This window comes from Hylobates moloch, unplaced genomic scaffold (genome assembly GCF_009828535.3).
Source record: "Hylobates moloch isolate HMO894 unplaced genomic scaffold, HMol_V3 SCAFFOLD_2, whole genome shotgun sequence".
NCBI classification, from domain to species: domain Eukaryota; kingdom Metazoa; phylum Chordata; class Mammalia; order Primates; family Hylobatidae; genus Hylobates; species Hylobates moloch.
Genome location: NW_026652277.1, coordinates 113,277,275 through 113,349,363, shown reverse-complemented (window position 1 = coordinate 113,349,363; position 72,089 = coordinate 113,277,275). Strand labels below are relative to the sequence as shown.

At 35.3% G+C, this 72,089-nt stretch overlaps 1 protein-coding gene and 1 long non-coding RNA gene across 5 annotated transcripts; one reads left to right on the top strand and one right to left on the bottom strand.

The window, feature by feature from the left end:
* Nucleotides 1-31,237: 31,237 nt before the first annotated feature.
* MANEA (mannosidase endo-alpha) lies at nt 31,238-61,754 on the bottom strand. Its single transcript, XM_032155503.2, has 5 exons — nt 61,552-61,754; nt 52,150-52,731; nt 42,277-42,386; nt 34,535-34,611; nt 31,238-33,706 (listed from the first exon to the last, which is right to left on the bottom strand). The coding sequence occupies exons 2-5, from the start codon at nt 52,691-52,693 to the stop codon at nt 33,049-33,051; spliced, it is 1,389 nt and encodes a 462-aa protein (XP_032011394.1). The 5' UTR covers nt 52,694-52,731; nt 61,552-61,754; the 3' UTR covers nt 31,238-33,048.
* On the top strand, nt 61,477-67,977 carry LOC116469853 (uncharacterized). Of its 4 annotated transcripts, none has more exons than XR_009212429.1 (3): nt 61,477-61,560; nt 63,768-63,881; nt 67,630-67,977. It is a non-coding gene; the product is annotated as an uncharacterized LOC116469853 (long non-coding RNA). The 4 variants fall into 4 exon arrangements; XR_009212431.1 differs by having other exon boundaries at nt 61,501-61,555; XR_009212430.1 differs by having other exon boundaries at nt 61,501-61,597.
* Nucleotides 67,978-72,089: the final 4,112 nt, after the last annotated feature.

Here is a 72,089-nt window from a genome sequence, read left to right as displayed (position 1 = left end):
CATGTGCCCTAAAACCTAAAGTATAATAATAATAAAAAAAAAGAAAGTTCAGAAAATATTATGAATCTTCTGGCTAGAGTTGCACCAAAAAAGAGAACTCGATTGACCATTTGAGACAGCAACCAATAATAAAGAGACTAAAAAACAGAGTGAAACAAGGGTTTGAAGGAAAGAAGGCAGAAGATTTCTGAATGCATTCTTTAACTGACTGTTATTTTCTCACCAAATATCAGTGCCTTGATGTCAGATCCGGGAAAAACAGAATCATTTCTGCTCAGGAACCCACATATATTTTGCTAAGTGCCAATGGAAAGTTATTCAATGAACAGCAAGAAAGGCAACTTGCTTGACTTTGAGTATCAGTCTCTCTAGAGCCTGGAGCTGACACTGGATGTTCCAGATGGTGCCAAGTCAAGGATTTACTGCAGGAACCAGGTAGGAAGGCCTCTAACATGTTTTTGTTTGTTTGTTTTTGTTGTTGTTGTTTTTTCCAGCCCAAGTAATTTTCAAGTCACTTCTGGGTAAAGCAAATTTAAAAAAGAGAAGGAAAATTATTTTACAGTATTAATCGATGGCAATCAACCAGACAAATAACTGTAGCTAAAAGATTGAACCCCCCCTTATATATTCAGTCAGTTTTGTAAGTTATGTTTTATTTCTTAAGACATCCTTGGGTCAGTTTTACATGTGTTTATAAACTAGAGTAGTACATTTTACTTAAACAGATTATCAAGCCCACATCTTTTCCTTTAATTTTCATAAAACTCTAGGATGGCCTCTTGGGCTATCTTGAGGCTAAAGTGACTTGATCATATTTTAAAATTTGTTTTCAATAAACATGCAGATTTTTTTGCAAGGAAACTCAGATTGATTTTTACATAATAATAGTCTATTGCATATGATTTACATGTTAACTATTATGCTGTTACTCTCTTTGCTATAATTAAAGTTAGCATTTTATTATACAATCCTATTACCTAAGTTTTATAGCATGACAGTAAATATTCCCTGAAGCTAATAATAACCTATCCAATCATTTGCATTTTTTTTTTATATATTGAAATGAAAATTTGTTTCTGGGTATTTTCTCAAAGTATGGGGATGGTAAGAAGTTTAGAAAGTTTCATATTTGTTTTATTTTAATTTCTTAGTTTTAAGTTAAGGTTTACTCTGGTTTTATCATTATTGAGCATTTTCATTAACAGTTGCTTTATCTTTACTAAAATTAGTTTGGGTCATATATATTTGAAGTAGCATTTTCTATATGAAAACCACCTTTGCGATCTGTGGCACCATCTTTACCTCACCATTTGTGTGGGCTCTGAATAATCCAACTAGTTCTGAGTAGTGTTCTTGTAGTAGAGATAGACCTTTTCAGAACTTTGCTAAGGGCCAACACTCAGCCAGTCTTAATAATTTACAGACACGAGGAGGACTCCAATGCACAAATGTCACTTACTTTCACTTTCCAAAACATAAACCATGTCCACTCTCTCGTAAATCCACCTTTCCTACCTTTGAAGGAAATATTCTAAAAAGAATTTGTGATAACATGGATTCATTGTCAAGAGGCCTAAGTCCTAGCTGGCAGTCTGCCCAAGAAAAAAATCTTTTGACTTCTGTAAAATTCAGTTCACGGTATAAAGGTTTTGACGAGATAATTTATTGTCTTGTTTTGTTTTAAAATTTTCAGATTCTAAGAGTTAAAATTTCAATGTCAAAAAACCTGTGTCTAAATCTCAAATCTATTGTGATTAACTCTGTTAGCTGGCCAATTAACCTTCCTCAGGTTAGATTTCTCATCTGTGAAACAAGATACTGATGGCAGCAGTCGCTGCCATCACACCAGCTGCAGCGGGGAGGCAAGGTTGTTGGCGGCACGAGTGGCTGCAGGAGCAGCAGTGGTAACAGTGCCCTGTGCCCTGCATCTCTGAGGCAAGCGACGACACCACCCCTACTCTCGCATGATTGAGCAGGACCCACTCCCAGGCCCAGAGCCTCTGCCACTCTGAACCCTGGCACACCGCATCACCGCTCTCCCCGCTGTATGCTGCAGGGTAAACATGGAGAGGAGGCGGGCAGTGCCCAGCGCCTGACCCTGGGAGCAGCCTCCCAGAGCCCGCTGCCCTGGGAGCCAGAGCATTGCTCTTGGCAGGAAAGCAGTGTGGTCAGGCATGGAGGAGCAGGGAGAGAGGGACCCAGTGAGGACCTGGAGCTCCCACCTTAGGCTACGAGGAGGCATGGCTGGGGCTGCACGCTCCACAGAGCTGGAAGGAGCTAGGGACAAGTGAGAGCCCTGCCCCTTTTGAGTTGGCAGGGTGAAAGCTCGCCAGGTGCAGTGGCAGCCTCTGTGCCACCACTGTGGACCCAGGCATCTCTGCACTCTTAGGGATCTAAGGAGGCCCTCTGCCCCACACAGGCTCGGAAGTGTCTGCTTCCACTGCCTGGCCTCTCCCTGCTCCTGGTGTCTGCTCTGATCTCAGAGCAAGTATGGGCCTGGGTGCTGTCACAGCCAGGTCGGGTGTGTGCACGCTTGGGGCACTGCTGGCATGCCAGCCCCCTGCCTCCTTAGCCCACTCCAGACTTTGGGCACCAATAAGCATGGGAGGGAGGCTGAGGTGGGAAGGACTGAGGACAGCCCGGAGCTGGACTGCAGGTGCCCTTGACATGAACAGCCTGCATGCCATCAATGGTGGCAGGAGGCAGACAGGCTCCTGGGTAGAAGGAAGTGGGTCCCTAGTGAAGCCCTACCTTCAAGCCTGAAGCCTGGGGGTCAGGCAGCCAGTCCTCTGGATTGGAGTGGGAATGTGTGGTGCTTTTCCCTGGGCCCACGCATGGCCTCCCATGGACCAATCAGCACACATCTCCACCCCTCTGAGACCCATAAAAACCCTGGACTCAGCCTGACTTTAAGAAAGGGCAGAGAGATGTCAGGGAGATGATGGGTCAACCAGCTGCAGAGAGGAGCTGCCCACCCCAGGTTGTCCTGTCTGCTGAGAGCTGAGGAGACAATGGTACGACTAGCTGCAGAGAGGAACTGCCCTCTCTGGTGAAAGCTGAACTCTCATCAGGATGACCTGCCAACCCATAGTTGACCACTTGTCGAGACACCCTGGCTATGGAGAGGAGCTGCTCACTGCAGGCCTCCTCTGAGCTCTGCTATTGCTCAATAAAGCTCCTCTTTGTCTTGCTCAACCTCCACTTGTCCATGTACCTCATTCTTCCTAGATGCAGGAGAAGAACTCGGGGCCCATTGAATGGAAAGGCTAAAAGAATTGTAACACAAATAGGACTGAAACATAGCTCCTGCTGGCCACATTTCAGGGAAAAAGAAGGAAAGAAGAGCTGTGGCCCTTCAGGGATCCCAGACATAGGAGCTCCCCAAACAAAGGCCATGACTCCCTCTTTGGGACCCTGTGGTTCCTGGTGTCACCAAGCTTCCAGGCACCACCACATTCTCTTGCCAGCAGGGCAAGCTGCTTGTGGTGCCCCTGGTTCAGCTGCAGCCTCTCAGAGAGCTGGCATCTGTACCAACACTTGGAGCCGCCCACTCCGTGACAGTAGCCGGCACATCTAACTGTGCACAGTGGCCTGACCCCACACTTGCTCACACATCCCTCACTGCTCCATGCCTGACTCACAGTCTCCCTTGGAGGTGTGGGATCCAAGCTAGTAGTGTGAGCCCAAGTGTAGTCTACCAGACTGAGAGGGCAGCATGAGGCCAGTGGGCCTAAGAAAAACTTGAGCAAAGGTGCCACTAGCCACAGAGTTTTCCAGCCAGAAAAGCAACACCTCAAAGATCCTGTAACAGTATCAGATCTTCATATGCTTTTCCAGTTATAAAAGAAGTTATATAAGCTGCCACCTGGGGTGGGCAGCTCCTCCCTGCAGCTAGTTGACCCGTCATCTCCCTGATGTCCCTTTGCCCTTTCTTCAAGTCATGTAGTTATGTATCTTTTAATGTTATAACTAGTAACATAAGTTACTAGATTCGTATATAGTAGCAGTGAGATATAAAGAAAACTACAAGTGATGGTATGTTGGATGTATAGATTGTATTCTACTCCTTCCTTAAATACTATTAATGACACCTGGAAAAAAAATGTTTATGAGGTTAAAAATAACAAGGACAAAGAGATGGAAGAAGATACAATGGCAAAAAAATGTAAAAGCTGGAAAGCTGAAGTAGAAAGGATGACTGACTTGGTCCACCCAAGAAGACTGAACCCTAAGGCAACAGTGAGCAAAACAGAGAAACAATCATATTTATACCATGGAACCTATAAAAGGCTCCAGAATTACTTTAATAGTTACCCTTGGAAGTGGGCAAAAGGTAGGACTGTAAATGGCTGCTGAAAAAATCCTTGTGAGGTGCAGTAGACCTTCACGTACCCTATTCTTGCAGGTATATAATGCTCCTGCTCTACCCAGTAAGGGATTAAGGTTCTAAGTTTCTGTGTTGGGTCAAACTAAGGGTTTCTGGACTGGAGGAAAACAGGCCAAGCAGAAGATTGGAGTCCATAAAGAAAATAAGTAAGTAAAATACGTGTATTATTGAGTCCCCAAAGTTTTTTTCTCACTTGGCCCCTGGAAAATTAGCAGCCAGGCAAGAAATTGAAAGAAATAATCTTCAATTCTTTCAAGGGTAACCTGACGTTTGAGGAGTGCACTCGACATGAAATACAGAAGCCAAAACAAACACTAAAAACAGAGTAAAAAGGTAACTTGGAGGAAATACTAGATGATGAGAAAAATACCTTCAAAATGACTAGTTCTAACCTCTCCAGAGACATAAAAATTATGCAGCATCAACTAGGCCAGAACAGGATGCTATAAAAAAAGTAGTGTTTGGAGGAAAAAACATTTCTTAAAAATTAAAAGGTATATAGAAGAAAATAAAATTTCAATGAAAAGATGAGAAGTTAAAATTTAGGGCATATATTAAGATATAGAGCAAAAGGCTAAGAGATGTAAAGAACAAAAGATACTAAAATTAGAAAGTCTAGGAGTTACCACATCAAAATAATAAGAGTTCTAGAAAGGGAGAACAGAAAGAATACAGCATAAACATAGCGTAAAAAACAACAAAGAAGAAAATCATGAAAGAAATAAATCAAAAATCAATTATAGAACTGAGAATATATCATTTCCTTTTGAAATGGATCGCAGAGAGTTTAGCACAATGAATGAAATAACAAACACCAAGACATGTGATTGTGAAATTTCAGAAGACTGGGGATAAAAACCATCTTATCAGCTTCTAGAAGTGGAACAACAAAAAACAACAACAGCTGACCCAAAACAAAAACAAAAACAAATTTCATAGAAACAGCAAAATTAATATTGAACTTTTCAAAAGTAACACTGGAAACCAAAAGCCAAGCAATTTTTTACAAAATGCTGCAGAAGTTCACTCAAAATTTCAATAAACAGGAAGCATGCAGGAGTGGGTGAAAACATGGAGAGTGAACACTGAACAATGGTCCATAATAAGAGTGAACTAATAATGCCTAAAACTGATAAAATTAACAAGTGGCAATATTAACATGCTACTTAGAGATATAGAAGTAAATTCTAAGAGAATCAAATTAAAGATTTAAGAGTGGTTGTTTATAGTGTAAAGGAAACTGGGTAGGAAGGAAATACACTTTTTTCATAAAATAATTCATAGAACTATTTAATTCTTTAAATCATATGCAAACTTAAAATAAAACTAAGTTTTAAAAAAACAAGGTGACAGTTACCAAAACGATTTGGAAAGACGAGGGGGAAATGTAGGGTGGAGGAATGCAAATGAGGAAGAAGAGGAGGAAACAAAGAAAGAAAAGGAAGAGAAAGAAAAAGGGAAGGAGGAGGAAAAACTAGGGCTATTCTCTAGGCAACTAATGTAGTATCTTAGGCCAAAGTTTGATCAACAAGAGTCCCAGAATGGGGGAAAAAAATACAAAACTTTTAAAGTTATTGACTAGTCCTTGTAGTTATTTTAAGTCTTTCTTTAACATGAAGAAATCAACAATCAAAATAAGGAAGGTAAATTTCAGGTTTAAGGAATGTTCACAGAAACTCCCCAAAAAAGACTTTACAATGTACTTTAATCAAAAGCCTATTTTGCTTATGGTTATTTGAATTCTTGGCCTCCATTTTCTGCTTAATTTTACTACCAGAATTCTGGCTGCAGTGACATGAATATGCTAATATTTTTCTTCTTTGCCTGCTTTGGAATTGATAGAGAGGAAAGCCCCAAATGACTTTCTTATATCTATCTAAATCCTGTGAAAGATCTGCAGGGGTGATTCTACAGGCTAGCATACATCTGTATTGGTGGAGCCACTGATTTACTCCTTGTCATTCACATAACATTGTGTTGAGGGAAGCAGACATATTGAAGGTGTGAAGTCAGCAAGGACTGTAGCAGATCTGTCTGAGAAAACAGTACAGTAACTCAATCGCAAGAAGAAAGGGGGGAGTGTATCAGTTTGTTTTCACATTGCTGATAAAGACATAACCAAGAATGGGCAACTTACAAAAGAAAGAGGTTTAATGGATTTACAGTTCCACATGGCTGGGGAGGCCTCACAATTGTGGTGGTAGGCAAGGAGGAGCAAGTCACATCTTACATGGATGGCAGCAGGCAAAAAGAGCTTGTGCAGGGAAACTCCTGTATTTAAAACCAACAGATCTTGTGAGACTTATTCACTATCACAAGAACAGTACAGGAAAGATCCTCCCCCATAATTTAATCACCTCCCACCAGATTCCTCCCATGACACATGGGAATTATGGGAGTTACAAGTCAAGATGAGATTTGGGTGGGGACACAGCCAAACCATATCACTCTGCCCTGGCCCCTCCCAGACCTCATGTCATCACATTTCAAAACCAATTGAGCCTTCCCAACAGTCCCCTAAAGTCTTAACTCAATTCAGCATTAATTCAAAAGTCCACAGTCCAAGGTCTCATCTGAGACAAGGCAAGAACCTTGTGCTTACGAGCCTCTAAAATTAAGAGCAAGTTAGTTACTTCCTAGATATAATGGGGGTACAGGTATTGGGTAAATATAGCCATTCCAAATGGGAGAAATTGGCCAAAACAAAGTGGCTACATGGCCCATGCAAGTCTGAAATCCAGTGGGGCAGTCTAATCTTAAAGCTCCAAAATGTTCTCCTTTCACTCCATATCTCACATCCAGGTCACAATGATGCAAGAGGTGGGTTCCCATGGTCTTGGGCAGCTCTGCTCTTGTGTCTTTACAGGGTACCACCTCCCTCTCAGTTGCTTTCACAGGCTGGTGTTGAGTGTATGTGGCTTTTCCAGGTGCACAGTGCAAGCTACAGGTAGATCTACCATTCTGGGGTCTGGAAGATTTTGGCCCTCTTCTCACAGTTCCAGTAGGCAGCACCCCAGTAGGGACTCTGTGTGGGGGCTCTGACCCCACATTTCTCTTCTGCACTGCCCTAGCAGAAGTTATCCATGAGATCCCTGCCCTTGCAGCAAACTTCTACCTGAACATTCAGGCATTTCCATACATCCTCTGAAATCTAGGTGGAGGTTCCCAAACCTCAGTTCTTGACTTCTGTGCACCTTCAGGCTCAACACCACATAGAAGCTGCCAAGGCTTGGGGCTTGCATCCTCACAGCCTAAGCTGTACCTTGTGCCCTTTTAGTCACAGCTGGAACAGCTTGGATGGAGGGCACCAAGTCCCCTGACTGCACACAGCACAGGGACCCTGGGCCCCGCACATGAAACCATATTTTTCTTCTAGTCCTCCAGGCCTGTGTTGGGGGGACTGCCATGAAAACCTCTGACATGCCCTGGAGATATTTTCCCTCTTGTCTTGGGGATTAACATTCGGCTCCTCATTACTTATGCAAATTGTTGCAGCTGGCTTGAATTTCTCCTCAGAAAATGGGATTTTCTTTTCCATTGATTTGTCAGGCTACAAATTTTCTGAACTTTTATGCCATTTCTCCTTTAAAACAGAACGTCTTTAACAGCACCCATGTCACATCTTGAATGCTTTGTCCCTTAAAAATTTCTTCCACCAGATACCCTAAGTTGTCTCTCTTAAGTCCAAAGTTCCACACATCTCTAGGGCAGGGGCTAAATGCTGCCAGTCTCTTTGATAAAACATAACAAAAGTCACCTTTGCTCCAGTTCCCAACAAGTTGCTCATTTCCATCTGAAACCACTTCAGCCTGGACTGTATTGTCTATATCACTATCAGAATGTTGGACAAAGCCATTCAACAAGTTTCTATGAAGTTTCAAATTTTCCCACATTTTCCTGTCTTCTGAGCCCTTCAAACTGTTCCAACCCTTGTCTGTTTCCCAGTTCCAAAGTTACTTCCACAATTTTGGGTATCTATAGCAGAGTCCCACTCTACTGTAGCAATTTATTATATTAGTCCATTTTCACACTGTTGATAAAAACATATCTGAGACTGGGCAATTTACAAAAGAAAGACATAATGGACTTATAGTTCCACATGGCTGGGGAGGCATCACAATCGTGGCAGAAGGCAATGAGGAGCAAATCATGTCTTACATGAATGGCAGTAGGCAAAAAGGGCTTGTACAGGGAAACTCCCATTTTTAAAACCATCAGATCTTGTGAACTCATTTGCTATCATGAGAACAGCACAGAAAAGACCCGCCCCCATAAAAATCACTTCCCACTAGGTTCCTCCCATGACACATAGGCATTGTGGGAGTTACAATTCAAGATGAGATTTGGGTGGGGACACAGGGAAACCATATCAGGGAGAGACTCACTTCATGGTCTGAGGCCCCAGCAGGAAGCATCTAGCTGTGCTCATGAAAAGAAATTCAGATGTACAGAATGTCAAACCAATCATCCCCCTTTTCTTTACTCGAAACAGCCCTGTGTTTGAGTTTCTTTCCTATAGTATTATCCAGGAAGAGTGAGGCCCCAGGCTCAGCTTAACACTTGCCAACCTTCCTGCAATACAGGGGTCCTGCTCAGTGTGTGAGGTCCACTGGTTGAAGTGCCCACATCCCTGTCTATTGTTTCAATGCCCATTTTACACATTTTGACCCCAGTGTTTGGCCAGGCCTAGAAAACTCTGGGAGGAGTGTAGAGGCTTTGCTATGTAAATAGTTTTGAGAGCAGTGGAAGATGCAGGGGACAGCTATTTTAATATATTCTCTGAAGAAGGAAATCAATATGCTTCCTGTGATTTTTTCCTTGCCACTGCTTTTTGATTAGTATGCAGGAGGCCAATTATTACTTCTTAAAACGCCAATTTTTAATTGATGAGTTTTACCTCATATTTTTACATGGGGACATTCTATTTAACTATATAGTTTGGCCTTGATGGTTCTTCCTATTCCAGCATTCCCTACTTACTTCACAGAGGTAGAAGAGATGGTCACACTTCAGTGTAGGATCCTTCATCAACTGCAAGTAAGAGTTTGAGAAGCTGACATTTGAGAAGCCATGCTGTGTTTCCATGGAAACTATTTGCAGTTATAAGAACAACTCTTAGTGCCAGATTTTAATCTCAAATGCACGAAGCACAGAACTACACTTTCTAAATGGGGGAAGAGAAATGGGGTAACGGGAAAAATGCTAATTTGAAGCCGTAGAGTGATTGTTTTCTGCAAGTTTGAAGCCTAGTTCTAAAGTTATGTGTATTTATTTTATGTAAATAGTTTACAAATAGTGTGTGCAAGTTTGATTTTATCAGAGGTCTAGGCATATTGAAAGTGAAATGTGGCCGGGCGCCGTGGCTCACGCCTGTAATCCCAGCACTTTGGGAGGCTGATGGGGGTGGATCACCTGAGGTCAGGAGTTCACAACCAGCCTGGCTAACATGATGAAACCCCGTCTCTACTAAAAATACAAAAAATTAGCTGGGTGCAGTGGCACGCACCTGTAGTTCCAGCTACTTTGGAGGCTGAGGCAGGAGAATCACTTAAACCTGGGAGGTGGAGGTTGCAGTGAGCCGAGATGGTGCCATTGCCCTCCAGCGTGGGCCACAGAATGAGACTTTGACTCAAAAAAAAAAATAAATTGAAATATTTCTAATAAGAGACTCTCATCTTCAGAGGGAACTCAAGAAAGCCATTTAAATGTAAGAGCACGAGAAAGGACAGTTTTGTGTTTGTATTATTCACTGTGGAGTTGTGAAAGCATGGCATAGACTCATCTTTGTGGAAGCATAACACCATTTCTAGGCACTAAGTGACAAATTGGCTGTGTGTTAAAAACTTACTATGAGGATAGCAGGTATGTGAGAAGTATGTTAAACAAACGAAGGCTCAGAAAAAGTGAGTAAGATTCTTTCGCAACATATAAATAAAGAAAAAAACAATTGATGAAACAGAAAACATTTGTGATATACTCAGAAACATTCTTGGGTAAATTGGCACATTTAAAGAGTAAGTTAGAAGGAGATAGGACAAAAAAATGTTCTTTAAAAAGTGTTGAAAAATCATTTTAATGTTTTTTTATCATCTGGAAAAGATCACAGTTAGAGGATTACTGATTAGGTAATAAATTTTACAAAATTTCCTAACAAAATATTTTACCTCAGGGAAAGGCCTAGCACACACAAGGATCAACTGATGAGAATTTTTTTCTTTTTCCTTCCAATCTCAATATTTTTTATATTTTAATTTTTCTCAGTAAATACTTTTTTTTTATTTCCAACTTTCTGGTTAACAGGGTATATGTGCAGGTTTATTACATGGGTGGATTTTGTGTTGTGGGGGTTCAGTTTACAGATTACTTTGTCACCCAAGTAGTGAGCATAGTACCCCTTAGGTAGTTTTTCCCCCCTTCCCGCCTTCCACCCTGCACCCTCAAGTAGACCTCAGTGTCTGTTGTTCGCTTCTTTGTCTCCATGTGAACTCAATATTTTTCTCCCACTTACAAGTGAGAATGTGTGGTATTTGGTTTTCTGTTACTACATTAGTTTGCTTAAGATAATGGCCTCCAAGTCCATCCATGTTGCTGCAAAGGACTTGATCTAATTTTTGTTACAGCTGCATAGTATTCCATGGTATATATAAACCATATTTTCTTTATCCAGTCCACTGCTGATGGGCATCTAGGTTGATTTCATGTCTTTGCTATTGTGAATGCACATACACATGCATATGTCTTTATAGTAGAATGATTTATATTCCTTGGGGTATATACTCAGTAATGGGATTGCTGGGTCAAATGATAGTTCTGTTTTAAGTTTTTTGAGAAATCTCCAGACTGTTTTCTACAGTGGCTGAATTAATTTACACTCCCAGTAGCAGGGAATAAGTGTTCCCTTTTCTTTTCAACCTCACCAGCAACTGTTATTTTTTGACTTTTTAACAATAGCTCTTCTGATACTGAAATGGTATCCCATTGTGGTGTGGAATTGCAATTATCTAGTGATCAGTGATGTTGAGCATTTTTTCATATGTTTGATGGACATATGTATGTCTTCTTTTGCAAAGTGTCTATTAATGTCTTTTGCTCATTTTTAATGTTTTTTCTTTTTTGCATGTTCAATTGTTTATGTTCCTTATAGACTTCTGGATATTAGACCTTTGTCAGATGCATAGCTTGGAAATACTTTCTCCCCTTCTGTAGGTTGTATATTTACTCTGTTGATAGTTTTTTTTGTGTGTGTGTGACTATGTGTGCTGGGCAGAGCTCTTTAGTTGGTACCAATTGTCAATTTTTTGTTTTTCTTGCAATTGCTGTTTGAGTCAGGTCCTATATCCAGAATGGTATTTCCTACCTTGTCTTCCAAAGTTTTTATAATTTTACATTTTCATGTAAGTGTTTAATCCATCTTCAGTTGATTTTTATATAAGGTGAAATGAAAAAGTGTAGTTTTAATTTTCTTCATGTAGCTAGCCAGTTAGCCCAGCACCATTTACAGAATAGGGAGCCCTTTCTCCTTTACTTGATATGATTAACTTTGTTGAAGATCAGGTATATGTAGTTGTGTGACTTTATTTCTGCATTCTCTAACATGTTCAACTGGCCTGTGTTTATTTTTGTACCAGTACCGTGAAGTTTTAGTTTCCATAGACTTGTAGTATAGTTTGAGGTTGTGTAGTGTGATTTTTCCTGCTTTGTTCTTGTTTGCTTTGGCTACTCAGGGCTCTTTTTTGGTTCTGTATACATTTTAGAATAGTTTTTTTCTAATTCTGTGGAAAATGTCTTTGGGTAGTTTGATAGAAATAAAGTAAATTGCTTTTTAAAAGTATTGATCCTTCCCACCCATGAGCATGGAGTGTTTTTCCATTTGTTTATGTCATCTCCAATTTCATTCAGCAGTGTTTTGTAATTCTGTTTGTACAGATCTTTCACATCCCTGGTTAGCCATATCCCTAGGTATTCTATTCTTTTTGTGTCCATTGTGAATGGGACTGAATTTTTTATTTGGTTCTCAGCTTAGGTATTATTAGTTTATAGAAATGCTATTGATTTTTGTACTTTGATTTTGGTCAGAGACTATGGGGTTTTCTAGGTACAGAAAACTGATGAGAATTTTTTAACAACCTTGTTATATACTGCTTTGACAGTTTGTTAAAAGAGGGGTTATTTTAAGTGACTCATGATGGCCCAGGACAAGGAGAATGGAGACAAAGCCCCCTACCTTCCAGAATAAAAAAAGAAAAAAAAAAAAAGACTATCAGCAAAGTAATAAGATCATTGAAATCACATAAACAGCTATAAGGAAATCGTGACACTCAGGTAATGGATCTATTGCACAGCAGCAAATTCTTCATCAAGCTATAAAAATTTTAAAGGAAGCCTATCTTTTCTTTAATTCACGAAATGATAGTAATTTGGTATTTCCATTTCTACAATTTGTATCTATGCTCCTGCTTCACCCACCTGCATGAAGTCATCTGCACTGCATTACATCAGTGAGAAAACAAAGGACCCAGCAGGACACGGAGCCAACATTCCACAAGAGTTGGCAAGCTCTAAAAACACAGCTATGTAACATTGTCTTTGGGGGAAAAGACCCTCGAAGAAAAGTGAGGTAATGAAGGAAATAGAGAAAAACTGGACTGCTACTTTACATTGTCCATTGTGCATAGGGAAAAACTTTTGGGCAGAGACCTAAATGGAATAAGGGAGCAGAGAGCCTTGTGATTATTTTGGGGGACAATCATTCCAGGAAGGGGAAAAAGCAAGGAGAAAGGAAGCAGGAACCTGAAGATCACCCCTGCATAGGAATGTTCTAAGGATAGCAAAGAGGTCCGTATGGCTGCCGTTGAGTGAGGAAGGGGAGAATGAAGGCAAAATGGTCAGGACAGAAGCATAATGCCATTTCTAGGCACTAAGTGACAAACTGACTATGTGTTAAAAACTCATTTGGGCTTTATCAGCTACTGTAAATACTTAGAATATTATTCCTAGTGTTGAGGGAAGTCATTGGATGGTTTTGAGAAATGAGATACCATGATGAAACTTAAGATTTGAGAAAGGATTACACAGCTATTAACAGAAAGGTTTGTATTTACAACATATTCTAAAAGTAGGACTGGAAGATTCTGAACAAAGGAGTGGATATGAGCTGTGAAATAAGAAGAGGAATCATGATTGATTACAAGGATTTTGGCATGAGGAACAGAAAGTATGCTGATGCCACTTCTTGGGAAAGCAAATGTTTAGGGGATGGGAAAAGTTATGAGTTTAATTTTCAAAAGTTTAATTTGAGTTGTCTATTAAAAATCCAACTGCAGATTAGATGTATGAGCCTGGAGATCAGAAGAAAATTCAGGGCTACAGATACAGTTTTGGATATTACATGCATATCTATGATTGTTAAACCCATGTAACTAGAAAAGACCATCTAGGAAAGGAATGTGGATGGTGAAGAGAAGATGTGCAAGAACAGAGTTATGAAGCATTGCAAGCTTCAGTGGTTAAGAAAGGCAGGAGGGGCCAGGTGTGGTGGAGACTCACTTCTGTAATCCCAGCACTTTGTGAAGTCAAGGCAGGAGGATCACTTGAGCACAGGACTGTGGGTGATGTCACCAAAACTAAGGGAAGAAAGTGCTTCAAGGAGAAGGAAGGGATCAATTGTATCCCAGCTGTGAGTTTTGAGAAGATGTAGACTATGGATTACCTTTTGAATTTGTCAATTTGGAAGTCATCAGGGACATTAATAAGAGCCTTTCTAGTGGAGTGGTAGGAAAATAAAATTAATTGGATCCAAAAGAGACTGGCAGGAGAAGTAGGTAAGAGAGTAAAGCCATTATTCTGAGAAGTTTGCTATAAAAAGGGGCAGATGGCTGTATCTGGCAGGACATGGGGTCAAGAAAAGGTTTTGTTGTTTTATGATGGCACTATTACACATTCTTCTACACGAATGGGAAATATCCCATAGGGAAAAAATGTGATGGTGAGGATGATGATGAGAGAAAAAATAATTCTGGAATCAAAGCCTTTAAGAAGCAGTGAGATAATGGGATCAAACACAAAATTCACATCACAGTCTTAGGAACATGGAAAGTTCATACACTATAAGAGAGAAATGGTTGAATAGTAAAGAAAAATATATGTAGGATTTTGTAATACTTGCTGATGGGAACCTGAAGAAATACTTTTCTGATAACCTCTATTTCCTGAGTAAATTCCAGAGGACATTGATAGAGTTTCAGGGATTCAAGGGTATATGAATTGCATATTGCTCAGTATTAATATTATCGTAAACTCAGGAGCTTAAAACAACATACATTTTTATCTTCCAATCTCTGTTGTTCAGGAGCCCAGTTATGGCTTATCTGATTCTCCTCAAGACAGCAGTCAAGATTTTAGCCACCAGAAATACCTTTTGACCCAGGAATCCCATTACTGGGTATATACCCAAAGGAATAGAAATCATTCTACTATAAAGACACATGTGGACATATGTTTATTGCAGCACTATTTACAATAGCAAAGACATGGAACCAACCCAAATGCCCATCAATGGTAGACTGGATACAGAAATGTGGTAATATACACCATGAAATACTATGCAGCCATAAAAAGGAATGAGATCCTTGGGAGGCCGAGGCAGGTGGATCACGAGGTCAGGAGATCAAGACCATTGTGGCTAACACAGTGAAACCCCATCTCTACTAAAAACACAAAAAATTAGCCAGGCTTGGTGGCTGGCGCTTGTTCGGCGATATGGATGAAACTGGAAGCCGTCATCCTCAGCAAACTAACACAGGAACAGAAAACCAAACACTGCATGTTCTCACTCATAAGTGGGAGTTGAACATTGAGAACACATGGACACAGAGAGGGGGACAACACACACCAGGGCCTGTTGGGGGTAGAGGGGTGAAGGGAGGGAACTTAGGGGATGGGTCAATAAGTGCAGCAAACCACCATGGCACATGTATACCTATGTAACAAACCTGCATGTTCTACATATGTATCCTGTTATTTTTCTTTTTTAAAGAAATAAAGAAAAAAACCCTGATGATCTATCTAATTCGGACTTACAAGAATTCAGCTCCTCCCTTCCATTGAGTTATAGGTCTATATTTACTTTTATTAATGATAAACTTTGCCTTCAATATATATATTGTGTTTTGAGATGTAGGCCAATGATAAGATGAAACATTTTGTGGCAAGCAAGATATTAACTAATATGATATATTTCATCATTAAATTATTTTTCAATTAAAAAGAGATTTCAGCCAAAGCTATCTTCTCAAGACTTGACTGGGGAAGGATTCATTTCTAAGTTCATGTTGTTGTTGGCATGATGTGGATCCATGTAGATTGGTACATTGAGGGCCTTAGTTTCCTGCTGGCTGTTGACTGGTCACCCTCAGTTCTTTGCCATGCAGGCCTCCTCAGTAAGGCTTCATCAAAACCAACAAGGAGGAGGGTCTTCTAGCAAGGTGGACATTACAATCTTATGTATCATAATCACAGATATGATATGCCATCACCTTTGCAGTATTGTGTTTTGTTATTGAGGGAAAATCTAGTAATTCAAAGGACATACCCACTCTTGAAAGGAAAAAAATACACAAAAACTTCAGTACCAGGAGGTTAGGATGATTGGGGGTCATTTTAGACTTATTTGCTACAGAGAAAAATGATAAAGGATTGTTCAGTGCCATTTGGAGATAAGTTGAGGAAGGATATGCAGGTTTGGACTTCTTGTCAAGGACTAAGATAAACAGGGTTGTAGGACACAATGGTATTGGTCCTGATGGTATCTTATAGAGAGATAGATGATTAACTCTAATTGTATATCCTTCTTGGAAATAGGTTGGGGTAATGAGAATGGGCGCCATGGTCATAGTGAGAGTAAGACAAGCTCTGTTGCCCTCCCCTCAATCTAATAGAGAGCAGTGCAGGAGCTAGGGAGGGTAATTTTTCCAGCAGCAGTGAGCTTTCATATGTCGCTACAGCACAATAGTTTATAGTTAAGCACACATGCTCTAGAATTGGACAGATTGAGGTTTAAAAAGCCTTGGTCCTTTCTCTTGTTAGCTCAGCCACTTTAGGCAGGTTACCATGCATCATTTATTTCAACTATTAGCACATCACTCTATGAGGTAAGTGCTACTATTGTTTTCATTTTATAGGTGAGGAAAATAAAAATGAAGCTGAGGATAGCTCCCTTGGCACAGAGGATGCTTTGAAGGCTGAAGAGATAACAAAGTTAAAGCATAGTTGGTAGGAACTCAAAAATATTAGTCATGAATTTCATCTTCATCTATGATAAATCAGTAATCAACATGCTGTAACCAAAATATATGTAGGAAGTGATGTAATATCAAGCTATTATCTTATTTAGAGTTTGTAATTAACGAAAAAATGTGATGGACCATAAAACTAAAGTTTACTTTCAAAACCAATAAAGTTAAGGCACATTATGAAATGTAAAAATTAATTTGTTGTTTCAATTTATAAATTGAATAAAAAATGTTTAAAAGGATGACATCCTGCATTTCATCTCAGTTTTTCTTCCTATAACAAATCTGGTCTGGAAATGTCATTTGTAACACTAGACTGTTTTTTTAAAAAGAAACAAAGAAATTAGGAAAGAAAGAAGGGAGGGAGGAAGGGAAGAAGTAGGAAGTAGGTTGAAAAGACAGAAAGCAATGAAGGAGTAAAGAGAAAGAAGGGAAAAAGGAAAGAAGAGAAAGAACTCTAGATTTTTTAAATTGGAAAATCAAGTGTTTTTTAACTTATTCCCAAAGTGCTTAGGTTTTAGTGAAGTACCACTAATAAATTGTCAACTTACTCAAGGCTAGTTAGATAAAACCGGTTTTTCAATTCATAGTTTAAAATGTTTTATTTCTTAGAGCACAGTAATTAAGATGGCATGATGCTTCTAAATGGTGAATAAAATCACATTCCTCTAGTGTTCATGGAAATATGTGCACAATAACGAAGAAATATCTCAGCTTATGAATTCTTGGATTAGTGCCTGCGAAAATTAAACTTTGAAAAAAGACCAAAGTGTTGCAGGGCATCACTAAAGTAAAACAATATTTTCTCCATTTTTCCTTAATAATATACGCTGCCATAATGCTGACCAATAAAAGAACAGTTGTCAATTAATGAAAGACACTTTAATTAAAGGAAAAGTTTGGGGTGTTTCATTAATGATAAAGAGATGTTTGAGATCTATCCATGGTACTCTAATCACATTTGCGGCTAATCAGTTATTGTATTAGTCCATTTTCATACTGCTATGAAGAAATACCCAAGACTGGGTAATTTATAAAGAAAAAGAGGTTTAATGGACTCACACTTCCACATGGCTGAGGAGGCCTCACAATCATGGTAAAAAACGAAGGAAGAGCAAAGGCATGTCTTACATGGCAGCAGGCAAGAGAGAGTGTGCAGGAGAACTGCCCTTTATAATCAAATCTAATGAGACTTATTCACTATTACAAGAACAGCCCAGGAAAAACACACCCCCATGATTCAAGTATCTCCTACCAGGTCCCTTCCATGACACATGGGGACTATATGAGCTACAATTCAAGATGAGGTTTAGATGCGGACACAGCAAAGACATATGAGTTAGTATTTGAATAGAATAAATGACTTATTTTGTAAGAGGAAGATGTACAAGACAAAAAGTTAAACAAGCTAGAGCAAATGGAAAAATGACCCCACTGAGACCACATATCAACTGGTATTAGATGTTACTAAATTTTGTGAGCAAATAAAAGACACCTGAAGGTCTCTCAAAACTGACAAGTTTTATAGGAGTATTCATGCATCTTCAAAAATATTTGTCACTTTTCCTTAAGGAATTTAGCATATTATTTTGTTAAAATAAGGCAGGATGTGGTGGCTCATGCCAGTAATCCAAGCACTTTGGGAGGCTGAGGCAGGAGGATCACTTGAGCCCAGGAGTTTGAGAATAGCTAAGGCAATATAGTGAGAACTCCATCTCCAAAAGAAGACATTTAAAAAAAGTAGCCAGGTGTGATGGCACATGCCTAATCCCAGCTATTTGGGAGGTTGAGTCTGAAGGATCACGTGAGCCCCAGAGTTCAAGGCTGCACTGCGCCATGATCACACTACTGCACTAAAGCCTGGGCAACAGAGTGAGGACCTGTCTCAAAAAAAAAAAAAAAAAAAAAAAAAAACCATTACCCTAAAGTTTCTCAAAATATTTCTTCTTTGATTCACTAAGTTGCACTCCTAGAAAAAATACCCCTAACCCATCCAAGCAGGTGTTGTCAGCATTACCTGGTTAAATATGTCAGCCACACTAGAGGAAATGCTTGATTCTCATAAGGATTTTTATACAATTGTTCATGCTCCTCAATAACTGCTCTAATCAGAGAGTAGAAGCACACATGTAGCAGAAAACTGATCAATAAAATAATAGTAATTTTTGTCTTATCAACTATGCAACAGATCTGTTTTCCCCTTTGGTCTTCAGTATATTCTTCACCTTAATTAAACCAAAATTAGATGGTTTTAGACAGCTCAAGTCATTCCTCTTATAAGATATTCCAATTCATAATAAAGATTTTGTGTACCACTTTCATGAGTTATAAGAACAAAATGGCAAACATTTTAAAAATTACATATTATAAAATTTGTTTTCTTGAAAATAGCATCCTATGGAATTCAGTGGATAAGAATTTAATTCTCAGATATAAATTTGGGCAAGTTTACTTAACTGCTTTCTCCCTCAGTTAGTAAACTGGTAAGAATAATAAGATCTAATCCATGATGTATGTAACATACTTGAAAGAGTGCCTGGCACACAGTAGGAACTCAATAATTTAATAAAGTTGTTCCTGTGCTTGTTAATATGTTATTATTGAGACTTTAAAACTTAGAGGTGACTCCTCTGTGAGTATTTCTTTGGCATTTCAAAAAGTATTGACTCTTCCTTATGCGTCCGCCATATCTACCTCTATTTTAAGACTTACAACACTATGTAAGATTTTATGAGTAAGAACTCTTCCAGTTCCATAATGTAAAATCAACTTATATTAGCTTCATCAAAAAAGAAAATGTACTGGCTAAGGGAATAGAGAGGCTAAAGGCAGACATGATCCAAGGCAGAATTTGAGGGTTCAAAATATGTCATCAAGATGTCTTTTTGTCCACCTATTGCTTTTGCTTTCCTCTCTGTTGGTTTTGTTCATAGAAGCTTTCCATGTGGGACAAAATCTATCTGTTGAGTGCTACAAGCCTATCTTATTAAAGCTCAGTGGGGCTTGGTTCACGTGCCTCGCCCTGGAGTTGTCACTGTAGGAAAGGGAGAAGATCAATTTGCCAATTAATATCATATGTCCACCCTAAAGGTTCAGGGATGAATGACCCCACTGAGACCACATAGAGTAGGGAAGGGTGGTTCCTCAAATTTAAAGGTGAGATTTTTTATCAGAAACTGTTAAAAAACAAAACAAAACAACAACAAAACACTTGGCAGAACAAACAATGAAAAAACAAAAACCAGATATCTTCTGAGAAAATTATTATTTTGCTTCAAAACTCTGAACTCCTTGGGAATGGAGAATTATGTTCATTTTATTTCCTTATCATAGAAAAGTAAGCACACCGTGTATGTTTATTAAATAGAAGTAAGGGGTACGATCTTTAATAAAATAGAGTGTAAAAGAAGGCCTTGCTGGGAAGATGGTATTTGAGTAAGATCTGAAGAAAATGGGGTTGACCATGGTATATTTGTTGAATCTAAGAAACTAACATTGGTTACCTCATACTTTCTTCAGATTTCAGCAGTTCTTCCATAATGTCCCTTTACTGTTCCAGGATCCAATTTCAGATACTATATTTCATTTACTTGTCATATCTCCTTAACCTCATCTGGTTTATGACAGTTTCTCTCTTTTCTTTGTTTCATAATCCTATGTTTTATGTACTACTGGTCAATATTTTGCAGAATGACTCTCAATTTGGGTTTGTCAGATGTTTTTTGTACGTGTCTAGTCTGGGGTTATTTTCTTTGAAAGAATACCAGAGGAAGCATGGTTTTTGAATTTGGAAAAAAACAGATCCTATTTGTGAACTGTTTACCAGAGAAGAGAAGAGGTAAATTAATAACATAGGAGTGAGAAAGGACCATGGTCATAGAGATGCCTTTGAGCAGACATGAGGAAATAGGATTTAGAACCCCAAAGAGGGATTGGTTTTGATGAAGAAAAGGACAGTTTATTCACAGTGAAAAGAAGGGCTGGCAGAGCAAAGAACACACATGTGCAAGAGGGTACTTCGGTGGTAGAAGCATATAGATATTTTCTTTTGATTGCATATTAAATTTATAAGGCTGTGTAACAAGTTATTGAAATTTAGTAGCTTGAGACAATGTTTTTATTATGTCAGTTTCCATGAGTCAGTCTATCAGGAATGGCTTCACTAGGTCTTCTGCTCAGGGTCTCACACAGCTACAGTTAAAGTGTCAACCAGCACTGAGGACGCATGTAAGCTCAGGGTACTCTTCCAAGCTGACTTTTTTTTTTTTTTTTGGTTCTTTTTGGGGTTTTTTTTGGCAGAATCTCTTTCCTTGAAGTTGTAGACTCATGGTGGCTTACTTCTTCGAGGCCAACAGGAGAGCGTCTCTAATTTCTTCTGTCTCTAACCTCTAGATCTGTTTTAAAGGGCTCACCTGATTAGGTCAGCCCACCCAGCATTATCTACCTGTTGATTAACTTAAACTGATTAAAGCTCTCGATTACATCCTCAAAAGCCTCCATCTTTGCTATACTCTGTTACAAGTAAATTACAGATTCGGCTCACACTCAAAAGAAGGGAATTATATAAAGGATGGCTCATTAGGTGTCATCTTCAATTGCTTGTATTTTCTCAGTTAAGTAGGAAGCAAAATTATCAATTCTAAGTGAAGATAGACGAGAAAGTAGTGACAGTTTCAGGAAATAGAAACATGAATGAAATATATGAGTCTATCTTTTGACTCTAAACAATATCTTCAAAACTTGCAGGGCTTCTCCATGTGATTTCCTAGGATAACTGCTTATTCAACCCAACTTTCATACTTAGGTCAATTACTAAATATTCTGAGTAGTGTTTGTAGGACTTTATCATAAACAAAAAGAATTGGTTCTGCTCGAACTTAATCGTCTTTAGATTAGGTGTACCAACGAAAGTGTCCTCCCTCTCCCACCGCCACCAGTCCCCTGATGTGATTCCCTTTACTTTCAATTCCCACCTATGAGTGAGAACATGCGGTGTTTGGTTTTTTGTCCTTGCGATAGTTTACTGAGAATGATGTTTTCCAGTTTCATCCATGTCCCTACAAAGGACACGAACTCATCATTTTTTATGGCTGCATAGTATTCCATGGTGTATATGTGCCACATTTTCTTAATCCAGGATAGTCTGCTCTCCTTTTAAAGAATTATTTGTATATTAGGAATCATGATTAATCAAGAAATGAGGTTAATATTCAACATATTGTTTTCTAAATTGTTATACTGACTGAAAAGCATGTCAATATTTACTCTTTAATAATTTCTAGTGCATGTTCTGTTTTAATAGCGGTGTTAATTTTAGCAAAACATTTAGTGGAGAGAGCATAGGGATTATGCAAATAGGTTGGAAGCTATGAGTATCTCAAACATTATACTCTTAAAGTAAATGACTGAAAGTTGGTTTAAATGGGCCACTTCCAGAATTTCTGTCACTAATATGTTATATCAACACAATAGCCTTATGTATGTAAGCAATTATTATTTTGTTTATTGTTTTTGATTGTTCTTATACCTTTCTGAAACTGACTTTGTATAAATAGCTCATTTATTAAAAAACTCCTGAAGTATAACTACAATTTTATTATTAATATTTTATTTAAAGAATATAAAGGGAAATTATATATGCCAGTATAGTATTATTTGGCTATAACCATCAAATCATGGAACACATGTACAATCTTCTTGCTGTGGAAAATAGAATAACAACTAATAAGAAATATTCATGAACAGAAACTTCTTATAGCACATTGTTTTGTATATGTAAAGCTTCATGTGAATTTTTTTTTTCAATTCAACATGCACTAAATTTGCACCTACTTTTATCAAACACTGGAATATAAAGGCAGCAGAGAGAGGGAGGTTGGAGTCTCCTGTCTGCAGCTCTCCTGGGCTGATTCTGTAAGCTGGCATCGCTATAGTTCTTGGGTCTTAGGTGTGACCCTACTCCCAGGGCTCCACTAAGCACTGCCATTCTCTCTCACTATTGTCCTCTTCCCAGTAGGAATAAACTAGTGTGAGTGGCATTGCCACTCCCTGTGGTGGCACAGAGAAATCTCATGCTTCTGCTTAGCAGTGCTGTGGTGGGGGCTTTCTGTGATGGTCTGGTTCCGCTCCTGTGACAAGTCTCTGCCTGGGCCCTCAGGCTGTCCAAGACATCCTTTGAAATCTAGGTAGAGGAAGCCATGCCCCCACCACTTACATTCTGTACATCTGCCATGGTTTATGACTTGTACCCTCTGGAGTGGCAGGTCGAGCTGCATCTGGGACCACTTGAGCCATGGCTAGAGCAGCTGATGAAAATTGCACTTAAATATGAGGAGCAGAGATCCAAGTTGGGAATACCATACACTGGGTAATTTATAAAGAAAAGAAGAGTTTATTTGTCTCAAGGCCCTGGAAGTTGGGATTTCCAAGATTGAGGAACCACATCTGGTGAGGGCCTTCAGGCTGCCTCATCCATAGTCAAAGGCAGAAAGGCAAGAGACAGCAGAACAAAGAAGGAACAGAAAGAGAAAGGCCAAACTGACATTTATAATAAATGCACTCTTGTAATAACAAACCCACTCCCATGATAATGGCTTTAATCGATTCACGAAAGCAGAGCCCTCCTGACCTATTCACCTCTGAACGTTTTCACCTCTCAACACTTTTGTATTAGGGATTAAGTTTCCAACACATGAGTATTGGGACATATATTCAAACCACAACATTGTTTTCTCTTTTCTATCTATGACATTTTATATTCTTAAATGAAACCAAATACATGCCTGACCCTCAGGGTGCTTGTAGTAGAGACAAAGATATTCTGGTATGAAGCTTATCTCAATAGAATATAGTAAATGCTGGAATAGAGGTGTACTCTAAGTGCCTAATGTCTGTGAGAGTAGGAGGAGGGTTGGGTGTAGGGAAATACTTCCGGATGAGTTGACCTTATAGTAGAAGGACAGTTTGTTGAGATTCATCTCTTTTCAGATGTGAGACACTGGCAAGTTACAACATATAGTTTCCTTAACCATAAGACAAACAAAACTTAGAATATTGAATTAATATTACATTAAATAACATGTACAATACCTAATACAGTGTTTGACAAACATTAGATACTTATTAGAAATGTTTATTTCTTTTCCTCCTTTGCTTTCTCTGCCATTCTTGCCCTGTTTCCAGTAGAAGTAAACTAGTGAGGACCAATGGAAAAGACATCACACACACAAAAGTGATCTTCATGAGGTTATGAAATAAGAAGTTGTGTTGGTTATCGAGCTGATGTAAAATATTAATGTAATAGAAACCAGGAGATGAGACTGCAGTTGTGGACATAGAATAGTAATGGGACATTTTATATACTTTTTGAAGAAGTTTGTGCTTCATTCTGCAGGCAATGTGAAATCATTGAAATATTTGAAGCAAGAGATTACATAGACTCTTATTCTGGATATTAATTTAAATTAAGCAATACCATAGATATAAACAAATTAGTTACAATATAATAGGCCAAGTGGACAATGATTATGTCCTGGACTTGGTCAGAGATAGTACAGATGGAGAGTAGGGTAAACACTTAAGAAATATTTTTGGGAAAAAAGAAGTCATATTTAGTGCTGTATGGAATTTTGGGCATGACAAAGTGTGATAAGGCAAAGAATGACCCCAGGTTTCTGGTTATGTGACATGAATGAGAATGTCATCAATTGATACAGGGAAAAGAGAAGGAGGAGGGAAGAGAAGAAATTTTACTCTAGTGGGAGTAAAATTGTTGGTCACGGTAAAGATATACTTAATTTTAAAAGAAACCACCAAGTAGTTTTTGAAAGTGAGTGAAATGTTACTTGAAAGGCAAATAAAGTAGCAAAATCCAGAGTGGATAACAAATGTGAATTTAAGGTTTATAATTTTATAGAATTTCCTTTTTCCCCAAAACAGCTTTATAGCTGTTTTAGAGAAATACACTTTTTTTTCCAGTTTTCATGACATTGATATGTTTAACAAAAAAATGTTGTTAATATTAAATAGCAATCTCAGCAGGCATCCAGTGCAATGACTTCATTTTAAAGATATGGAAACAGGGCAGATCAGTCATTAGCAAACATTTTTGCTTATTTTTTGATTTATGAGAAAGGCATAACTAGACTGAAGAAATCAATAAATATAAATCTATGTGACCAAAAATGAAGTGCTTTAACAGTTAAAAACTGTCAACACCATGAAAGCAGGAAACTAGTGTCTTATTCATGCATATACTCCCTTAACTACTACATTCTCTGGCAGAAATTCAAGAAATATTTCATTAATGAATACTCAAAAAAAATGCTTGAAGTTACGTGGGCATCTTACACACACACGCACACACACACACACACACACACACTCCTCTTCCAAAATAATTGCTTTTAGTGAACTGTGCTTTGGTGTGATATCGTAATCACATAGTATAAAGATATTTATAGGAAAGACTTATGAAATTTGTCTTTGTCTTGTTTTAGGGAATGTGCTGATCAAGATAATGTACATTATATTACAGTATCTTCTTTATGAGAACCCTCAGAAGAATTCTCCTTTAATACCAAGGCAGTTATACTTTTCTTGAGAAATTTATTTGTTTCTTATACTATGAACATTGTATACTGTGTAGATGACTAGATATCCTTTTTCATATTGGCTATTCAAAGTCTTAAATTTATGACCACCACTATAGCAATGTATGTTATAATATTGTTTTCATTTAATACTGGGCTCAATGTGGACTCAATAGGTATGTTCCTATTCTTGCTCTACTTTTGACTGAAACTATATTGTCATATGCTATTCAGTCTAATAAATCACATCCTTTCTGAAACAAAGCAGATAAGAAAGAAAGGCAGGTAAGGTGGGAATGAGAAAGAAAGGTGGAGTCGTGGGCAGGCAGGCAAAAGCCAAATTAGAAGGAATAATAGAGATTAGCTAAGAGATATTCATCTAGCTCACTTCTTTAGATCCTTTAATCTATGATTTTGCATCAGATAACAGCTGAAGGAAACTATCCCAAAAACAGAGCCCCTCATGGATTCGCTTTCACTGACTTGTTTTTTTATTGTTATATGCTTAGAATTTATTCAAATCACCATACAATGACTCGTCATATGAAATTCCCTTCTCAACAAAATGTTGAGGCGATTTTTCATAAATTACATAGTTATATTCTTTGTATCACAGGTCACAAATTAGTGACTCATTAGTGATCCATTAGCTGGATCCAACCAGCAAACATTTTAAAAATATTTTATAATATGTGACCATATTATAATCAGAAAAATTAACAGACACACACAGCAAGATATACTTCCTCATTTTAGGGACCCATAGCAAAAAAGGGGCAATGATGACAGGAGCAGTTGAGAACTCCTTCTTTCTATTTTTTTTTTTGGAATGGAGTCTCACTCTGTAGACCACACTGGAGTGCAGTGGCACCATCTCAGCTCACTGCAACCTCCGCCTCCCAGGTCCTGGCTCAAGCAATTATCTTGCCTCAGTCTCCCAAGTAGCTGGGATTATAGGCACGTGCCACCATGCCCAGCTAATTTTTGTATTTTGAGTAGAGATGGGGTTTCACCATCTTGGCCAGGCTGGTCTTGAACTCCTGACCTCATGATCTGCCCACCTTGGCCCCCAAAGTGCTGGGATTACAGGCGTGAGCCACCAAGCCCGGCCGAGTACTCCTTTTAGGTGCGAATTGTCCACAGTCTCTGAGACTCTCTAAGGTTTTAAACCTGATGAATTCACTTACATTCCCTGACAGGTTCCCACAACCATTTGCATTTTTGACCCTAGGTGTAATTTCTACTTGAGAAATTTATGTTAAAGTGTATTGACAAGGTAAAGTTTGCCTCCAATGGGAAAGGAAATGCTTCTTTTCTGGCAGAAAGAGCCATATAGCCTCTTGGACTGACTACCAGGAAGCTCAATTACAAATGTGTACTCAACCATACATACCACCAGCACTATACATAGGCATTCTTTTAAAAAATTGCATCCATCATTATTTATATATTTATTTTGTAATATTTACCTTTTGTAGAAAAATACTTCAAATCCTTTTTGCAAAGACAGTGGCTGTATTCTAATAATAGGAACCTTTATGTAAACGCTAATTAAGAATGAATCAAGGAAAAAAATGAGAAAATAGTGTTGCATTACCAGAATATTTCATCTGGGGATTAATTTAAGTCTTTAGCTACAAACACATGATACTAATAGGTGGAAGAATAGGAGAATATGAGCTCAGTTACTGTTCATATAATGATTGCCACTAAATATGTTTAAGATATTTATAAGATACCTAATAAGAGCAATTTTCAATAATGTACTTTACCTAAATATTATAGCAAAGCAAATTTTCAAGTAAGAATTTAGCAAACAATCATAATTGCAGTTAATTTTTTACATAAAATCAGAGATTAGGCTGTTCCATTTTATATTAATGACTGAATATTCTGCCATGTGGTTAATATTTAAGACTGGGTAATTAAAAATGATATATAGAAAAGCAGCATTCAATAAATATAAATTTAGTATATGCAAAAAAATAGCTTTGATCTAAACTTCCTTTTGATTTTAAATTTCGTAAGGGAACTTTGTGAGGTTTTATAACTGATTTTTTCTATAGGACTGTACATAACACTTGCTAAGTACTCTAATTTATTTGTAGATTACTTCGAATTTTATACATAAAAAGTATTTCATTCACTAAATCATTCCTCTTTACTGCAGTGGCTAGGACCTCCACTACAATGTTGGGTAGCATTCATGAAAATGGTCAGCCTTGCTTGGTTCCCTATCTCAAAGAGAAAAATAGCAAGTTTTACCGCTAATTATGATACTTGCTGTAGGGTTTTTGGTAGATATCCTTTTTCAGATTAAAAATGTTCCCGTTTCTGATTTGCCAAGAGTAAACATGTACAAATATTGAATCTTATCAATTCTTTGCCACAACACTTTACCTTCAGTCTGTTGTTAATGTAATTCATTGCTTTTCTCACGTTAAAGCACTTCTTTCAATCTAGACCAACTTGATCATGGCAGCTATTCTTTACACTGTGGTATTTGATTTGCTCATATTAGAATTTTGCTATCTATGTGAATAAATGACATGGTCCTATGATTTTATTTTGGTGTTATGCTATACCAGCCTCATGAGGTATGTTTCCTTATATTTTTTGGTTATGGCAGATGCATTCTTAATATCAGAGTAACTACTTTTTAATGATATATGTTATTTGTTTAGTTTCTATTTCAACATTTAATGGTTTTTTTCTCCGGTTAATGAAATTTTTCTTATTTTCTGTATCTCTCAAGATAGAAATAACTGAAATAGCATTTGTTATCCTTTATATTGTTTTCATGTATATAAAAATAAATGCACCATACAGCCACTTCTTGTTCCCATTTGGTTTCTGACCTTAAAAAACAATTAATTTTTCAAGAAAAAGAATAATATTTCAAGAGGCTTTTCTCTGGAAACACTCTTTTATGTAACCACAAACAATATTTAATGAAGGGATGTTTTTACTTGCCAATGGTAGGCTTCAGTAGTTAACACAATTCTATCCATCTATCTATCTATCCATCCATTTATCATCTATCTATAATTGGTGTTTTCTTAATATTTCAGTTTTACAAGATTAAGGGTTTCTATTGTTTTCTAACCCCGAAGAGATGCATTGTATTTTAACAGAGCGGAAAAACTAAATCCTATCTAATATCTTTTTAAAAAATTGTGGCATGCTACTCTTTTAGGTGACTGTGTTCAAACATAAAAATTTCTAAAGTTTACTACTTTAGAATTCAGCATTTCAGCTGAATTTCTTCCAAATAGATTTCTTTTTTTTTTTTTTGTATTTGATATTTTCAAGGCGATTTCAGGGCAAAATTTGTATTATATTAGACTCTATTATCAAATTAACACAACTAGAGCGTTTTGATAATGGCTCTTGGTAAAACTCAAAAGCACTTTTATGCAATAACATAATTGTAATCATTTATTCTAAATATAATTGAGTAGCTCATAATTCTTATTGTTACTTATAGTCATCTTTGCTCAGATTTTTAACCTATTATTGTTAAAAATGAAAACACACAAGCATAATACGGTCATATACCATAAGTTGAATTGTAAGCAGTTTTATCTTACTACAGGGCATCAGTCTCTTCTATCATAAAATATTTATATGGGGTTTAGCTTCTAAAGAGTTTTTGACTTTACGGTAAAATTTATGGGTAATTTAATGTAATCTGAGAAACCTGAAATTCAGTATCTTTTAAATGAAATACAGAATATCCAATATAAAAGTGCCATTATGTTTCAATTTCAATAAATTGTAGATGACTATTTTTGCTCATTAGCCCTTACTTTGTCTTTTGATACCGTAAGTAGTAATGACATAACAACAACTAAAAAAGCTAATCACTTTGAAAAATGTTCCTCCCTTCATTGATAGTTGGAATATAATAGCGCTACTACTCAGTTCTTTGACTAAGGAAGAATGAGTCTCTATAAGGTAATTAAGCCAAAATAGTACCTAAATTCTCAAGGATAATAATCTGGCAGCAAGCCCACAATAACATTTAGCCTTTATGTGAATATACAACAACACATTATAAAATTTAATTTGGAGTACATTTTTTTAAAGACAAATAATGTTAGTATAATTTTTAAATTTTATTAATATTTTAATATTTAAAAAGTAATGCTTTGAGCCATAAAGCCTTTTTGCTTGTGGCTACATCAAGTTTTCATTTAGAAATTATAAATATTTCAAAAATAACTGAAATCTTGCTGGTTGTAAATTATTGCTTTTCTTCACTATGGTATGTGACAGTGTAATTCAAATTTTAAATACAGATTTTTAAAGACTGTTTCTGTAAGCACTGTAGAGTTTAGGAGCAGTCATGTTTAAACTGGCTAACTGTGGTCAGATTGAAAAAGAGCATGAACTTGGTAGGTTCTCTACTGGTTTGTTACTTTGCTGTTTTAGAAGATTAATTCCCTAACAGATGTTGGAGCTAATATATGATTATAACCAAAGAAGAAAAAAAAATAGAAAAACAGCTCTCAAATTAAAAAAAAAAAAACTTTGTGTGCATGTATGTGTGTATATTAACCAAACATAAGTTTATAGATTTAAAAAGTATGTGCAGTTAAAGATATCCACTTTGTAAGTGCTGCATATCTCAAAAGAGAAAACATACAAAGAATGATGACTGGATACTCCTTTTCATTTGTTAATCGGAAATCAAATAAGACATTTCATAAAGAGAAATGATACTTTAATATCTAAAATACAATGTATTTCATCTATGTTTTTATTAGGTAAAAATTAACCATTCCATATAACAAAATAGTAATTTTTAATTACAATCTTAAAACACAAAGAAGTTAAACAACTCAAGTAAATGTTAATAACAGCAGTTTTGACAATATTGTCCTTAAAAGAAACAGTAAAATATTTGGTTTCTATAACAGTCAAAACAATTAGACTGATTAAACCATAAAAATTAATAACATAAAACAATCCATTATGATTCATGCATTGTATGTATTATACCACTTTGTTATTATACTATATTGAATTCAAACGTATAGTTGTTTTGAATTAAGAAATAAATTCTTTGCTCTTATTTACTTATCATAACAATTTAAACTGTGTTACAAATAAAATGGTAAAGGCAGCTGTAATGAATAAGTGAGGAAGATTTTGAAAGCTTTCCTCTCTAAGAATTAACAGAATTATTAGAGTTATTTCCTAATCCAGTTGGCTCACCTTATTTGTGGGTTCTACATCCATGGCCAAGAAATTGCTGACTGAAACTCTGAAGATGTACAGACTATATTTTTTCATGTCATTATTCACTAACCAGTATAGTATAACAACTATTTACATAGCATTTACATTGTATTAAGTATTATAAGTAATCTAGAGATGACTTAATGTATACAGGAGGATGTGCATAGATTATATGCAACTACTATGCCAGTTTATATCAGGGACTTGAGCATCTGCAGATTTTGGTATCTATAGGGATAATGGAACCAATCCCCCCACAGACACTGAGGGATGACTGTAATTATTTTATTAAAAAGGGAGAAAAAACGGATATTAATATAATTATAAACTAGTAATTATGAGATCAGATGCCATTCTTCCATTGAGAATAACTTTTTGCAATGAAGACAGAATCTGCTTTATCTTACTCTGAAATCTGTTACTGCTGGCTGGTTAGGGTAACGTGTTGAGGAATCACAACAAAGCTCAGAGATGAAGTATGCTGTGTGGATTTGCCATGTCTATAATGGGAAAAAGAAAGTGGGGGTATCTGTGTTGAGAATATGCTGACCTTGTTTTTATAGACTTTCCCTTAATCTCACAACTATTTCCTAAAATTTACTTTCTGTCATGGTGGGTTCAAATACACAACATACACAATGACAAAAACTCCTCTGTGGTAGATACTTCTCTAACAAAACTTCAATGAAATATGGTATATTATAAAAGATTATTAGCTGTGACATTTATAAATTATACCTAAAATAATATATTCTAGTTAAATGGATATAAGAAGAAAATCCACAGGTTGTATCTATATAGTGATTACCATGTAAATGCTTGGTTATATCAAAATATCAGTATAGTGATTTATTCTTTTATTTTCTCCTAGAAAATGATTACTACTACTGTATTAATTTCCTAAGGCCTGATCATTCTCTGAGAAACAGCAAATTCCAAAATTTTAAATAAACATTAATAATGCCTCTTTTCAATAACATAATTTGTGTCAAAACCACTGTTTAAAAATAAAATAAATTTTGTCATCTGGTCTATTTTATAAAAAATTTAGTGCTAATTTTTGTTTCTGAATGGATGTCTTCATCCTCTGAAGATTTATAGGCATTATTTTTTAGCATTATTCTATTGCTCTTCTTAATGGAACACCTAAGAAATAACATTTATGTAACAGGATATATATTAATTTTTTACTATAGTTATAAACATTAACTGTAAGAATACAGTGCATTTTATTTAGTTTTTAAGGAGATTTTTCGTACACAAGTGATCAATTTGTCACAATATGACAAGTTATTGATAACAAGTATTTTAACTTATAGGTATGACAAAAGTCTAACATTTACAAAATGGGGATATTACTATATAAAAAATTGAAAGTATTAGTTTTTATGTAAAATATTAGTTTCTTCATTATGATACAGTGCTAAACTTAATGTAAAGACAAACTTCAGGACCTACCCTAGACATAAAATAATTTTCATTTCCATGTCTCTAGAATCTAAAATGGTAAGTAAATTTTCTCTATTACTTTTGGTCAAAGTAACTTAAAATATTAAAAGACAACCTAATGACAGTAATAACATTTTTCTTTCCTAAAAAATATTTGGTCTCTGATTTAAAGATATGAATAATACAATAGTAACAACTTAAAAGATTGACAAGATATACTAAAAATGATATTTGGGCATCATATCTACATAATAATTGTGAAACAACTGTTTTCCTAATAACTGAGAAGCAATCATTAACTTTTTCATAAAAGGACTTTCCATAGCTTCTAAAATACGGAATTCAGCACTGTAAAGCAGAAACACTAAACATGTCAAAACACCTAGCATGGTATAGATAACCACAAATCTGCAAATGACACACTGTGTTGTAGATAGCAGGCCTTCCTAACACAATTTGGTCATCGTAAGGTTTCATTTATGTAATTAAATTAAATAAAAAATAAGAGTATTAATTTAAAGCCATTTCAGGTTCACAGCAAAATTGAGAGGAAGGAACAGTGATTTTGTTATTCTTAAGAATTTCCTCATTATTGGAGTTATCCAGAGTCTAAATACTAAGACAATAAAGTTGATTATTTTAAAGATATGACATGAAGCATGTACATTATGTTTAAGGGTTTTTTTTTCTTCAATAGATATCCCAAATATACACACAATCCTATTTCTTTGGGTCTAGGATGTAAACATAATTTAACTGTGTGCTAAGTGCTTTAGGTAACACAAGCATTTATCTATTGTAAAATGAAAATTCAATTGCCATCAAATCAGAATTTTGATTTCAGTCAGAAATGCAGTAAATTATGCCATAAGGAATATATTTGTATATATTTTGTCTCAGATATTTTCTCATGTGGTATTGTGAAGGGTAACAATTATAATATTATCTGTAAAGAATTTAAAAAATATATTTTTAAATATAACTAATAGTATATACTGATTTTGACAGTTTTCTTTCCATAACTCAAAACAAAAGCTATTTTTAAAAATTAGGTGATTTTGATAACTATTAAACTTTAATCAGTGCATTACGAAACAGGCGGCTGGTGATCTAATGCATAAGTTGCTCTTTCCTTACTGTATTTTTCAGACCACTTGCGAGTCAGTTCTAGGTAAAGACCTGGTTTATGAGGACGGTAATCTAGGTACACTGTATTACTGGTTCTTTTGGGAACAGCTTTTTCAATCTGAGTTCCTTCATGCCACTCATTAAAAGAGGTAATAGAAATTAAGCTGGGGTATGTCTGAAGTGCGGCACTCAGAGCAATTTCATAATACTTCCCATTGATTCGGTTCCGAGTGTTTTGCGTGTTCCATGGACGGATGCTGGTATCTATGTATCCTGGGCCCACACTTGGGATAAATATTAAGTTGTATTTGTCACAAAATAATTTTAGGCTAGCCCAATTCTGATGTGATGAGCCATAAGTAAAGCCATTTGTGGCAAAATATGTGTAAATTCCATCAAAACCACTTTGAAGAATATCATACTTATGTTTTTCTTCTACTAGAAGGGCAATAAACAATCCATCATAAGGAGAATTGCGAATACTCCGAGACCCCGAGGTGGTTAACAGATTGGCCCATTTTTCAGGCTTGGTAATATAGGAATCATAGACATAAAACATAGGAAGAGCATTGCCAGTCTTCGTCTTGTACCTGTAAAACGCCGGATGATTTCCATATCTAGAAAATAAGCATATATAAAAGTGAAATGAATATTCACAACTAATTTGCCACAGATAAAAAGTGTTTATGTACTGAAAATGAAGGAATCAGTGCAGTTTGAGCACACTGCTCCATTTCTTAGGGGGATCAGTTGTGTAAGTGTAATAATTAAAAATGCATTTTTACACATTAGAAAATGAGATACTGGATGCATTACCAAACAAGTAATTAACTATCTCATATTGAGGTTTACAAATGATGACTAATGCCATAAAAAAGCCTATGATTCTCTACATTAATACATAAACTGCTTTTATATCTATCAGTGATAAATGTTCTACCGTTGCTGACAAGTTTCTTTGTAAGACTATTGCATCTGTCACAGACTATTATCAGTAAAATTCTTTCAAAAAATGAAAACTGTATTAATAAATTCTTTTTGATCAGGCTAGATATAAATGAAAATATCAGCTCTGGGTCTACTGCATTAAAAGAAGTAGTTCACTTTTAATAATCTGAACCTTCTTTTTAAAAAGATAAAGCTGTATTCCGAAGGTTTAGAAAATAATGTCAATTTAAAATATCAAAATTACAGAAATCATAAATAGCCTATAAACCTGTAAAACAGTAAAAACAGCAATCTTCCAAAAGGAAAGTGAATTGTAAGGAACTTCAGCAATGTTCCTCGAAATGATGGTGACATTCATTACAGTAACAATTTAATTTTATTAAAAATGGAATAATCATAAATTATGCAAATCTCAAATATAATTTAATGTACTATTCTTAAAACAATAATTATCACTGGATAATATAACAATATTTATAAATATTGAAGAAACTCACTTGTCTATAATATACTTCACATTTTTGTACATGTTTTGATCATCTCGATTGCTATATGGTTCTATGTGAAAAGTAACCTAAAACAAACAATAAAATCAGTTAGGGGATAAATTATCTATAACGTAAAATTAGAAGTATATTTAATATACTTAATAAAGTAACTGATTTAATCACCTTAATTTAAGATGAATATTTATTGAACACAGAAACTACCAGAGAATTTTTACCAATAAAATTTACTGCTAAATAACATGCTAAACATTTTATATTATTATCTTGGTTAATCTTCACAACTCCCTAAGGTATTTCTGTTTTCTTAGTAAGGTAATCAAAGATAGATAGAACCTTAAGAAAGGTTCAGTAAGTTGTTCCAAGTCACCCAGTTTGTTGGAGGTAATATTGATGACCTGAATTCCGAGTTCAAATGCTTAACTGCTGTGCAATGCTTCTTTTTATGTTTACTCCTTATAAAAATATGTTTCTTACATATTTGTATCCCATATAAGATATATAGGAAATACTCTATATTCAGATATATGTTTCTTTTAGGAAAAAGACCAAAAAAATATGGTCCAGAAAAATCTGGATTTTTTTCAGGCATGTGACCATTAAGCTTAAATTTAAATGGAAGTCATTAGCAAATTTATTTACATATAAATTCTTCCATATCATTAAAACAGCATTTTACAAAATAATATACATTAACTTCTATTAAAGAATTTATAATGGAATTGCTTAAAAATAATATCCACTAGTGTTATAAAGGACAATTTTCATGATGCCTAGGTATTTATGGTTTGGATATCCCATACACACACACACACACACACACATACACACACACACCTACATACATATATACACACACATACATACATTATATATATATATGTAAACATAGAGAGCAGTAATTACAAATATTTTTAAAATACTGTGCACAGATTAAAATTTTTTAACTTAAGGTCGGCTATACATAAATCAAGACAAACTAATTATGGCTAGTAAAACTATTCTGTATGCCACTTCTAACTAGTAAAGTAAAAAATACAGAAGATACTTCTCTTAGACAACAATCTATTTCAGATTCATAAAACAAAGAATGAGGATTTTCACTTTTATTCCTAGTTTTACTGACTTACCAACATCAATTAAAAATCTTTATGGCAATCTAATAAATGTATTGATACTGTTTTAATTTCAGGTTTCAGGCTCCATGATGTATTTATGGAACTAGAGACTTCTATTGCAATATGAAACTCCTTTGTTTTCAATTACCCAATTAAAGCAAAATGTATTTTACATTAATCAGTGCTACTTGTTTTCACATAATTAATTTTAAAGTTAAATAATATTTAATAAAAATATAATTTTCTACTTTAAACAAAATGAGATTACAGTAATATTACAAAAATAAGTTTTTGTCATATAAAACTAAGGTCAAATTCATTTTTGCAGCACATTGTTAGTATTGCCAGGGTAGTAACTGCTAGGGCAGTTAGATTTCTCAATAACTTTGGTATTTGCTTTTTAAATTCAGTTGAAAGCAAATTGCCAAGTGTATAGGTATTTTCATACTATTACATAATGTTTCCTTGGGTAATTCTTCCTTCAGATACATCACTGTGTTTTCTAAATTTCCATTTTATACATAAAGGACACCATATTTAAGCAATATCCGACTTGAAATATCCTATATCAAAATGAATTTGCTTTTACAGCTGCAAACAACAAATGGCATGATATTTTTGTAAAGTGCAGATCAATATATTTAAAGTAAATATAGTATTGATAAGTATAAAATATTTAAAATTTTCCTTCATGTATTTCTAATTTCTTAATTATAATAAAATTACTTTGCAATTTTAATTAATGATGTGATCTAGTCTCCATCTCTCTATTCCATTTGGAAAAATCAATTAGATCAATGTTAAAATAAATTTTAAAATAATAGAATTCTGTACATAAAATGAAATGTCTTTCTTATCTTTAAAGAATAAGAATATATACATTCCCTCATTTCATGTTTTTAATTTTGACCTTCCCTGTCTCTTCCCTACCCTGCATTTTAATAACTTTAATAAATAAATTTTAATAAACAAAATGAACTTTTTTGAATGAAAATCTGGTAATTTTCTCCTTCTCCAACTCCATTCCCTACCTTCACCCCTGCACACTCCCCTATCCCCTGCCACAACAAAATTGAGATAGGTCTTCCTACTCCTATGTGGTGCCATAATACCTCATACTTTTCTCTTCCTGAAATTTACTTGTCTTTGTGTCTGACCTCCAGTAGACTACATTTTAGGGACAGAGATAATACTTTATGCTTCTTAATATTGTCAGCATCTGGGACTGTATCTGACACGTAGCAGGTGCTAAATGAATGAATGCATGCATAAATAAATGGACTAATGATTTGCATGCAAAAATGAACAACAGTTAAACTCTTAAGTCTGCCACCTATACTGGATTTAGGTAAGATTCCCAAAGTTTCTGCCATGAATTCACAATATTCATTTAACAAGGAAAAAGAAAAAGGAGAGGCCATGACTAATATAACAGGTTTCAAATGTAGGTAAATATCTTTTAAAAAAGAATCACGGACATACTTATATTCATGTTTCACATGGTTGAAATCTGCATAAGCCTGAAAAGCAGATAAAATGACTCTAGAGCCATATGCAAAGAAATAATGGATGTTGATAAACCTAGTATAAGAAATGTGATTTCTGCATAAAGTAGAAAGAAAATATGCTACTTTAAAATAACATACTAAATTTATTAAAATGAAAGAAGATCACCAGGGCTGAGTTGGTTCTTTCCCCTATAATCCTAAGCAAAAAAAAAAAAAAAAAAAAAAATCACTGAATCTGCCTAATTTTCTTTTACTTAGATGAATGATTTAATTCAGTCAAGTTTTGATTAGATAATGCCATGTAACAACCCCACAATCTCAGTGGCTCTAAAAGACAAACATTTGCTTTTTGAACATAAAATCTATGAACTGGCTTATGATGGTTCTGCTCCAGGCTGGTTCAAATCAGCTCCATGTGTCTGTCATTCTGTGTCCTAGGCAGAAAGGGGCATGCTTTTCTCATAAGAGAATAGGAGCATAATCATGCAAGCACATAGTATACATTATCTTTTCTCACATCTCATCAGCCAAAGCAAGCCATAAGGACAAACCCAACAACAACAGGACAGGAAGTATACTTACTCTTTGCATGCAGGGGAAGGAAAACCAGATTATTTGCTAAACAATGACAGAATCTACCAAACATCTCTATCATGTATTACTCAAAAAATTGTTCCATTGCTGTGTTCTTAATGGTGCAGGATAGAGAGGATATAGAGGAAGGAATCCAGCCCTGATTTTTACACTCTCTGCAAAACCAGCCTACTAAATGACAGCTGTAAGTGCAACAGCCTTTGCTCTAGCAAACATGCAGACAAGTATACTTTAAAAGAACAGAAACTAAATCGCTTTGAAAAATCAAGATTTAAATTTTAGTTTCACTCATTTACACTTCCAAAAAAAAACCTAGTCACATTTGCTAAAGATAATGAAAAATAACTAAAGCACCAATCATTTCCTTTTCTTGCACGTTTGTTTATAATTTAAAAGGCACTTACTTAAAATAACTCTTGGTTGAAGTTAACAAATCAAAATTACAATTACAAAATATTTAATGACTAATATTAGTAAAAACATTATATAATCAAAATGAATGAACTATAACAAAAGCTTAACTGTGAGACGAATTCATTCCCTAAAAATTCTCCATCCATTTAGTATTTCCATGCTTTGAAGATTAGCAAGAAAAAAGAGATGTTACTAATGAACGCATTTTACACTTAAAAGTTTTAGATGTGGTCAGTTATATGCACTGGAGGCTCCAATTTGTCAGCACACAATCTACAACATCATTAATCTTTTCCTATCAGATTGCCTTAGCACATTAAATAATTCTAGTAAGGTACTGTCATTCATTAAACATATTAAAATTCCCTTATATTAGCAAGAAAAGGGAACATTTTCCATTCTTTAAAAAAACAGGATTTACTGCGTTTTATTGAATTAGGAAAAATGTCTGTTCCACAACAACAGAAATCATAGACAAATCCAATAAAACTATCTTATGGTTTGTCATTGTACAAATGAAGGGGATAAGCCACGAAGATCAAGGAACTAATATAAGATTCCAGAGCTACTCAGTTGGAACAAGCTCCAGTCTCATGATTCCAGGTCTATTCTTTGTCTATACATAGTTCCTCACCAGACACGAGGCCAAGAAACTGTTCTAAAAATTTTGGAAAACAGTAGTCTATCATGTTCCAAGTTTTTCTGATCATTAGATATAAAATCCGTAGCACAGAGAGATCAAGTATGCTGGCAACATTAAATAGGCAATTAGTGGTCGAGCTCTTTGCCACACTCTCCTTCTCTACACAGACACTTTAAACAGGAGAAAAAGCCAACCAATCCTCATATATCGTAACATTTTCATTTTCTCTTTAAAAACTTCCTGAAAGTACTAAAATAGCCAGTTTCTTGAGCTCCCATCTTCCAGGATTTTGGCAGGGCCTGGACAGAGGAGCAGCTCTTGGGCTTGTTTTGTGGAAGATAAATCAATCACTTACCCAACCTCAGCCTGGGCACCAGAACCTGGAGGCTTGCCTATTTGCAGATTTCAAATGCCAATAAGAACTCACTGAAAGGCAACAAGGGACATGGCAGGTGACAGCTCTTGCTAGACAGCTAATTTGAGAGATGCTGTCTTAACAGTTTCAGAATAGTAAATTAGAAAGAAGAGGCAGCTTTATGGACAGGAATAAAAAAAAATGCTTGCCTATTTAGCTCTTTCTCACTCCCTAGAGTTCCATTTCTATTCTCCAATAACTACTCAATCTCTAGGCCGCAAAAGGAAAATTAAGACAAAACTAATATTTCATATTTTTATTTGAAATGAAACATTTCAACAGTGGTCCATAACATATCTTACAGGGCTCAATTACCAGTATTGGACAAACCAGATTGCCCTCCATTACAATATAACTGCAAGAAGTTACAGAGCAAATAAAAAGCTTCAGCAAATTTTAAGAGTGGTTGCAATCTCAGAACTCAGAGTGTGGTCTCTAGTTAAAAGACTCTACATCACTTTTTTTTTTTTTGAGATAGACTCTCACTCTGTCGCCTAGGCTAGAGTGCAGTGGCACCAATCTCAGCTCACTGCAATCTGCCTCCCAGGTTCAAGCGATTCTCGTGCCTCAGCCTCCTGAATAGTAGCTGGGACTACAGGTGTAGTATATCCATCAGATACAGTGTTTGAAATAAGATACTAAGAGACACCCTTTATCAAGCTGAAGAACTTTGGTTACTAAGGACTTCATTAACAATGAATTTTTATTTCCTAAAATTTTCAGGATCTGTTAAGATACCCACGTTTTACCTTCTTTAAATAATCAGTGAAGTTTTATTTACTTAGTGCTTACTCTGTGGCAGACAGGAATCTATGTTTTACATGTATTATCTAATATAATCTTTATAACCATTCTGTGTGTAAGGAAGGTTTTGTTGCTATTTCCATTTTAGAGATGAAGAAACTGAGACACGAGTCATTTATAAAGCTACAAGGTGGTTGAGCCAGGATTGAATGCAGACCTGAATTTAGATTCAGATTTCATATGATTGGAACCATTCTTAAATCCTTGCTAATAAACACTTCTTATCAAAATTTCCTCTAGGAATTTTGAATCTATTTTCATTGGTAAGATTAGTCTGTCTCTTTCTTGTTCTATCCTTTCTTAGTTTTAAATAAAAATTGTGCTATTGTAGAATAAATTTGGGAGTTTTCTGTGGTTGCCATTCTTCAAGATGGCCCCCCTGATACCCATCTCCCGGTATTCATAACTTTGCAGTTCCCTCCCATGTTGTGCCATGGTTGTTTTATCAGTAGATAAAACAACAGAATGGGACAGAAGTGATAACACGTCATTGCCAAGATTTATGTCAAAAAACAAAACAAACAAAAACAACCCTGTAGCCCCTATATTAGACTCTCTCAGATCTTTCACTCTAGTGAAGCCAGAGGCCCATATATAGAAGTACAGAGTCTCCAGTTCATCTGCTGCAAAGAACTGAGGTCTGTCATCCACCACATAAGAAAGTTTGTTAGTGGATCCTCCAGCCTCAGATGACTGCAGCACCAGCCAATAGCTTGCCTGTAACCTCCTTGAGAGACCTTGAACCAGACACTCCCAAATAAGCCATTTCCAGATGCTTGACCCTTAGAAATTGTGTGAGGTAACAAATGTTTATTGTTTTAAGCTACCAAGTTTTGGAATAACTTGTTATGCAGCAATAGATAATGAGTATACTTGACACTGTATTTCAATTATCATAAAAATCAACTATTCTGAATACTACTGAGAGGTAAACCTGATATTCTGGGGAAGACATTTGTTCAATTATCTTTTATATGTTTTTTTCTAGGATAGTCAATTCAGATTCTTTGAACCTTTTTCTGCACCAAAACAAATTAATTTTAGTATTTTCCTATAAAACTACCATATAAATTTTAAATGGGTTGATATAAACTCTTAAACTCTCTTCTGAAACTATAGGTATATTTCTTTTTAATTTTTGCTGATATGTTTTCTCAATTTCTTTTCTTTTTTAACCTCACCAATGGCTTGCCTATGGTTTTTTCCCCAAAAGTGGACAATAGTGAAGATTAATTTATCCAGACGACTGATTTTGAAGGACTTGTATACTATTTAATTAATTTCACACTTCATCTATCATAGTTCTTTCTTCTACTATCTTATTATTTAGGTCCCATTGGTATTGATAATGCAATAATCTCAGTGCTATTTATATCACTTAAATTTCAGAGTTATTCTCAATTATGTTATTAAAATTTTAATAATTTTATACTTTCTAAATGGTTTGGACTTAATTATTAACATTCAATGGTACTGAATGTGGTCAGAGAATGCAGACTCTACAGTTATAATTTTTGTGAATTTATTAGAATTAATGTTGCTACCTAATACATGACCAATTTTTAAAAAGTATCTTTGGATATTAAAAACAGTGCTTATTTACTTGCTATTCAGTATAAAATTTTCTTTTGTAGTGCTATTTAAATCCTTTTAACCATCACTCCTATTTGTTTCCATGATTCATTAATTTCTAAAAGAAATAAAATCTTAGACTGTGAGAAGTGTTCCCTCATTTGCAACACACCTTAATTTCTGCATCAAATATACTTGATCTTTCCGCTGTAGTCTATATTTACACAGGTGTGTATGTGTATGTACATTAAATAAGGTTTAAATGAAAATCAGATTTTGAAAAATATTTGAGCAAGTTTATTTTTTAACTACTTTATAAATATGCAAAGTTACATGGTTAATACCTGTTTTTAGATTTTTGACATCTAAGATATTTAGACCTATAAATCTTCACTACTATATTATCTTCACAAAAGAATCTTTCAATCCCTTTCTACTATAAAAAATATATAAAACATTAGAAACATAGTAAAGAATCTCTAAAATATAATTTAGATAAGATTGAAATTCCTATTAATTATAGAAATTTTCTTTATGAAATATAGTATTTAAAAGATTCTAAGTCGTTATCTTTTTAATTAAAATTACTATTTCAAAAATTGTTATTACTATCCTCTTATCCAAAAGAATTAACTTATGTATAGCTTGAAAATAAAATAAAATACCTTCAGGTTATATTTATGAGCTTTATCCAAAATAGTGGGTACCAAGTTATCAGTAGGTTCTCCATTTTCATCATTTACATCAGGTGGGTACCAAGAGAGGGCCAGTACACCTAATAGAAAAGACCAAAAAGAAAGGGAAAAGACAAGAACATGAATGCAGATATTCTTAAAAAGGCATAGTAAGTACCAAAGAGTTAACAATAAAAGAACATATTTATACGAGGTGGTTTTGTTAAGTTCCTTCAGAATACATATGGCTATTTGATCACTGTCAATATTTATGACCTCTTTATCAGGCATTAATATGCTTTTGTAAAAGTGAACAGACTTTACATTTTAGAGTAAGTTTTAGGTTTACATAAAAATAGCAAAGAAAATATGGAGTTCTCATATACTCTTCCTCCTACCTGCCCCTACCCTCCACACGGTTTTTCCTATAATTAACATCTTTCATTTGCTACAATTGATGACCCATTATTGAAAGATTTTTATTCACTAAAGTCCATAGTTTACATTAGGGGTCACCCTTTGTGTTGTACAGTTCGACAGGTTTTGACAAATCTATTATACCATATGCCCTCCATTAGAGTAGCTGAAAAACTAGTTTTGCCAGCTCTATAACCCTCCTGTGCTATACTGATTCATCCCCGTTCCCTCTCCCCCTCACCCCTGGCAATAACTAAGCTTTTTGCTGCCTATAATTTTGCCTTTTCCAGAAGGTCATATAGTTGGAATCATAAAGTATGTAGCTTTTTAGAACTGGCTTCATTTATTTAGCAACTTGAATTTTTAGGTTCCTTCATATCTTTTCATAACTTGATAGCTCATTTCTTTTTACTGCTGCATAATATGCCATTGTATGTATGTTTATACATTCACCTAATGAAAGACATCTTGGTTGCTTCCAGTTTTTGGCAATTATGAATAAAACTGCTATAAACATTTATATGCTGTTTTTGTGTAGATCAATACGTTTTAACAGAAGATTCTAACATAGTAAAATAATTACTGTTCCTCTCTGTAGTGCCTGCCTACTTATTTTTGAACTGATAAATTATGTGTTAGAAGCATAAATTACATGGAAATCACTAACTGGAGACAGAATATTTAAGATGAATTAATTCAAAGCCTCATTACATATACAAAGAAATGGACAGTCATTAGAAAGATTGCACAAATTTCTAGATAAATAAACAGACTCTTTAAGGCAGGGAAATGAATAACAATGGTACCAAAAGAGAAGCATGTGGAAATTAAGAAATTGAAGGTAAGAAACTGCCGGAGAACTAAATTTTAAGACCTAAGTTTTGTGCTAGCCGCCATGTATAAATAAGTAAGTCCCATCTAGGACAACAAAATCAAAGTTAATGGAAAAATAATCCTTATGTCCCCTATCCACTCTGAAAATAAGAATGGCAACTAGAACAAAAGATAGAAAAAATAACCTATAACATATGAGGCTTTAGGGAAACTCTGGCTAGCCAGAGGAAGGCATATGCTAGAGAGAAATGCTGGTGAGAAAAGTGTCTGAAGACAATTAATCCAATATTTTATAAGTGATCACTTACAATCTTGTAAGATTACTAGCCCAGCTTATAAGAAGAATATCACCAATGAAAATAAGAATGACAACAAAAAGTTTTCTCAACATAGGACCTACCAAAAAATTATTTTATGCATAAAATGAAAGAAACAAAATGAGAAAAAAATAAATATTAAACAACAGAAAGATTATGCTGTGAATCACATGAAAATTATAAGCAAAACATTCTTCCATAAAAGTAAAAACAAAACAAGATTCCTGTTTCTAATAGTGGACTAGTTTAAAATAACAGTTGGTCTAATAGTAGACCAAGCACTCCCCATGAAAATAACCATTATTATTATATAAAACACGGGGAGAAAATGTCTTAAAGAGCTGAAGAGAGTAAGAAATGTTCTGGCCAAATTGAAGGGAAAATGTGAAACCAGAAAGATAAGTGAGCAAGGAGGTCTGTTTGCCCCAAGCAAAATTGGTACAAGTAAACCAACTCTCAAAAACAGTGAATTAAACTGCAGGTTCACAATGCTTGTACAGTCCTCTAGCTTTAGACCTAATTTAAGGTAACCAGAAATGGTATTCTAAACAGTCACCAGGCAGAAGCAAAAGAAAATCCTTTCCGGAGGAAGGCATCTTCTTCCTGGGCCTCAAATTATTCACAAAAAGTATTTTTTAAAGAACAATAAATAGTATACAATCAAAGATAATTAAGAACACAAAGAATAAAACACCATGCACAAGAATCAGCAGAAACAAGACAACAGCAACATGCAACAACTTCAGGTATCGCGATTACACACACTTCTAAAAATTACCTTCATAGTTTAAAAAAGATAAAAAGCACTTACCTTGAAAAATGCAGAAAATCATTACTATTGTCCTTTTCCTAATTCATCTACTACTCTTCTATTTCTTTTTGTGAGAGGCAGGGCAGTATAGTAGAATATGAATGTGCTTTGAACATGTATTCAAATATGTCACCACTTATCAGCTACATGAACTAAGGGCAAGTTAACTTCTTGCTTCTGTGGCCTCACCATCAAAACACAGATAATTCTTACCTTTCAGGATATATTTTAAGTACACACATAAAATTGCATTAACTAGACTATAATATTCAAGAAATATTCGTTCCTTTAACTACAATATTGTTTTTTTCCTCACATTTTCCCCTCCCTCTTCAACCATACCCCTCTCCTAGCCCGCACATACACATGTACACACACATGAGCTTTTGCTTTTTTTTTTTTTGAGACGGAATCTTGCTCTGTTGCCAGGCTGGAGTGCAGTGGCGCAATCTCGGCTCACTGCAACCTCCGCCTCCCAGGTTCAAGTGATTCTCCTGCCTCATTCTATGGATTACAGATAGAATCCCTCCTCTGGGATTACAGGCGCCCACCACCACACCCGGCTAATTTTTGTATTTTTAGCAGAGATGGGGTTTCACCATGTTGGCCAGGATGATCTCGATCTCCTGATCTCGTGATCCTCCCGCCTCGGCCTCCCAAAGTGCTGGGATTACAGGCATGAGCCACCGCACCCGGCCAGTCTTTTCCATCTTAATACTATCATCTCCATTCCACCATTTCTTTACTCTCTTCCTCAGGCTTGATTACATTCTAGTCCTATGCTCTCCAAAATAATACCCATATCTACCATATAAATTAAAATTTTAAAGAATTAAGTTTTCTTGCACACTCAACTAGCTACATTTCAAGTGTTCAATAGCCACATATGACTATGTATCTACTGTTTTAGGCAGCACAGATAGAGAATATTTTCATCATCACAGACAATTCTACTGGATAGCACTGCCATATTATTCTGATTCTCCTAATAAATTAACCATCCCATTCTTTGTCTAGTAATTTCTCTTCCTCTTTTATCCTCTTTGCAAGTACATTCTATGGCTGTGGAGGAATGTTCTTTCTTCTCTCTTACAATGTTGTTATGTTTCAGCTTCTTCACTGCATCAATTATGACTTCTAGATATCTAATTCTATCCCTATACTGTGATCCACAGCCCAACTAATCATTATACAGTGTCTTTTGGACTGTGGCACTGAATAAATACTAGCCTGGGAACCACGCCAGTGATTGTCTTACTTCTTAGGAGTGGTGGGAATTTATAATGGCAGTGAATCCTTGATAGTGACACCAGAGAAGTGTCTATAGAATAAGCAAACTGAGTATCACTTATAAGTAAAATCTACTACTCTGTATTTCTGTCATCCTAATTGCTTATCAAACTCTAGGATGCTCTTTGAAGTCCATTCTTGAAATATTAGCAAACTAAATGCAAAAACTCATGTCATGTTGCTCATGTCACCCTTCCATGTCACTTATTACAAGACCTTCAATATAATTGATAGTCAGTTTTTTTTGTTGTTAGTAAAGTGATGCATTCAAATAGGACAACAGTTAAGAATATAGGGTATAAAAATCAGATAGGCCTAGAGAATCGAGTCCTTATTCTTTATTTGATAGATGTGTATCTTTAGGTAAGTTATTTTACTTAAGTTTCCACATCTGTAAAATGGAGGATAAAGTCTGTTTTAAAAAGCACAAATGAGAGAATGCATCACACAGAGTAAAACACCTAAAAAGTGATTATACATAACATTTAATAACAAGAAGACAGTATAATGATAGATAAATTTGGATACCTTGAGCCCCAGAAAACTTGTTATGTGTTCATAGGAAACTTAGAGCCTCTTTTGAACATCTCAAACATTCTTTCAAACTAAAGCTTTAAGAGAAAAAAAGGCAAGCTCATTTCTAGACATAACACAATTTTCACTATCTTACCCAGGGTGACACACTTTTAACAAAATATTACAAGGTACAGAGAAAAAAAGCAAGAAAAACAATTCACTGACAAGAAACAAAGCAATCAATAGAAACAGACTCACAAACGAGACAGATGTTGGAATCATCAGAGAGAGAATATAAAATTACTGTAATGAATATCTTAAAGGATCTAATGGGAAAAGCAGCTAGCACACAAGATCTGGCAAATTTCAGCAGAGAAATGGGAACTATAAGAACAAATAAAACAGAAATGCCAGGAATGAAAGACTACTTAAAAAGATTAATTAATGCCTTTAATAGGCTCATTAACAGAGCTGAGGAGATAATCAGGAAACTTCAAGGCAAGTCAAAAGAAATTACCTTATCCAAAGTACCATAATGAGAAAAAAGACTGGGGAAAATAATAGAACAATGCATTTAATAGTTGTGAGATAAATATCAAAGTTCTAGTACACATGTAATTGGAAACCCAGAAGAAGTAGAAGGTTTATTTGAAAAAATAATCAGGCTGGACATGGTGGCACACGCCTATAATCCGAGCACTTTGGGAGGCCAAGGCAGGTGGATAACGAGGTCAGGAGATCGAGACCATCCTGGACAACATGGTGAAACCTTGTCTCTACTAAAAGTACAAAAATTAGCTACGCATGGTGGAGCGCATCTGTAGTCCCAGCTACTTGGGAGGGTGAGGCAGGAGAATTGCTTGAACCCAGGAGGCAGAGGTTGCAGTGACAGTGAGCTGAGATCAGGCCAGTGCACTCCAGCCTGGGCAACAGGGTGGGACTCCATCTCAAAAAACAATAATAATAATCACTAAGAATTTTGCAAAATTAATAAAAGACACAAAGCAACAGACTAAAAATTCAGAGAACACCAATGAAGGATAAATAACAAAAAATAACAGGAGTAACAAGTAACCATACCATGCTTAGACTGCTAAAAAGCAAAATATGAAAAAGAAAAAAAAAATTAAATGCAGCCAGAAAACAACAACAGCAACAACAACAATAAAACATATCTATCCAAGAAAATGAGGATATAAAAAGATTTTTTTAAATTACGGCAGACTACTCATCAGAAACCATGAAAGACTGAAGAAAAAGAAGAAAAAAAGAAATGGAATACATTTTCAAAATTCTAAAAGAAAACAATCCCCTAAAACCCATTGATAATTCCACAGCTGATGAAACATCTTTCAAAATAAAGGCTACAAAGAAAGTTTGAAAATATTCATTGCAAGGAGACCAGTAAAACAAGATAAAAGAAATTTTTAAGAGGGAAAGAATATGATACTAGACATACACTTGGATCTACATTAAAATATGGATGGGGAACACTGGAAATGGAATAAATGTAAAAAACATTCTTACTTTTAATAACTGTGAAAAACAACTGATTATTGAAAAGAGTGATCAGCAAACTACGACCCATGGGCCAAATCTTGCCTTTTACAGGCCAATTCATCTATATATTTGTCTATCTATTGCTTATAACCATTTTCACACTATAAGGATAGAGCTGAGTGGTTGCAAAGAGAGAGAGGGACTCACAAAATCAAAAATATTTATTAGGTTGTCCTTTACAGAAAATGCTTGCCAACCTCTGGCCTACAGCAACGATAGTAAAATATCATTTCTTATGTGATAGAATTATGACAATAGCAAAGTATGGGAGGGAAACATAGGGAATATCAGTGGTGAAGACCTTACATTACACGTTAAGTATGTATCATTTGCAAGTAGACTGTCTCCTTGCAATGAATACTTTCAAATTTTGTTTGTAGCCAAAGGTTGGGCATCTATAGCAATATGAAAGCTTTATGGAATATCACCACTCTACAGTTATAAATATATCCTTTAAACTTAATGCAAATAGTTACTATAAAAGGAAATTTTATGACATCATATTAGATGTTATTAGGTACATTTAAACTTTATGCGTCTAATTCATCTCATTGTGACTTCTACTTTTATGTACAAATTTTTAAAGGCAGGAGATGCAGAAGTAAGAATTGTAACCTTACTAAAACAAATATGTCATACTTTCAGGAAATATTCTAATGTTGAAATCCATCCAGTGTTTTTAAAGCAACAATGATTCTGAAAACAGAGGAACTGGGAAATGTGACTTGCTCATCTTTATGTCCCTAGAATCTAGCACAAGCTTGGAACATCATGGAAAGTCAATAAATATTTAGTGCTAAACTGAAACAATGGGAAGATAATTTTAAAGTCATAGAGTACATTATGTTTTGCTAAATGTAACAGTTCTCTATTTTGCCATAACAAATTATCACAAATTCAGTTGCTTAAAACAACGTAAATTTATTATCTTACAGTTTTGCATGTCAGGAGTGTTGACATGGGTCTTAATATGCTACGATCAAGGCCAGGTATTGGACTGGATGACATTCCTTTCTGGAGGCTCTAGGAAAGAATCCCTTTCCTTGCCATTCAAGCTTGTAGAGGCTACCACATTCTTTGGCTCATGAACTTCTTGTTCCATCTTCAAAGATAGCAACAGGGGGTCGAGTCTCTCAGTGCATCCCTCTGACTCTCTCTTCCCTCTTCTTCTATTTATAAGGACTTATGTGACTAGATTAGCTGTACCCAAATAATGAAGGATAATGCCATCTCAAGTTCAGATGATTAGCAATCTTTTGCACCTGCAACCCTAATTCCCTTTTGCCAAATAAAATAATATATTCACAGATTGTGGGAATTACGATGTCCACATCAGAAAATGGGGGCCATTTTCTGACCAGTCTACTAAAGTTTTAGTAAACTGTATAAAAATAAGAAGGCATTCATCTGGTACTTTTAGAGTTGTAATACAGCAATACAAGAGGATAGAATACATGATACGTAATATTTTACTTAAAAGACTTGAAAAGGATACAAATCTACCATATGCCATTATAATATATCTGATACATCATATATAATAATTGGATTTTAAACATAACATTAATAGTTCATTTTAATTTTATCATTCTTTTCAATGAAGGGTTGAGCCATTAGGATTTATGCCCACCACACTTCTAATTGTAAAAGCAGAAAATCAACCAACTTGTACTCTGCAATATAACAGTATAATCACTTCACACAGCAATTCAATTTAAGATAAAAAGAAGGCCATTTATATCAAAGGAAAATTATGAATGTTAAATATGTAGTCAAAGCATAGTCAACCATACAACAATTTAAACAGCCTTCATTTACTATCTTCTTCAATTCAAAGAATGCCAGAGTCAGCATGCCAGCTCCATGGATTAAAGTAGGGTTTTGAGTCAGTCAAATTATTTTCTGCCTGGTAACAATGAGTATAATTCAATATTTAACTCATTAAGAAATTATTTCTTTATTTACAAATTGATTGTCACTTTTATTATCAAGTTTTTTCTTTTTTAATTTTGTCTAGGAGAAAATCCACCAAAAAGTAAAATATTTGCATCAGTAGTGAAGCTGTCAACATTTAAAATTGAAATGTCAATGTTTAGAAATAATTAATGTTCATATACAGGATACAATAGTAAAATACTATACAGGGAATATAAATATGAGATAGGCATAAAAATGTTAACTGAAACTTTTCTTCCTGATCACAAACTATACCAAACATAGTGTAACACACATATTATTTATATCTAAAATTTATGTTTACTGCATATATTATTTATATGTTTATGTATTACAAATATGTATTAGTATTAGTTATATTTATAATGGAGGGGAAAAAACCCTCCTTGTATACTATTCAAATTGCAAATGAAAATTAAAACTTTAAAGAACAACCATTTTCTCTGTCAATCTAGCATAGTTTGTTTAGCCATATCAAGACAGTCTTGAATAAAGACTTAAATGTGATACAAAGTTTTTGTAAAAAATAGAAAAAATATCATTTGAAAGGATTCTCCTCCCAAAAGCAAATTAGTAAATAGAGACAGACACACACACATACATACTGACCACACAGAAGTCAATGCTGTCTTAACTGACCCAACCTATTTTATGTCATAATACATATAGAACATAGAAACTAAAGCTCTAAGTATACTATAAAGTTAAATTTTATAAATACTTGAAAAAAGTTAGTCCATACAAGGAAAACAACTTATCTTGCATGTATCTGATATAGATTCATAGAATTCTACATTGTTTTGCTCATCAAAGACTCTTGTGTTTCTCTAAGTACATATCAGCTCTATGGTGAATTCATGCCTTTAGGTAGAGCTAGAAAAATGTAAGAATACCCAATTTCTTTTTCTAGCTCTACTGGTAGGGGCACTAAAAAGATAAATGAAACTGAAACTGGAAGCTTTTACAAAGACTATATTAACAAACTGAAGAATTTTCAGGCACCAAGTTATATTTTTCCTGTAATTCACCTGTGGGACAATATGACTCTATCTAAATATATGTAATTGGAGTTCCAGAAGGAAAGAGAAGAGAAAGGTGAGAAGAGGTAGGAACAACAATAAGAATCAGTTAAGTTAAAGGGGCATATTGTAAAAAGGTACAGTTATAAATAAAACAAATGAATAAAATAAGCCAGAAGAAAATATAAAACAGAATAATACACATATGTAATGTAAGAAAAGGAAGAAAAAGAAGGAAAAAAGAAACAGACATGTGGGACAAATGGAAAATAAACAGAAAAATGGCAGATTTAAAATCATATCATCATTACATTAAACATAAATGAAATAAACAGACATTAAAACTGACAGAATAACTTTAAGAAACAGAAAAGCAGGACCAAATTATGTGCTACATGCCTAAAATTTGAAACAGCCCAAACACCTATCAAGAGGTGAATATAAAAGCAAATTTGCCAAAATCAAACAATAGAAGACTTCTTATCAATAAAAATGACTAAGCTATTGATATAGTTAAGTGCATTTCAAAATGTTGTGCTGAGCAAAAGATATACACACATACAAATGCTGAATGACTCTATTTTCATAAAGTAATAGAACACTCATAACTATTCTCCAGTGATAGAAATCAGATCTGATAGAAATCAGATCCAGCTGATATGTATACAGTTTTCAGCGGTAGGGGAGAAGGTAGGCCTGAATAAAGGAATTATGATGAGACTTTTCGGGCTACAGAAATATTTTACTTCTTGATTGGGGTGGTATTCAAACAGGTATATACTTTTGAGTAACATCAATGAGCTGTAAACTTAAAGTGGGAAATTCATTGTATTTTATGTAAATCACAATTTAATAAAATTGAGAAAGTGAATTAAATTAGAAATCAACAGTATATCCAGAAATGCTCCAAAATGTAAAAATTAAACAATATACACTAAGGGCAGCATTAAAATGTGGTTGCCTAGATGTTTAAGATCATACATACAGTTTAATTTGGAGGTTTGAGCTTAACAATATAATTAATAATAATGAGAAAATTAACTAGTAATTTAAAGTTACACAAAAAATCATTTATATGCATATATACAGACACAAACACACACACACACACACATATATATATATATATATACACAATAATTACCAATTGAAGCTGAGCGCATTTGTCTCATGTGAGTTTCTATGACAGAAGGATCCCGAGAACTGTAACTTCCCAATTCAGGATAAAAGCTGGAGCCAATGTCATCTGGAGGGTTGTGTCTCCCTTGTGGATAATTCTTGGCTATTCTAGGGTCCCAATGCTCTAACACTGGATGATTCCAATGTATATATTTACCATCAAATTGTGGATTTCCATACCAACTGTAATAAAATACATGTAGATAATTGTTCAGAGGTGGTAGTTCATCCAAGTTAAGTTCAGAGGCTTTGGAAGGTTTCATAGTGATTTCAACACTTTTTAAATTCTTGGTATTTGTTTCACTGTTGATTCTGTCACTCTTTTGGAAATCAAAACTTTTCCCCAAATGAATAGTTCGTTGATGAAGTTCTGGAAGAAGGTCAAGTCCAAAAGGAGCTCCAAAAGTAGCTGTATTTGGTCTCAGCATTTTTAAACCCATCATCAGAGAGAAAATAAATAGAATAAAAAGTGCCAAAATGATGCAAGTCCTTCTCCGAAACTTTGCCATGATGACATACTTTAAACTCCAAAATAGTAAGTGTTTTGCTGCAATTTATTGAAAAAAGATAATTAGTGTTATCGACAGTATTTTCCAACGTATTCAACATGAAAACTAAAATCCATAAATTTCATTACATTGAATAATTAGTACTGATTTCATCATATATTGGTGAAATTAAGAAAGTGAAGTAAGACGTTAATTATATCATCATATATAAATGTCTACAATAAGGGTCTATGGCTAGAATAAATGGCAATATTCATTTGGATATATCACTATGTACATGCCAATTACGTTTAGTCAGACGAACCTTTAGTTAATTTTATTTAAGAAATTAAAATATGTTTTTCATTACTTGAACAGATTACATGTATACTGAATGTAGGAAGGGAACATTCTATGTATGTGAACTAAAATTCTTTTTAAAAATCATTTATTTATTTATTTATTGTAGAGACAAGGTCTCACTATGTTGACCAGACTGGTCTTGAACTCTTGGGCTCAAGCGATCCTCCTGTCTCAGCCTCCCACACTGCTAGGATTACAGGTATGAGTCACCACACCCCTGGCCTGAACTAAAATTTTCTAAATCTAAGTGTAAAATTTACAAATCACAGTTAATAAAAAGGAAATACTTACTAGTGTATAAAAAACTCAGTCATTAAATAGATTTTCCAAAAATTTTTTAACAATTTCATAAGAGGGAAAAATTATAAATTTTAAATAACATTTTGAAGTGAAATAGAATCAGACAAAATTTTTTAAATGACAGAAGAGAAAAAAAGAATAATCACAAGTAAGATATTCCCAATTTTTTAAAAAAAATTCATTAGGCTGGGCATGATGGCTCATGCCTGTAATCCCAGCACTTTGGGAGGCTGAGACAGGAGGATCACTTGAGTTCTTCAGTTTGAGACCAGCCTGGACAACCACAGGGAGACCCCATCCCTACAGAAACTTTTAAAAAATTGGCTAGGCATGGTGGTGTGTGCCTGTAGTTCCCCAGCTACTCATGAGGATGAGGCAGGTGGATTGCTTGAGCCCAGGAGGTCAAGGCGGCAGTGAGCCATGATTGTGCCACTGCACTCCAGCCTGGGTGACAGTGCAAGAAAATGTCTCCAAAAATAAAATTAACTTACAACTCTGAAAATCTTACTGAACAGAGGTTATAAACAGTAATTTATAACTTCTGAAAGGGTATTATATGTGTTTTTGTTTTAGTAAGTATGTTTATGGACATATACTAATGCAGTGCTTCTTGGCTGATTAAGAAAAGACATTTTTGTTGTGTGTGTGTGTATATATATATATATATATACATATAAGTATATAGGTACATATACACCATATGAATGAAATATTCAAGTCTTTTTATATACAAATTTCTTATTAGAAAGGTATTTGGCACAATGCTGACATTGACTGCTTTATAAAAGAGTTCTATGATATGGTGCTGTTATTCTAGAGAATTAAGTTAAAAAAGACTTAACTCCAATAGAAAAGACAGACAAGTGAAACTTCCTACAAACTGCTGCTTCTATTCTATCGGGGGAACCCACCCCCAATATTTCAACGTAGGTTCTTTCTATTTTCCATAAATGTCGACCAGTCAGAGAAATAAGAGAGAGAGTACAAACAGAGGAATTTTACAGTTGGGCCGCCGAGGGTGACATCACATATCGATACGACCGTGATGCCCACCTGAGCTGAAAAACCAGCAAGTTTTATTAAGAATTTCAAAAGAGGAGGGGTTCCAAGAACAGGGAGTAAGTCACAAGATCACATACTTCAAAGGGCAAAAAGGAGAACAAAGATCACATGCTTCTGAGGAAACAGGAGAAAAGGCAAAACAGTACTACTAATAAGGTTCTATGTTCAGCTGTGCACCTACTGTCTTGATAAACATCTTAAACAACAGAAAACAGGGTTAGAGAGCAGAGAACTGGTCTGACCTCAAATTTAGCAGGGTGGGGTACTGGAGGAGACCAGGGCGTATCTCAGTCCTTATCTCAACCACACAGGACAGACAATCCCAGAGCGGCTGTTTATAGACCTCCCCCGAGGAATGCAATTCTTTTCCTAGGGTCTTAATATTAATGTTCCTTGCTAGGAAAAGAATTTAGTGATATCTCTCCTACTTGCACGTCCATTTATAGGCTCTCTGCAAGAAGAAAAATACGGCTCTTTTTGCCCGACCCCGCAGGCAGTCAGACTTTATGGTTGTCTTCCCTTTTTCCCTAAAAATCACTGTTATTCTGTTCTTTTTCAAGGTGCAGTGATTTCATATTGTTCAAACACACGTTTTACAATCAATTTGTACAGTTAACACAATTATAGTGGTCCTGAGGTGACATACATCCTCGGTTTACGAAGATAAGAGGATTAAGAGATTAAAGTAAGACAGGCATAAGAAATTATAAGAGTATTATTAGGGAAGTGATAAATGTTCATGAAATCTTCACAATTTATGTTCCTCTGCTGCAGCTCCAGCCGGTCCCTCCGTTCGGGGTCCTTGACTTCCCACAACACTATTCTACATGTATTTAGGAAACACTAAACTAACCAAGTATATTTCGTTAACAGCTAAAATCATAAGAATTATTTTTAAGGTTAATCTTGTTTAATTGTGAATAGTGAATAATATAAAGAATAACATAAAAGAATAGTACAAAAGACATGTCTAGTTTAAAACATATAAAGTAAACACTGAAAAAGAAATCTGCCAGCTTAAAAGCTCCTTTCCACTTCTTGCGTTCCCTGTGAATCACCAGTCCTGCCCTTCTCCCTGCCTAAGGGCAACTGCTTGAATTTTGTGTTTATCATTACACCTCTTCCTTCTTTATAGTTTTCCCACCACACAAGCATATCTAACTAAAGTTAATTGTATTTTGTCTGTTTCAAACTTTTAGTAAATATGGTGTGTGTACATGTATACATTATATATGTATATCTGTATACTATATATACAATATGCATACTGTAAATATATCAAGGCATGCAGGTACATACATAAACATGTGTAGGTGCATATGTACACATACATGCACATATGTGTATTTACATATTGTGCATTTTATGTTATATATGGATACATGTATGTCATATATATTTACATAAAAATATGTATGATTATATATACATAATTAAATGTATTTACATTTATAAAACTCCTGGGAAACAATATTAATTACTAAATCTTTTCTGACACTACCTGGTATCCTAACTCTTACCCATCCCTGCATTCCATCACATCAGTTCCCTCCCTCTCTAATAAAAAGCTATGTAAATGAACTTTTAGTAAAGGAATAGGTAGACAGGTCTGGAGATTTTTTTTTAATAACTATATACATATTGGCAAAATGTTCCCCCAGAAGATATCTAATTAATTACAAATGGGGACATAATAACAGTGGAAAACCTACCAAAACACCAATTTAAACTAGTGATCAAAATTGACTTTATCAGTTAATTTGGATAAATAAGTATTGCCATTAGTCTTCAGAGAAGCTGTACTGAGAAAAACACAGAATCACTGCTGTGGTACTCTTGTTAAAAATTAATCCAAATCTAATCATGAGGACGCATGAGACAATATATTAAAGAGAGGATACACACAAAGACATAAATACACATATATTCATATATGTGTGTACACCACATACATACACTATATATAAAATGTATGGCTTACATACAATGCAACATAGAATAAGTAAGGGTGTGTGTGTTTGTGTATAATGGTAAGTAAATGTGGTAAAATATTACCATTTGGTGAATGTGCAGGAAAAGTAAACAGAAATTGTTTGTGCTATTTATGCCAGCAGTAAATTGAAGAATGTGAGCTGTTAACATACCTGCTTATTTCTGGAAAGGGCTAAGTCACAAAGTCTTTCAAATCCTGCACTACATGACTTTGCGAAGTGAAATTTCTACATGTGAGTTGTGGCAGTCCTGTTGCACTAATAGGTATAAAAGTATGGGCTGGGCGTGGTGGCTCACACCTGTAATCCCAGCACTTTGGGAGGCCGAGGCGGGCAGATCATGAGGTCAGGAGATCGAGACCATCCTGCCTAACACAGTGAAACCCTGTCTCTACTAAAAATACAAAAAATTAGCCAGGCACGGTGGTGGGCGCCTGTAGTCCCAGCTATTCGGGAGGCTGAGGCAGGAGAATGGTGTGAACCCGGGAGGCAGAGCTTATAGTGAGCAGAGATCGCGCCACTGCACTCCAGCCTGGGCAACAGAGCAAGACTCCGTCTCAAAAAAAAAAAAAGATGATAAAACCATTTTGGCATGCCATTGTAATTTGCTGTCCTGAAATTTTCAAATTATTGATATCACAACAAACATTTCCCTTTGCTTAAAGAAAGGGAAAATTTTAATGAGACATGAAGCAAAAATAATATATTAGATGTAATATATCAACTATTATGATATATAATATCATATCATTTGTATTAAAGATACACACAGAAGGAAATATACTTAAACATGTAAAATAGTTATGTCTGGATGAGACAACAGTGATATTTTCTGACTCTGTTTTCTAAAAGTAGAACATAATACTTCAGAAGGAAAATGTTTGGATAGGTATTCTATAAGAAAAAAAACAATGGTAATGAATGTTGGAAGAGTTACAGAGAAAGGAGAAATAACTAACAGATTTATAAATTAGTAAGGCATTGATTTTTGAAATGTTGACTTCAGCTGAATGGCGAGATTCATGAAAGATCAAGATATATAATAAATCTGAAGATGTAAATTCAAATCACTCACACTTAGTTGTGTGATCCTGGTAAATCACTTAGCCTTTTCTTAAAAAAGAGGGTATCTGTTTTGCCTACTGATAAAACTGTTCTGTGAATCATGCAAGACAATTTGAAATAGTAATGTTTTAATCAAACAGTAAATACTAATGAATTTATAAATAAATGAAAAGTGAAGAAATATTGGAAACTTTAAAAAATTTCTTAGGTTCATTTTCTGGATATACTCATGAATACAAAGCACAAAGTGTCCATTTATGGAAGCTGTTTTTTTTTCTCTCTCTCTCTCTCGCCTATGATGTAATTTCTTAAGTTGATCCTCTGTCTTCTCATTTTACATTATTCATTCATTCAGTTAAAATGTGTGTTTATCACATCACTATAGATGATACACAAGCTCAATTTTAAGAGATGATCTGCTGGCTCTGGCTCAACCTCCATATCTCAATTAAGTCATCTCAACCTAAACAAACACAGATGGGCACTGAGATTTAAAATATGAGCTCTGTAGTTCAAATGCCTGAGCTCAAATTCCAGCTGTGCCATTTTTTAGTTATCTGACCTACAAAACTGACCTGATCTTTCTGAGTTCCTTTCCTCACCTATAAAATGAGTTATTACTTCACTCATAGGATTTTTGTGAGGATGAAATTAGTATTGTAAAACTCTCAAAATCATGTGGCTTAGTATAAGACTAAATAAATATGAGCAATTGCTTATGACAATGATTAAAGATGGGTGTCTGACAAGCAATTAAAATATAACATATTTTATTCTAAGTGCCTATCCTCTATATGACCAACTATTGAAATACCAGTCACCTTCAAGTCAAAGTTGAAATGCTGCCTCTTCTTGATACCTCTCCTGATTCCACAGTGAAAAGTACTTACTCCTCATATATTTTATTGTTAACAGTATTTACTTTTTAAATTGTCATTTCTTTTTTTTTTTTTGAGATGGAGTCTCACTCTGTCGCCCAGGCTGGAGTGCAGTGGCGCAATCTCGGCTCACTGCAAGCTCCGCCTTCAGGGTTCACACTATTCTCCTGCTTCAGCCTCCCACGTAGCTGGGACTACAGGTGCCCGCCACCACGCCCGGCTAATGTGTTGTATTTTTGGTAGACACAGGGTTTCACCGTGTTAGCCAGGATGGTCTCGATCTCCTGACCTCGTGATCCACCCACCTCGGCCTCCCAAAGTGCTGGGATTACAGGCGTGAGCCACCGCGCCCAGCCAAACTGTCATTTCTTATGTATTGTATCATGCTGTGCATTTATCTTTATATCACCTACTAGATTGCTCCTTAAGTTTCAGAAATGGAGTCTTTATCTTCACATTCTAGTAGAGTATAACATATCTTTCACATAGTCTTCATTAAGTGTTCAGCTTAAAAAAAGTTAATTTCTGGCTCTTTGCTGTTTCACTGGTATTTAGGCAGTGTGTGTATATATATGTATATATACGTATATGTATGTGTGTATATATATACGTATATATATACATATATATATCTGTGTGTGTGTATATAGACTACTGACAGTATACACACTTGATAAGTTTACAGTGTATACTGAACATATTATAAAGAATCATAAAGATCCAATAATTTTAAAAACCCAATTTAATAAAAAAAATCATCTTCAACACTGCAAAACCACAATGACCCTTGAGATGCCTAAAATGTCTGATCTTGCAGGAAAGGGGTGGAGGAACTAATTCAGCTTCAATAAAAGAAAAGTTTTATAAGTCACCATAGAGAAAAAATTACAAGTTTATTGCAGATATGTTTCCAAAGCAGGGACCTACTCAAAGTATTGGCTACTGAAAATGTTTTCTCCTCAAAAGGCTGTTTACATTACTCATACACAATAGGTTCTTTTGAACCTATAGCTTCTGTTTTTTGAGTTTTGTGCTTTTAATCTTTTGAAATGCTGACTTGAAGCTTAGTGATGTCTAATAAAAAATTATTGGACATATCCAGCTAGCTAAGAGACCCCAAGAGATTCAGAAGCAGGGTGGTATGAATTAGTACTTCAAAAATTATTTGCTTTTATCATGTAACTCACAAAAGCCAAAAAGACTTCCCTTTTAATTATTATTAACTAAATTAAATCACACAGACTTCTGGTGCTTTTTTAAAAAAATATATGGCTTTCTTCTAATTTTATTTTGTATAAAGCCACCGGAGATAAATATAACTCAATACTAGAAGACACATCTGGAACTTTCAAAATCAGTTTCAAAATCAATCCTTGCCCAGGTCAGTTTTATTGTAAACACTTGTACCCTCTGGTTAACAGAAATTCAGTGAGGTTTAGTTTCTTTCTTTTTTTATTTATTTATTTATTTTTGAGATGGAGTCTCACTCTGTTGCCAGGCTGGAGTGCAGTGGCGCCATCTTGGCTCACTGCAACCTCCACCTCCCGGGTTCAAGCGATTCTCCTGCCTCAGCCTCCAGAGTAGCTGGGACTACAGGAGCACACTACGACGCCCAGCTAATTTTTGTATTTTTAGCAGAGACAGGGTTTCACCATGTTGGTCAGGATGGTCTCGATCTCTTGACCTCATGATCCACCCGCTTCGGCCTCCTAAAGTGCTGGGATTACAGGCGTGAGCCACCGCGCCCGGCCGCATAATTTTTTTTAACCTCATTTTACAAATGATGAAGCTGAGCAGTTGGTAACTTTTTCAAAAATCTCTGGGCCAGCAAATGGCCAAGAAACCAATCTAAGGTTAATCACCCAGCAAGGAGCAGATCGAGTCTGGCTCAAGAACTCAAGTTCTTGTCCATGCTATTCTGCCTTCCTTCAAGGTATTAGACAAATCAAATTTAGAGGATACACCACAGTTATTTTTGTGACATAAGATGAAAGCCGCTGCTATATGGTTATGCTTTCAATTAAGGATTATGTACCTAATAAACAATGATTAACTGTTACCTACCCAATAAACTGTGCCCAAACTTAATCTAAAGACAGCTTAATCTATTTTATGATCATACATTCACTATTCAACACACGAATAACAGCAACAGCCCCGGAAATGGTGTTTTCATTGTTGTGATTTTTTGTTTTGGGGGGTGTTTTTCTGCACTGAGCCTGAAAATCCACAAATTCACAGCATTCTTGTTTTTTTCAGGTGTGTTACACCTGAAATAGATGTATTGTCATGAAAGTTATTTGCAAACAACGTGACACAGTATCACCAATATCTAGGTTTTACTTTATATTTTTGTTTCAAACTACTGCCTCAATACTTTAACGTGAACAACCTATTCCAGTCCCATTTTTCTTATTTTCAAGTTCATAATCAACATTATCCCCCCCTTGTTGTTTTATAGCACTTCCACATTTTCTCCTAACACTTATTCATAGGGTCTTGCAACAACAAAACCAAACAGTTATAACTGCCTATACTTCAAGTTGCTTCTTTGGAAAAAGGAACAACAAAAACACTAATCCAGCACTGTTGCATCCCCAGACTTAGCAAAGGCTAAGAGTCTAAGATGACAGTGCCAAACACGTTAACAGGTGAACTGAAAAACCATCTCTAGCGGCCTCGCCATCCGACGGTCTCCTCCCGATGCCGAGAGGCGCTGAGACAGGCAACAGCTACCTTTCCGTTGCACCCTGAGCCCAGCAGGCCTCGGGCCTTCCACTCTCCCGGTCGGCTCAAGGCCCACAGGCAGTCTGGGGGCACAAGGAGAAGGTGCTGAAAAAGGCTTCCATCCGACCCGAAATTTCCAACTTGTCGGGGAAACAAGGAAAATCCGAGGCGACAGGAGGTACCGTTTCAAAGAGGAGGCGGCGACGAGGCTGGTGAGGTGGGGATAAAGCAGTGTAAAAGGCAGTAAAACTAACGCAGACTAAAACAGGCGTAAGAGTGACAGCGTAGGTTAATCGAGGGGGCTACAGGCTCGCCGCTGGGCGCCACCAGCGCCTGCCAGAAGGGCGCCGGGTCAAAGGGCGCCCGGATGAAAGCGGCCACCAGATTGGCTGGCGGGCGAGCGCGCAGGCGCCCGCGGTGGACCTCGTGCCCGCCGCCGCTGCTGGCGCTGGCGCCGCCGCTTCCAAGGAGTGCGAATCCTGCAGCTACTTACCAGGGTCGGGTAATTCACTTCTTGCAAGGACTCGGCTAGAAGCGAGGTTGAGACCGCCAACATAGAGCCCACTGCCGCCGCGCCCGGAGCCCAGACAGCCCCTCCTCCCCGAAGGCGCGCGCACAGCGTTCCGGGAGCTTTCAGGGGCGGGACGGGCGGGGGCGGGGTCACGGAGCGGGCGGGGCTGGGGGTCTTCCGGAGCCTCCGGTCGCGGGTCTGAGAGGACGAGGGCGGGAGCGGCGCGGAAGAAAGAGGGGACTGCGTTTTGGGGCGTTCTGTAAGAGGGGAAAGACGTGTGGATTGGAGTCAAACTGCACTCACGCCTTATTTCTGCAAGCAGAACTCACTGTCCTTAGAAACGGCCTTCTGAGGCTCTGTTGGGAGGCTCTAACTGTATTACAGAGGACACATTTTTGTTTGTTTTTATGTGAAACAGTCAGAAGTTGCTTCCATCACGTGCTTCATAAGTACACTGGTTTTCAAACTTTTTAAGTTGAGGAACTGTTTTGATTTTTTCTAAAATAGAACTTTACTTGGAAGCCCAAGGTAGGCAGATGCAGATGGCGTTTTTAATTTGCGAATGTATTCTATAAAATCACATCTGTACCGAAGTACTAGAAATAATTGAGGATAAGTCAGATGTGAAGAGCAAGAACTTTTGAAATAGGATTACAACTGAAGGTTTCCATCTTACATTAGCTTCAGAAAACAAGAAAATGCTATCTTTGGTTACATGGTAACAGGAAGTCCTTATTCAAGGTAGAACTTGCTGATGTGAACAGTTTCATAAGGGCTCTCCTTAAAAAGATTTTGTACACCAATTTTAATTGGGAAATATACATATGAGTATATCTCATGTGCATAGCTTAAAGAAGAATGAAAAATGCCCAGGTACCCACTGCAGAGCTTAAGAAAAAAAAAATGACAGTATTTTTGAAGCCTTCTAAAACGGCCTCTCTAAAAGCATCTCCTTCCTTCCGTTCACCATTATGCCGAATTTTATATTACTCATTCCGTTGTATTTCTGAAAATAGTTACATATGTACAATTCCCTAAAAATACTATTTTCCTAGTTTTGTATTTTATATGTGAATCATTCTTCATTTTTCCCCTTTTTTCACTAATTTAGGTTTTGAGAGGTTTTGAGATTCGTCTATATACAAGTCCATTTCCCATTAACTAGACTGGCACATCGTTACCGTTATGCTATTGTTAGACTTTTTAAGTTTTTGCTGACAAGAGCATCTGATTGCTCTTTTAATTTGCATTTTCCCTTTTGCTAAAGCCTGTTAATTTTATCTCATTTTTTATTAAATTGCTTGCTTTTGAAAATTATTTTGTAGATAATATTTATTTTTTCTAGTTTAATTCTCTCTTGTAAGTTACATGTGTTGCAAATGTCTTCTCTTAGTTTATGGACTGTCTTTCCAGTTTTTATGATGTTTCTTGATTGCCAAAAGCTTTATGCTTCAGTATACAGCTTTTTGAATTTAATAATATTTTACATTTTAATGTTGTGCTTTTTGCTTTCTTGCTTACAAGATTCTTCCCAACATAAGATCAGAAACTATTCTTTCTTCTACAAGTTTAAAAGTTTAATTGTAGAAATTTTAGACACAGAAAGGACAAATAATAACATAATGAACACCCATGCAGTCAGCTCTATGTATTAAACATTTTGCAAACCCCTCCTGCTAATTATTCTTGTCTAAAATTGCTTTAACTATACTTGGCTCTTTACTCTTTCACTGAAATTTTAGGATGAGCCAGCCAAGATCCATTTAAAAAATTGGATTTTAATTGGGCATTTTATTCAACTTGAGAATTGAATTTAGAGATTTAGTGAAATGTCTTCTTATCTATGAACATGGTATATTTATTTTATTCAGGTACTTTATGTACTACTATGCTTTGTAATTTATTGAATATCTTTCATTATATTGCCTCCTAGTTTTATTACTAAAATTAGAGATCTCTCTCTTTAAACTCTATTTTCTAATTGTTTAGTAACATTGTATTAAAAGAGCATCAATTTCAATATATTGGTACTATCTCGAGAAGCTTTGCTGAATTTTTTTGATTGCTTGCTTTATTTTGTTGTTACATCTTTGGATGACCTATATAGGTAATCATATCATTTGTAAATAAGAATAATGGTTTCCTTCTTTCTCTATTTTCAAACCACTTATTCAGTTTTTTCTTTTATTTATTAACAGAACATCCAGTGCAATGTTTAATGGAAGTGATAATGGCATTCTTGTCCCATTCCTCACTTTACTGTGATACTGCTAACATTTTATAATGATGACAATGTTTGCTGTGGGGTTTTGGTAAATACTTTATCAATATTATTAAGTGTTCTGTTTCCAGTTCATAATGTATTGTTGTTTCCTTTTTTTTAAACCATGAGTGACAGTTTAATTGATTAAATGCTTTTTCTGCATCTATTGAGATAATCATTGTTTCCTATTCTAATATATTTATGGGAATGATTAATACATTTTCTGATGTCAAATGAGAGGGAGAGGATTTTATTTTATAAATATGTTAATGCATGCTCACTTGCTTAAAAACTGGGTACTTTATGACTGCCAGTGTAAATAAATTAGGGCAAGTAGATTCTCATTGCATCACACTCTATTCATTGCACAGTGGTGTTTATAAACTGGATTAGAATTGCTGCTAGTGCCCCATCTTGTAACTCTGACTGCTGTACCTATCCCCTGCTATTGTCAGGGAATGTTGAGATGGCAATGATAGAAATAATTTGTCAATATTCTTTTTTTCTTTCACATCACTTTTTTTCACAAAGTGTTTTTATGTAGATTTTTTTTTTTTTTACTTGACATCACTGGAAAATAAGCAATGTTTTGTTGTAATTATCACATATATAATGTTTTTACATTCTGAATCTTGATTTTATTTTCAAATATGGGAAGGCCATAATAACGGCCACATCCAATTTTTTTATCTCTCATATATACATATATTTTTAATTAGTTCAATAATTTCCTGAATGTAAACAATGTAGAATTTAGTAAATTAATAAGCACTGATGGGAAAGGTCTCCAAGATAAATGAGCAAGTGATTAGTATGTTAATACTTACAAGAGAAGTTCACATTATATTAATATAAATTTTAAATATATATGTGCATGTATGATATATAAAAATATCTGAAAGGATATATGCATTGTTACCTATAGGGATGTAACGGAAGGGGAATGAAGGAGAATTGTCTTTTTTACTCTCTGTGGTGCTTTTTTTTTTTTTAATATGAGCCCATATTTATGTATTTTTTTAATTAAAAATACAGCACCAGAAGAATATGCCATTCATCTAATAGATGGTTTCTTGGAAAGAAAAAGAGCTGCATATGAATTCATTTGTGTAGTAAATAGACATTTTAAATGTGTTGCATCAGGGGTAATCAGTCACTGAGAGTCCAAAGACAAAAATGATCCAAAGAAGGAAGAATGGATAAAAAAAAATCCCCCATTTTTTTTTCTTTTTTGTCAAATTCTTGTATGGAAAGATTCTGACACAATAAACTAATAGTAGCCTTTGGTTTATCCTAATTAACATTTATTAAAATCATAGTCCTCACCCCACAAGATCCTTCAGGTTAATCCTATCTTGCTACTAGAAAAGCAGCAGCCATTTATCTTATCTTTTGGCATCAGCATTGAAGAGTCTTCTTTGTATTTCCTAGACCTAAGCAAACAGTTATACCTTCAACCATCTTTTTCTTGCCTGTATTTCAATGGGCCCTATTGTTTGTCTCCTGATTATTTCATGTCTATTCTTCCCCTGTCCTAGAAGTTTCATTAGTATTTCCTAGCCATATGCCATTTATACCTTTGCTCATTACTGCTCTCACTGAGGACAAGAAATCAATTTCTGTCCATATCCTCTCCACTTACATTAATCAGAGATATGTTTTGTAAGCAATAGAAATTGAACTGGCAAACCTAAAAACAAATAGACTATGCAAAAAGTTACAGAATTTAGCATGAAGATGAAGGCTAGTACATTAGGTAATGGCAATGGAAAGGAAACAAGAGGGGCTAGGAAATTGGGAACACAGCCTTATATAACAGTACAGATTAGGGCACTGCTGCTTTCAGGGCTGCACTGAACTCAATGCTGCTGACACCACTGTGAGTGACTTCTCAACTCTTTGTTATCTACCTCGTTGCTTCAAGATTCAAATTTTGGATTGAGATCATTTGATTAGCTTACTCTAGGCTGTATGTCTTTTCCTCCTTAGCCTCCTTGAAGTAGAGCCCAGAACTTTTGGCTTTAATGGGAAATTGGGCACAAAACACACATTATTCTTCCGAAACCTGAAGGATTTTTAGATTCTAAGTAGTAACAAAATAAAATAAATCCCCAAACAATAGTCCAATTATCCATCACAGTATGCTTCACTGTCCATATAAAGTCTACTTTCTCCCTTACAATTTTATACTTACTGATTGTTTTATTCATTTAATCCCTATACATTTATAGGGAGTAATATGAAACAGCAGTAATTTCTTAACTAACTAAATTGTTCTGTTCTTTTTATCATATCTTGTATCTATGAAGGTGTAACTAGGGTATTCCTTGACACAGTTTGGGATGCAAAGAATGTAACTCCAATAAGTGCCATGAGTAAAACACTAAAGTTTCCACCAGTTTATAGCAGCAGATAATTCAGAGAGCCAAACTCATTGTTTCCCCTAATGCTCTGATCCTTTCACTGTACCTACCAGCATCCTGACAGCAAAGAATCCATTCTAACTCTATCTCACATAAATTCACGAATTATTATCAGACCAAGGAAAAAACTTGCCTTGGTAGGTCATGATTAAAATTCACTGGCCTTGTAGTGGTCACAGGTTTTAGGGTGACTTCTTGATGCATTAGATAAGGCTCTTCTAAGAATTGATGTACGTAACCCAGAATTAAACTCAGTGTAGGTAACTTCTAACTAAACAGGCCAAGCCCCTTTGGTGAAAGTTTTTCTCATTCTCTGATCCAAGTACTTGCCCAGGTCATGGCCCTCCTGAGTGACGGAGATGGGAGAGCGTTCTGCCTTCCCAAATAAAGAAGGCAGAAAGTTCACCTCTGGTTGAATGGTGCTGTTAGATGCTAATGCATTGATTGACTAGATATGGAACATTTCTCCTTAAGGAAACCCTATCCTGAAGGAAACCCTATTCTGCAAACAGGCATAGTGGCAGCTAAGGCAGATGCATGTCTTTAGTGGAAACCAGAGCCAGCAGGGAGATGTAGCACTTCCTGAGTTCGGAAATGACTCCACCAGTTGATATAGGGCCTCTCAGTGTGTTGAAGGAAGGAAGTCCTATGTTTTATGATTGAGCATTAGTGTCATACTACAATCAGCCACTCCCCAAATGTTGCATCACTTAAACTCCAGGTTTCACAGAGAATTTCCTAAGGTATTAGGTTTGAGTTTCTTCCTTTGTAGGATGCCATGGGTTCTTTAACCAAACCAACCTAATCTTTCTCCTGCCATAGTACCACCTTCTTCTGCCATGCAAAAAGAAGCAGTTTGCAAAAGTCAGTAAAAGAAAAAAAAATGCCTTGTTATTTCTCAAAATAGATGAGCTCACTTGTCTTCTATTTATATAAGAGAGACCACAGTAATTCTTCTCAACAGTATCGGCTACAAGGTGATTTTCTGTGCCTGCTTATTCTAAGAAGTAGCTGGCAATTTCTCTTGTTAAAAGAGAAAAAGAAAAAAACATACATTTACTCGCTGATATACATTTTTCTGTGAGAGAACCCAATTAAATAGCAGGCCTGTGTTGTGTATGTCTTTTATACACCCTGTAATGCCAGGTTCCATGAAGGCAGATCCAGAGATAGTCTAATTCAGAGCTGGGGCTCCAACTCCCAACACATAGTAGGTGCTTATTAATAATTCCCAAAGATACAGAAGTCCTCATCCTCTGAACCAGTGAATAATAATTCAAATGGCAAAAGGGACTTTGCAGGTGTGAGGAGGGATCTTGAGATGAGAGTTGTCTTGATGGGCCCTAAATATAATCACACATGTCTTTATAACAGGGAGGCAAAGGGAGATTTGACAAAGAAGAAGGCAATGGGACTACTGAAACAAAATGCTAGGCTGCTGGCTTTGAAGATCAGACTAGGGACCAAAAATAAAGGAATGCAAGCATTTCATTCAAGCTCTAAAGGCCAGAAAAGGCAAGAAAAACTTTCAGAAGTGAGAGTGACCATGATAATACCTCAATTTCAGCCCAGTGAAACTGACTTCAGACTTCTGACCTCCTGAACTGGAGGAGAATAAATGTATGCTTTTTAAGCTACCAAGTTTCTGGTAATTTGTTCTAGCAGCCACAGGAAACTAATACAGTTTTCAACAAATATGTGTTGAATAAATAAATCAATGAACAGTAGGGATTCAATAAATATTACATTAATTATAAGATGCCCAGATTGGTTCTTTGAATGTGAGAGAAACATCATTCTTTAAATGTATCTGCAAAGTAAAAGCTAATTGCATTAATATAAACTGAGTTCTTATTTACCAATTTTTATTCTGGTTGTTTTTGTTTTGGTTTGTTGAGATGAGCAAATATGTTAGCTTGATAATAATTGGTTTTATTTGATTATGCATTTATTCACAATGTTGAGGGGTGCCTACTTTCAGAATACATATATTCATCACAAATCTCTACCTCCTAGGAGTTTGCCATCTACCAAGAAACACGGAGATATACCGTGTGTGGTTTATATTATCTACTTACCACTGTTTGGGTTACTTTAATTATTTTTGTATATGTCTATATCTCAAAAGAGTTTGTGCCCCTGCAAGGCAGTCTTTTCTGCATTCATCTATTTACAGCATCTATCACAATGCTTTCCACATAGCAAGACTTCAGAAATATTTAATTGAATGTATCTAGTGGCCAGAAATTCATGCTTTATTGACTGAATAAGGAATGAAGGAAACACAGTGTAAGAGTATGTGTGTGGGAGTGTGTGTGTGTGTTTATAAATATGTATGATAATTTGGTGGTAACATTTTGCTGTTCTTCTTTCAAAATAAATTCCCTGAGTGTGATGTCTACTCATCTGTTAAAAATATGCAACAATAATCGCCATTCTAACTGGTGTAAGATAGTATCTCATTGTGGTTTTGATTTGCATTTCTCTGATAGCCAGTGATGATGAGCATTTTTTCATGTATTTTTTGGCTACATAAATGTCTTCTTTTGAGAAGTGTCTGTTCATATCCTTCACCCACTTTTTGATGGGGTTGTTTGTTTTTTTTCTTGTAAATTTGTTTGAGTTCATTGTAGATTCTGGATATTAGCCCTTTGTCAGATGAGTAGGTTGTGAAAATTTTCTCCCATTTTGTAGGTTGCCTGTTCACTCTGATGGTAGTTTCTTTTGCTGTGCAGAAGCTCTTTAGTTTAATTAGATCCCATTTGTCAATTTTGGCTTTTGTTGCCATTCCTCTTGGTGTTTTAGACATGAAGTCCTTGCCCATGCCTATGTCCTGAATGGTATTGCCTAGGTTTTCTTCTAGGGTTTTTATGGTTTTAGGTCTAACATGGCGATCATTAAAAAGGCAGGAAACAACAGGTGCTGGAGAGGATGTGGAGAAATAGGAATACTTTTACACTGTTGGTGGGACTGTAAACTAGTTCAACCATTGTGGAAGTCAGTGTGGCGATTCCTCAGGGATCTAGAACTAGAAATACAATTTGACCCAGACATCCCATTACTGGGTATATACCCAAAGGATTATAAATCATGCTACTATAAAGACACATGCACGTGTATGTTTATTGTGGCACTATTCACAATAGCAAAGACTTGGAACCAACCCAAATGTCCAACAATGATAGGCTGGATTAAAAAAAATGTGGCACATATACACCATGGAATACTACGCAGCCATAAAAAATGATGAGTTCATGTCCTTTGTAGGGACATGGATGAAACTGGAAACGCAAGGACAAAAAAAAAATATCATCACTAGGTGGGAATTGAAAAGAGAAACATGGACACAGGAGGGAAATCACACGGGCTGTTGTGGGGTGGGGGGAGGATGCCTTTGAGATATACCTAATCTAAAGACGATTAAGGGTCACACCCAAGGCACATGGATACATATGTAAAAAATATAAATTGTCACATGCCTAAAATTAAATATAAAAAAAAAATTAAAAAATTACCAAAAAGAAAAAATAAAAAAAAACTATACATTTATATATAAATATATGTATATAATATAAATTATTTTTATATAAATATATGTATTCATATAATCTATATGTATTTATATATAATTTTATATGTATTCTATATATGTGCTATCTGTAGTATTTTATGATTCATAGAAAAGGATAATGTACTCCCAAAAATATGTTCTAAAAATACATAATACAAGTTTCGTACATACATTTGCACTGCTTTTGTGGGTATGGAATTTGTTATGAGATACAGTGTATCTTTATTCCACAACATTGACTTTCTTTTACAATTTATATAACTTGATCATGAAAAGTATAGAAATAAAGGTCAAAAGAATGTTAAAATATTGAGTATAAAATATTTTTCAAGTGAAAATGATATTATTTCATTAAAACACAAGATAAGGAAATTTTATTCTGGGTTTATTTACCAAGGAACAAAATATTTTGGCTTCTCTTAATTTTTTCTCCTTCAATTGTGATTTCCTTCTGCATATGTTCAAGCTCCCCAGATAACTATCATCTTCCTTGTTGTTCCTGTGGCATTTTTGCATCCAGACCTGAGATTTATTTTCCCTCAAGCTCCTACTGTGGGCAGCTCAGTGGTATTCCCCATATTCTAATCTGTAGCTCCAAAAACACTTACTGCCTGGCAGTACCTGGCTTAGGCTACTTACTAACTTCCTGTCTAATTTCCACAGTCTTACATCTGCTGGAACATTGTTGGATTTTTGGCAACTCATAGAATTTTAGACTATTAAGAGACATTAAGTTTGAGCTGGACACTGTTTATTTTACTTAGTAGAACAATCTCTTCTACAACATTCCAAACAGGTGGTAGCCATACACTGAACAGCCAAGAATAGGTGATTGATTCTCACAAAGTCAGGACAAATTGCTGCAAAGTTTTTATCAAAATAATTCTAAATGAATTTCCCTATTTCTTCCATACAGGTTTCCTAGCTCTCTTTATTGAACTTTACAAAATACCGTAATACCTCTTCTACAACAAAAATAAATAAATAAATGTTTCTAATTTTCTTTCAAAACATTTTGACCCCTTTAAAAATTCTCTGCAACTTTGAAAAACATCTTGATAATATCTTTAAGTGTGACTGCCAGAATAGAATAGAATAAAGAAATGAGTTGCCGGTACAGAATACAATCTATTTTAGAAAATATTGTCAGTGCAACCTCTGGTATGCCCAGTCAGGAGAAAAGAAAAGGCACTGATTCTTCATATCAACCGTACTGTAAATTTTACAGGGAAAACTTCTGGTGAACACAATTCTGGGTGAACTAACTAATGTGGCTACACAACCTCTCTCCCACACAAATAAATGCTAAATCAGGTGTAATTTAAAAATATTTGGTTTTAATATGTAGCCTGAGAGGGAGAGAGAGAAAAAATGAGAGAGAAAACAATTCTAAATGTCAAGAACAAGTAGAAAATTTGAAGCCAGTGACTTGGTGGAGAAGATTAGATGTGGATGAAAGACTCTTTCCTAACTTCTGAAGCTGTAACATTCAGCCAAGGAAATGAGACAACTTATTCTTGCATCATAAGAATTGTTTAAAAACTGGACCGAATTACAAACAGAACTTGCAAAGTTAATAATCATATTGAGATTGGTAACATGCTTCTACCAGAAATAATAGGTAAAGTATAAAAATATTAGAATATAGATTATTTCAGCGAAGCACTTAAGGGAATTTATTTATTGTACATACATATCATCTTGTACCTGAAAAAATAATTCACTTTATTTTAAGAAAACATTAGTATGTACAAAACCTTAGCACATTCTAGGCCACTAAAGATTGTTTCAGGAAATACCAAATAACAACATATAAACTGTATTCTCTGACAAATATTTAATGAAATTAAAAAACAATAACAAAACAGTAGCCATTCATCCGGTATAGGAATGAAATGACAGAGACCAATGATTCATGGATTAAAAAAGAACTGAAAGTAGAGATTATATTTAGAATATAATTATTTTAAAAGGGCTTCATGTTAAAATATAAGCATTAATGTAAACCCAAAAAGTCAAAAAAAGGGAGAAATAGTGATAACAGGAGAAAGTAATAAAATAGAAAATAAAGATACCAGAGTCTTTAAAAAAATAAACTATTTAAAAAAATAGGCCTCCAACAGAAATGAGGGGGAGGGCAGAAAGAGAAAAGGAACAAATAATATCAGGAATGAAAAAGGAGTAATAAAAGTACTATAAGCTTTTAAAAAGTCATCAGAGAATGCTAAGAATAAATGCCAGAACATTTGAAAACTTAGATGTT

Bases quoted from the DNA above. Each gene is read 5' to 3' on its own strand.
- MANEA (XM_032155503.2), bottom strand. From the start codon at position 52,693: ATGGCAAAGTTTCGGAGAAGGACTTGCATCATTTTGGCACTTTTTATT. The intron at 34,612-42,276 runs GTATTTTATTTT...TGTTTGTTTTAG, and splicing joins CTCATAAATATAACCTGAAG to GTTACTTTTCACATAGAACC. The intron at 33,707-34,534 runs GTGAGTTTCTTC...CTTATTTTCTAG, and splicing joins GTGAAGTATATTATAGACAA to ATATGGAAATCATCCGGCGT.